Source organism: Corylus avellana, chromosome ca5 (genome assembly GCF_901000735.1).
Source record: "Corylus avellana chromosome ca5, CavTom2PMs-1.0".
Taxonomy (NCBI): domain Eukaryota; kingdom Viridiplantae; phylum Streptophyta; class Magnoliopsida; order Fagales; family Betulaceae; genus Corylus; species Corylus avellana.
Window position 1 is genome coordinate 21,910,346 of NC_081545.1, and position 72,089 is coordinate 21,982,434.

The 72,089-nt window shown below is 35.7% G+C and overlaps 4 protein-coding genes and 1 pseudogene across 7 annotated transcripts in view; 2 read left to right on the forward strand and 3 right to left on the reverse strand.

Moving 5' to 3' along the window:
* Positions 1–20,411: 20,411 nt before the first annotated feature.
* Positions 20,412–21,620, forward strand: LOC132181943 (uncharacterized). Its single transcript, XM_059595165.1, has 3 exons — positions 20,412–20,978; positions 21,156–21,206; positions 21,351–21,620. Exons 1-3 carry the CDS (start codon positions 20,412–20,414, stop codon positions 21,618–21,620), a joined length of 888 nt encoding a protein of 295 aa, XP_059451148.1.
* A 1,409-nt stretch (positions 21,621–23,029) lies between these two features.
* On the reverse strand, positions 23,030–38,889 carry LOC132180641 (gamma aminobutyrate transaminase 3, chloroplastic). Of its 2 annotated transcripts, XM_059593533.1 has the most exons (20): positions 38,764–38,889; positions 33,037–33,179; positions 32,760–32,844; positions 32,035–32,107; positions 30,749–30,846; positions 30,420–30,512; positions 29,137–29,210; positions 29,009–29,047; positions 28,816–28,904; positions 28,652–28,728; positions 28,481–28,555; positions 26,236–26,283; positions 26,061–26,144; positions 25,886–25,973; positions 25,732–25,810; positions 25,233–25,323; positions 25,049–25,127; positions 24,070–24,185; positions 23,395–23,507; positions 23,030–23,229 (listed from the first exon to the last, which is right to left on the reverse strand). In XM_059593533.1, the coding sequence occupies exons 1-19, from the start codon at positions 38,803–38,805 to the stop codon at positions 23,433–23,435; spliced, it is 1,548 nt and encodes a 515-aa protein (XP_059449516.1). In that variant the 5' UTR covers positions 38,806–38,889; the 3' UTR covers positions 23,030–23,229; positions 23,395–23,432. The 2 variants fall into 2 exon arrangements, with proteins under 2 accessions (XP_059449516.1, XP_059449514.1); XM_059593531.1 differs by lacking the exon at positions 23,030–23,229 and having other exon boundaries at positions 23,298–23,507.
* Positions 38,890–50,697: 11,808 nt separating this feature from the next.
* On the reverse strand, positions 50,698–56,780 carry LOC132181944 (receptor-like protein kinase FERONIA; annotated as a pseudogene).
* Positions 56,781–66,094: 9,314 nt separating this feature from the next.
* LOC132180337 (uncharacterized) lies at positions 66,095–66,569 on the forward strand. The gene is made up of 2 exons (XM_059593134.1): positions 66,095–66,168; positions 66,325–66,569. Exons 1-2 carry the CDS (start codon positions 66,116–66,118, stop codon positions 66,566–66,568), a joined length of 297 nt encoding a protein of 98 aa, XP_059449117.1. The 5' UTR covers positions 66,095–66,115; the 3' UTR covers position 66,569.
* Positions 66,570–68,437: 1,868 nt separating this feature from the next.
* LOC132180829 (probable protein S-acyltransferase 19) overlaps positions 68,438–72,089 on the reverse strand; it is an 18,964-nt gene continuing 15,312 nt past the window's right edge. For all 3 annotated transcript variants that reach the window (XM_059593798.1, XM_059593800.1, XM_059593799.1), the window contains 3 exons: positions 71,992–72,072; positions 71,536–71,736; positions 68,438–69,754 (listed from right to left, as the gene is read on the reverse strand). In XM_059593798.1, coding sequence (XP_059449781.1) covers positions 68,687–69,754; positions 71,536–71,736; positions 71,992–72,072 — 1,350 coding nt within the window. In that variant the 3' untranslated portion in view covers positions 68,438–68,686. The remainder of the gene's footprint in view (positions 69,755–71,535; positions 71,737–71,991; positions 72,073–72,089) is intronic.

The following is a 72,089-nucleotide window of genomic DNA, read 5'->3' on the forward strand; positions in this document are numbered from 1 at the left end:
TGATATCAATCGATTTACATGATGGGGTATTTATGCATAAAAATTGGGTTACATAGCCGTTGTAAATTAATGTTAAGATCTTCTATACATAGAAATTATTTATGTAAAATGAATGTTAACGCTGCTGGTTGGAGATTTGCCTTTCTCAATTGTTTTATGACCGTTGCACAGATTTATTTCCTCAACATTCCCCAAAACATAAAAATAAGTTTTGGACACCAAATAAGCCCATTACAAAAACCTAACACACTTTTAAGTATTGAAATTCCTAATTAAGTGCACCAAAAATTAGAAAACTTGTATACAAGTCAACTTCTAGTACGTGGTAAGATTCATGTGAAAGAAATGATGCTCAATGTTTTTTTTTTCCTAATTAAAAAGATGGGAAGGGGCGACCAGTGTAGTTTCTCCTCTTGGGCGTTACCATCGAGGTTCCCACCCGCTGTGGAATGTCCGGTTGATGCTCAATGTTAATTGTGAATAAATACAATATTCATTTATATTGCTTCCTTCAAATCTAATAATGTAAAAGTTGAAGAAACTTCTTTTCTAACATTTAAGAATATTATAAGCATTTACTTCATATGGAATTTTGTTTTTTTATGCATAATATAAATATATACACACATATGTGCATTCTTTTAATGAACAGAGAGTAGGGAGAGAGTATGTAGGAACTTTTTACCAAATTTAAAACTGGAGTTTATTGATGTTTTGGGTGGTTCTTGACATGAATTTCATAACACTTTTCCAAACAATGTGCAAAAACTTCATTGGGTGTAATGTGGTGGTGCATCCAGCAATCCTTTACGCAACTTTCAATAACAATTGATTTCCCAACAACATTGAGGCAATCTTTAAAACCATTATAAAGGCAGCAACCATAGGCAAATTCTCGTACACTAATTAGCTTTTTACTTGGCTGACAATCTTCAAATTTTCTTACAATGCAACTATGCAATTTTATCACTTTCTTCTTATATTGTCGTTTTAGCACTAGCTTTTGCTGTCTTGGCTTATGAGTTATATCAAGTTCAGAGAAACAACGAAGCGTGTTGGGATTTGAATGAGCGAAAGATGTAGATACAAGGTTTTTAGCTTGTATTTTAACCACAATAAGGATATACAACTCTATTATAACCACCATCATTATTCCAATATATTTCCTAGCCATCTTTTTTCTCCAATATTAGAAGGCTAGGCTTAAAATCCTTTAACCCTTTATAGGCAATTGAATTATATGACACCCTTAGAATAAAGATAATTTAGTACAAGAATTGATTTTTTCTTGCATTAATTTTTTCCAAACAAGTTTTGCTTAGTAGTTGGGCCCTTTGAAAGTATGACATATTTTCAATTGAATAACTTTTACTTCAAGTAACACCTTTTGGCAAAGATCGCAAGGTTTGATACTACTTTGTTTTTTGACATGTTATGTTTAGCAAAAGTAAATGAACAAGTGAAAAATAGATGATCCAATAGCCACAATATCTCAAATCAATAAGACCATTTAAAATTAAAAAAAAAAAAGGGGGTTTTGGAAGAAAATATTAATTCAAAAAATGTGATAAATGCATCATATATATTAAAATAATGACATTAAAATCATTTTACCATTCATTTAAAAGAGAATATGAAAGTTATTACTAAAATGGGCCCAAGTTTCTTGGAAAAGACCGATTATAGAATTTTTTTTTATTTTTATTTTTTACAATTATGAAGAGAGAATTGAGTAAATGAATAAATTAACTTTAGGGAAAAATATAAAAAAGCCCCCTAAACTACCAGCCGTTTTCGATTTAGCCCCCTAATGCTTCAAAAGTGATAAAATAGCCTCCCAAACTACCAAACTATTGCATTTTGGCCACTCCGTTAGTCAAAACCGTCAGTTTGGACAAGAATTCAAAAAAACGACGTCATTTTGTTGGGGGGCTACTTTATCACTTTCTGAACATTATGGGGCTAAAATAAAAACAGCTGGTAGTTTGGGAGGCTTTTTTATATTTTTCTCAAAATTTTTTTTTTTTTCATAAAAGGGCATTGTAGTAACTTACCTATAACAAAACGACGTCGTTTTGCCGTTTCCGTCCAAACTAACGGTTTTGACTAACGGAGTGACCAAAATGCAATAGTTTGGTAGTTTGGAGGGCTACTTTGTCACTTTTGGAACATTGGGGAGACTTTTTTATATTTTTCCCTTAACTTTATCACATTAAGATATATGCCTTTTGATGAGAATAAATGTATTGATTCGGTGATAAGCAATGCAAAATGCTATATTGTACAAAGGGTAATGTTCGATATAAAACATAATATTGGGGATTATGAAGAGACATTTGAACATAAAATAATTATATCAACCTATCACTTTGAGTTATATGACTTTTGAGATAAATCAAGAGTTGTTTACAATTCAAAAAAAAAAAAAAAATCAAGAGTTGTTTATATATGGTAACTTTGTAGAACATGGCATGAATTCATGTCCTACACACTCAAAGGTGGAAAACTCTTATATTTAATCAAAAGGTCTATACACTTGGCATAGTACATATCGTTATTTTCTTCCCATTCGTAATAGTAATCGAGCGTACCAGCGCTCGATCACATATCAAGCCAGGCGCGAGCGCAGGCATGCGCTCGAGCGCCCAACACAAGGATCGATCACAGGCGTGCTATCGAGCGCACACCTCCTGCGATTGAGCGCACTCATGCCCCCAGATACGGCAGAATCCCCTTTTCTACATTAGAATGGGCTTTCAGTCTCCTAATCCAACTAGGAGACTGACCTACAATTTTATTAGGATTCCTAGGACTTCTAGGGTTCGCTTATCCTTATAAATAGATCCTCTATTCTTCGAATAAGGGGATGGGGAAAGCGGAGACAAAAGCTCTGGATAAAGGATTGAAGGCTAGATCAAGAAGGGTTTTGGTTTTTCTTCTCTTCCCATTTATTTTTGTTATGTAGTTAGTATTTTAATTAGGGCTAGTTTGAAGCCCTAATCATGTTTCTGTAAGATTACAATATTAATGCTTCTACTACAATTATCTTTTGGATGTTTAACTTGATTAATTCCTATTTGATTGAATTCTTCATATGTATGTGTGTTGGATTTGTGTTATTTAATTCAATTTAGATGACAGAGTCTTGGGCATAATAGAGTGACAAAAAAATCCCATCATAGGTTCTTGGATTAATCAACATGGGGAACTGGGAGTAGATACCATGCCCTAGGTCATGTGGTTGTCGATTTCTATAGATTTATGCTCTCTTGAAGAACAACTTAGTATAATGCTAAATCTTTTGAGAGAGAAAAGAATTATAGTAGGTACCATACCTAATTTGTTGCTTAGGGAAATCAAAAGCTTAAGGAGTAGATACCATGCCCTTAGGTTGGCAAACATTGGGTATCTTGATATAATTGGAACAATTGCATACTGTTAATCCTATTCGAATATGGTTAGACGTGGATTTCAAAACCCTAATCCTTTTTAGTCTTAGAATTTTTAGTTAATCTTTTGTTTTATTTCATTAATTCAATTAAATATGTGACATCTATTTAATTCAGTTAATTAATTAGGAAATTACATTCTAAGCAGAATTTACCAATCTTCATGAGAATGATCTCGTATTTGCCTGCTATACTATTGTTTTGATCTTGTGCACTTGTGAGTAAAACGTACCGAAGACTGTCTATTAATTTAAGTGGTATTTGGCACAACACATGCATAGAATGAATTTCTTTGATTAAATATGATTAACCATTGATGTGCGGATAGCGATGAAGTCAATACCATTCTCTCTCTCTCTCTCTCTCTCTCTCTCTCTTATATTTCAAATTCTCTTTTACGTTTATTTTATGCACTTTAGTTACAAAACAAATCAACAACTCTTTTCTTAAGTTACTTTTAATCTTCATAAACTTGATAACAACACCCATGCAGTCCCTGAGGTTTGACACCCTCTATATAGCCTTATCCTATAAGGATTCGTACTATTGCGAGTGGTAATTTATTATTTATATATTTTTTCTTTAAAAAGACGACATCAGTTTGGATTCCCTTGAAGTGTAAGGTTGAGGGTGTTGACCCTCGTAGGAGACAATCTTCACCAAGGTTTGTCCCTATGTGCCACCAATGTGGCAAAGTGGGTCATATTAAAGCTCACTGTCATTTGCTTAGGTCTAAGAGACTTAAGAAAAAGACTATTCCACCTAAGACGGATTTGGAGAGTCTTCTCTCCATAATGAGAGATGTTTCCCTTCAGTTGGATAAGTTGGAAGGTGGTTGTCAGGAGGAAAAGGTATAAGTCCAAGGAAGTGGAAATTCCTCACCCATTGAGAGGGAGTGATAGAATCCTTACCTAGGGTAGGTGGTTTGGGCATGCCTAGGGTTGAGCTTTATGCATTTGTTTATGCATCCTAGGACATGCATTTTTATTTTCTTTGCATGCATATCATTGTAGTTTGAGTTGAGTCTTTTGCTTGCATTACATTTTTTTTAGTGTTTATTATTGTGAAAGAGAATGAGAGAAGACCTTGTTTCTTTAAATGCACATTTAAAGCTTCCAAATTTTCTCTTGTCATTCTTTGATTGGTTTACTTATCATGTCATAGTGTGTACATTCTTACTTGGAAATTGATGTATATGATGGTTGTGTTTAAATGTGTGCGTGCAATTGTTCATAATGGCTTGTCTAAGCATTGTCATCTTCTTTGTACACTTTCTCACAAGCTTGTGGTAACTACATGTGCTAGTTTTGGTAAACACTCTTGTGTAAAAAATTGATTCACCCTAGCTCAAATTGACCCCACAAGTCAAACTTGAGGCTTAAATTTTCATGGCATCACCTCTTTCAATGACAAGAAAAATGTGATCAAAGATCAAATGTTTATCAAAAATTTGACTAAATATATACTTAGAAATTTGCTTTTGAAGTCTTTATAGAAAGAGCCGGTGTCAAATCACTGCGGAAAAACGTGAAACACCTATGGGATTTAAATTGTAAAACTTTCCTTGGACAATTGAAGAGGAATGGGTGTGTGACTTTTTGTTGAAACCCAAGGAAAAGGGTTTGACTGCTAAAGGATTATCTTATTTTTTAATAAGATGTTTTTACCTCCTTACTTATGTAAGTTTGTGTTCTCGCTTGTGGGATTTGTCACACACAACACTTGCCATGACCTTAACCTTTCCATTTCTACAATTGCATTGAATCTATTCCATCGTGTTTGGGGAATTTTGTGCATTTTGGTACACATTATGATGATGATTGGTGCTCTTGTTTTTGAGCATCTTTAAAAGCGGCATGTGCATTTTCTTATGAAAAGCAAGAAAGTTGTTTTTAGAAACATGTTTGAGATGTGTCTCTCCTCAATTTTGGTCTCTCTCTCACAAAAAGATTTGTTGTTGTTACAAAACCTTTTGTTGATTATAAGTTTCTTTGTGCATGCATTTAGAGTTGTCATTATGTGTTGCATCTGTCTTCATGCAGTTTAGGTTTAAGGTTTGCATTTTTGGATTTCCTAAGGGTTACAAACTCAATCTTGAAGACTTGATGATCTTCGGTTCTCTTATTCTTGAGTTTGTATTCTTTGGAGCATTGCATTCTAGGAGTTGCTACTGTGCATTAGGTTTTCAATATCATTAACTTAGGCTTTTGACTTCATATGTGATTTATGTGTTGAACTTCATTGAGCCTTCATTCTAGTGTAACACATACTTAATATGCTCTCATTCATTGATCATTTCATTTACTTGCATTCCTCCCTAGGATTGGTGAGTGGGTTTAAGGTTGAGAGGTTGTCGCACTTAGGATTGTCTTGACCTTACTTTTGGCTGTCCACACACATGCACTCTTGTAGTTTGTGCATCACCTTTGCTTAGGTGATTGAATTATGTTATGATTGTGTTGTGTTGTGCCTTTGCTTGCCTTTGGTTTTGTTTATCCTTCTTGCCTGTTGCATGCATGTTTTCCCATTGATGATGTTGTTGAAATTTGGATAAACTTAGGGTTATTCTGTTTCAAATATTTGGGATCATTGACTTGTGTTCTTGAATGAATTGGGTGCTCCTTAATTCACATGGTTACTTGTTTCGGATGTAGGGTTGGTTTTTTATTTTCTTGACTCACATATTTGGTGCTCTACTTCGAAATTGTATTTAGGAGAATTTAGGATTCATGGTTCTTGATTGTGGATTTTTTTTCAAATCTTAGCATGATTGGGTATTTTTTGAGTTGCATTTACACATGCGTGGTATTACATATTCTAGTAATATGTGAAATTGATGTCAATTGTCTTTTGATTGTGTTGAGATTGCAATTGATCATTCATATGTTGTGATTGTGAGTTTGTGCAATTAGTCATGTTCTTTGTCTTTCTTTTCATGCATCTCAACCTTGTTTGGATAACTTGAATTGGGCATTTGAGAAAAAGGTGGTTCTTTGAACCTGTTTGCATTTTTCATGCTTATAGTTTGAGCTTACCATTCGCTCATGTGTTTTGTTGTGTGCTCATAATGTTTATACCCCCTCTAGTTTATACCTTCCAAGGATACAAGTGATGTCACTTGAGTTTCTTCATTTGCCTTTTTATGGCAAAATGAGGAGAATGTGGTATGTTGGAACACTTGTTAGGGAGATGTTGCTTATGTTAAAGGGGAGTTAACATTAGAGTCATGTTCCTTTTGTCATATCTTTCATATCTCTTGTATTCTTTGACATGTTTTATGAGATATTTTGGCACTAAATGTTCATGACACATGATTGTTTATCTGTCATTCTTCGCACTAAATGTGTTATTGTTATTGTTGTTTTATTCTCTTTCCTCTTGTCCTATCAATTGAGTTATTGATATGGGGAGCATGTGTTCCTTTATATATCCATTTGTCCATTGTAACAAAAAGGAGGAGAAGTTGTTAGTTTTGAGGGGGAGACTTGGGGGTTAAGGGGTTGAATAAATAATATCCATGTTTGGTGTGATTATTCATTGTTACTCCTCATATGTTTAATGAGTTTGTTTAGTGTTTCCAGAGAATAGGTACAATGCACATCTTTGATCAACCTTAGTCGAGTAGTGGTTTGTAAGGCTTGGGTGAGATTGTAAAATGTTGTTATTTACTTGTATTTGTTGTTGTCTCTGATCTGTATGAGTTTTGTCATCGAATTGCCAAAGGGGGAGATTGTTAGGTTTTATAAATTAGCCTTATTTGATGTGCAAAACTTTGCTATGTGGTAACTTGGTTTTCTTCCATGATTTATCTTCCCATTGCTCTTAGAAAAGCATTGGATGTGTTTACAGAAGTGTTCTAGAATGTTCCAGCACCCGGACATCTCTTGGGCATCACTTGGAAGTGATTGGGTCACTTGGGAATGAAATTCCCATCACTTGGTCGTCATGACAGGACACGTGACGAGAAAACAGTAAGTTACTACCCAATTCCCATCATAACAAGGCTGAATTTCCGTTAGGACATGGTTAGTTTCTGTAGAAAGTTGGAAGCATTTTTTGACCTAACAAACATCCGAATTTGAAGAAGCCCATTGACAAGTTGAAGATCAGGGAAAGATTCTTCCAGAGCCGTTGAATTTTGCATCATTTGAAGCTCAGTTGAAAAAGTTATGACCAAACTACACTGATTGGTTTTTTTGTTTTCTCGTCAGGAGTTCCGTTAGGACGAGACATGTAACAGGGAGTTACTGTTTCCTCATCAGGAGTTTCGTTAGGACGAGACGTGTAACGGGAAGTTACTGGTTCCTCGTCGGAAGTTGCGTTAGGACGAGGATGTAATAGGATTGAAGCTGAAGCTATTGTTTCCTCGTCAGGACGGGACATGTAACAAGACCAATGTTGGACTCCCTGTTTTCTCATCAAATAGAGCATTAGGACAGGACATGTGATGAAGAGGAAACATTTGTTCTTTCCGTCATAACGAGAAATGTATCCCTTTAAGACCTAAAGAGTAAAATGCTTCTCCTATAAAAGGATTTTCCTGTCACTGTTCATTACATACTTTTTTGGGAGGATTTTTCTCTGTGCAGTCTTAATAGTTCTCTTCGAGTCCTATGTCTCAGGAGTGTTTGATCAAGAGAGGATGTAATAAAGCTTCGGGGAGACAAGTTCGGAAGCTTGTTATTCTTACTAAGTTTAGAAGTACTCAAGGTTGTGAATATTGTCTAGTCTTTAACTCTAAATCTTCATTTAACTGATTTCCCGGGTTTAGCTGCCCTGGAGTGGTTTTTATCTTTGATGTGTTCAAAGGGTTTTCCATTTCGTAAACAAATTTTGTGTTGTGTTTGTGATGTTGTTTTAAATTTCATTGTGCATGTTTTATTTTGTTATATGGCTTAATTCCATACTTCGATTATTTGGGGATAATAATATCAAATTATCAACTTACAGATTTTCCTTCTGAATGAATGGGCAAAGTTGGAGAGAAGAAATCAAGAATCTGTTTGCAGAATTACAAGAAAAATATCGAGCCTATCAATCAGGCTTCCTTTAGTACAAGGTGCTAAGGTAATTTATTAGTAGTATATATATATATAGGGAAAAATATAAAAAAGCCCCCTACACTACCAACCGTTTTCGATTTAGCCTCCTAATGTTTCAAAAGTGATAAAGTAGCCCCCCAAACTACCAAACTATTGCATTTTGGCCACTCCGTTAGTCAAAACCGTCAGTTTGGACAGAAATTGCAAAACGACGTCGTTTTGTTATGAGTAAGTTACTGCAATGCCCTTTTATGAAAAAAAAAAAATTGGGAAAAATATAAAATAGCCTCCCAAACTACCAGCCGTTTTCATTTTAACCCCCTAATGTTCAGAAAATGATAAAGTAACCCCCAACAAAACGTCGTTGTTTTGTAGTTTCCGTCCAAACTAACGGTTTTGACTAACGGAGTGGCCAAAATGCAATAGTTTGGTAGTTTGGGGGGCTACTTTATCACTTTTGAAACATTAGGGGGCTAAATCGAAAACGGCTGGTAGTTTGGAGGGCTTTTTTTATATTTTTCCCATATATATATATATTCATTTTCATCTCTCTTCTCTTGTCCTTTTTCTTTTCTTTTTTTTTTCTTTTTTTTGAACAAACCTTCAAAGTGGTTTGGAACTTGGAAAAAGTTCTTCAATCTAATTTATTAAATAGTCATGTGTTTGTTACATGCTATTATAAAAATATGTGTTTCTCACATGTTAAGGGGTCCGTGGTAATTTTACATATTGAATTAGTTTGTAGGAAAAATTAGATGTCCCTTGTTTTTTTGTTAGTCTTTTATTAGCCAAACAATAATTTTAAAAAAATAAATAAAAAATAAAATAAAATAATACAATAACATGTAATATTTGGTAGGCGGATGGAGAGAGGGTGGTGTTGGAGTTGATTCAGGCATTAAAAAAAGAAGAAGAAAAGAGGAGTTGATCCAAGTACTCACTCTAGGGGTTCACTCCCTAATGAGACATTGAAGATTACCATTGGATCCTACATGTACTTTCTTTTGTTATTTCATCTAATGGTGATTTTCACTGCCACCTGAGAGAGTGAACACTTGAGAATATGTGTAGCACTCCTTTAATAAAACAAAAATAGGTTGGATTGTTGACCTTTTTAGCCATGTTACACATTCTCTCCAAAGTTTTCACACTTTTTTTTTTTTTTTTTTTTTGTACATGCCAAATACCGGAAAATGTTTTCTAATAAATAATTTTCAAGGAAAATGTTTTCCACCGAAAATGCTTTTCTGCGACTTTTGGGCGGGTCGTGGGCTAGTCCCGGTTGGGTCCTGGATGGGTCCGGGTCAGGTCCCCGCAGGGTCCAAGGTGGGTCTGGTTGGGTCGCAATCAAGTCCTGGGCGGGTCCCAAGCGAGTCCCAATCAAGTCCCGGGTGAGTCCCAGTCAAGTCCCGAGTAAGTCCCAGTCAAGTCTTGGGCAGGTCTCGGGCAAATCCTGGGCAGGTCCTTGCGGGCTCCCAAGCGGGTCTTAGGCAGGTCCGGTCGGGTCCCAGTCAAGTCCCGAGCAGGTCCGGTCCGGTCCGTTCCCGGCAAGGTCTCAGGCTGGTCCAATCCCGGGCGGGTCCCAGTCGGGTCTCAGTCAAGTCCCGGGCAGGTCCGGTCAGGTCTCGGGTGGGATCAGGGTCAAGTCCCGGGTGGGTCCAACGCAAGTCCCAATCAAATCTTGAGCGGGTCCCAGGCAGGTCCCGGCTGGGTGCCGAGCGGGTCTCAGGCAGGGTCGGTCCAGTCCCAGTCAAGTCCCGAGCAGGTCCTAATGGGGTTCTGGACAAGTTCCGGGCGGGTCCCAATCGAGTCTCTGTCAAGTCCCGAGCGGGTCCTAGGCAGGTCCTGGCGAGTCCTATTCAGGTCCAATCAGGTCTTAGGGAGGTCCCAAGCTGGTCTTAGGCGAGTCCCGGTCAAGTCTTGGGCAAGCCTTGACGAGGTCCTGGGCGGGTTTTGGCAGGGTCCATCGATTTGAGAATGAGATGCTCAAAGTTCGAAAATGGTTTACGGTTTTGAAAACCGTAAACCATTTTCCGAAAATTAAAGTAGAATTTTCGGTCAAAATGAAAGTATTTTACGTCTCAGTAAACACCATAAAATGCCGAAATCATTTTCTAGAAACCATTTTACGTCGAAGCTTAGATTCGAAAAAAATTAAAGATGAACTCCTTTTATAATCACAAAAAAAGAAAAAAAAAATCCATCAATAAATAATTGCGCTTGTCTTGCTCATTATCTTTTGTTTTTGTTTTTTTTTTTTTGGTTCCATATAAATCTGAATATGAATAATAATATTTAAGCAGGAGATCATTTTATATTTCTAATTTTCTATCTATATATATTTTTTTGTGAAAATCTAATTTTATCTCTTCCCCCACCGCTTCACGACAGGCTGATGTGGTGTCTACATACCAAGCTCTGAGCATGGCTATGGAAGTTATGGACAGCATGGTGGGGATGGTCACTAAATTCTTCTCAAAGGTTCAACTTTTCACTTGCCATCCAAACTACCAAAATATTCTAAATACTCCAAGCTTAATCAAACGGAATTAATTTGGCATCTTATCCAAATAATAATAATAAAAAAATTCATGCAAATAGTCCAGTGATTAAAGATCGACGTCAATATTTATAAGTTTATTGTATTTTTGTATTAACAGAGATTAAGGTTTTCTTAGACAAGACCACTAACATAAATTTGGGTTATTTCAGCAGATTGAGACAATATTTTGTCTCCTTACAGAGCTCACATGTACGTTAGAACAAGATGAAGAGCATTTGGGAGAAATTGAGATGGCAATTACCTTGGTGGCTACATTATTGGTAAGACTCACTACAATCTTTGAGCCCAAATCAATGATATATTAGACTAATTCATAGTGATAATAATGTTTTCAAAATTTTCATTTTTTGTTTTTTTGTATATTGTAAGCTTACAAGTACATCTTATTCAAGCTACTAAGGAGTCAAGGAGATGCCAAAGTCATTGAAAATTAGAGGAATTTTATAGATGTATGTTGTTAGATTAACGAATTTATTATTGGCAATGAAAACTGCGACCCTGACATTTGATAATATGTAATTGTTTAAGATTATTATATTTAATTCCATTTTGTGAATAATCAAGAATTTTCCCATCTCATTCATTCAACTTGTTATCAATTTTGGATTACAGCAAGAAATTCAATTTCATCTTTACAGCGTCACAGCTTATGTGAAGTTGTGAACATGTGATTGTGGCGTTACTCGTTTAACGAAATGAAATTGTAAAACGGGGTGAAGTGTTTCTCTACTTTGCTTCGAAACGACTATAAATTTGACAAAACTTTTTCACCAACCTCCCTCGTACCATGTTGGTCGGTATCATCTGATACCTTGAGCAGGGCAAGGGTTCGAAGGTTGGTGAGGAGAAAGAGGAGAAAAAGAAGGAAAGAGGTATTCTAAAATACCTCCTTTTTTTTTTTTTTCTGTTGTTGATTTTTTTTAATTCATCTATTCGAGGGTTTCATCATAAATAAATAAATAAATAATAATAATAATAATAATAATAAGAGAATTGCTTTCCTAATCCATCTAATTCTTTTATCTACTTTGGTAAACTTTAATCATTGTCCAATTTTAGTACAAAGATTCTCTGTCCTTAATTTGTATTAACATTATGTACACTGTTAAATGTCATATAGCCACTTTAAATCTTGAGAAATGATTATCTTCCTTTTTATTGAGACCAGAACATAAAAAAACGTGATTTAGAAAGAATCTGTTTCATTGCAACATAAGAACATGAATCAAATGTACTATTAGTTTTTTGTTGGCTTCTCATTCATGCCTCATGTGAAATGAAGCTTAGCTTTATGCCACATTTCATTTTAAGATTATGAAGAAGGTCATAAAAGCGTTTGGACCTTGGTCTTAAGTGGTGAATTGTGGGATAGGGTTGTGGACCTGTGGTAGATCTTTGGTTCAAATCTTACTAGCAAAAAAAAATGTTTGAAGTAAGAGTAATTTTTAGAAATTGCTTGTGGTAAAAGTTTTTCACCAAAAAGAAGTATAGCCCGGGGCAAGAAAAATTTTATTCAGCCAGCCTGACCAAAAGGGTACTGACTACTAGTGGTCGATTATTGACCAACGGCAGCTTAGAATTAGTAGGAAAACCTACCTACCGATGGGGGTTGGTTTTAGGGTCAAAATTTTGACCTATACCAACCCGACCAAACCCTTTGACCAGCCAAAGCAAAAGACGGCAATGCTAACAACAAATCACTTAAGGGCAAGTTGGACATGTCCATCATCTTCCTCCTCAATACCCTCGACTACAACTCATTTTACTTAATTGGCTCATGCTTTGTCTATGTATAATCTGGTGTGGTTGTGTTTCTTTCTTAAACTTAGGTTTATTATGATATGCTTAGGAGTCACTTGCTGATTGGTGAGCACAAACGGGTGGGTTTCTGCCACATCCGTATAGAAGTTACTCTCATCTAGATTATCTCCCAACTTAAACACACAAATCAAGCATAAATCTATATGGTTACACAGTTAGACTATTAAAAAAAAAAAAAAAAAAGAGAGAGAGAGAGAGAATCATTACCCTAGAAAATGAAATTCCTTCTTTGGAAATTCTAAAAGTGGCATACGTCCGGTGGTCCCCCATCGCACATCTCTGTACTATTTGCAGGCTTATGTACGCTGGTTCCCCCGTGTAAGTCCTTTACTAATGATAGGAGCGTATGTCCGGTCAGAAAGTCTAAAATACCCAAAGTGCCATTTCAGCTGTTTCTAGTGACCTAAAACTCAAATTAACCCTTTAACTAAGCTACCTAAGCTTAGTTAATTATTTGGGTCACTACATCTGTTCTCAATAAAAAAATTAAAAATAAATTTTTTTTAAAAAAAGGATCATTTCTCATGATTTAAAGTGGCTATATGACATTTAACGGTGTACATAGTGTCAATATTAATTAAGTGCAAAGAATCTTTATACTAAAGTTGGTCAATGATTAAAGTTTACCCCAATTTTTTTTTAAAAAAAAAAAATTAAAATTAAAAAAAGAACTAGATGGACTAGGGAAGCAATTCTCATAATTTTTTTTTTTCTTTTTAGTGATGAAACCCTCAAATAGATGAATTAAAAAAAAAAAAAAAAAAAAAAAAGAAGGAGAAATTGTTTGGAGAAGCTACAACGTCTCTTCAAATTTGGAAAAAGATTCTCATAATTGGGCAGAAATCAAACAACCCCAAGATAAAACCAGGGTTGGCCACCCTTGGCAGCCCGACAATGCTGCTAATGAGGTCGGGAGTCACTATAATTGGCTTGCCTAGGTTCTGATGGAGTGGTTGTCTCGGTCGTGGAGGTTCGCGTAGAACTCTCGAACTATGTCGATGGCAAGCCCTGGCCGTCGGGTAGCTCCCATACCCTAGGGGACGTGGTTGGCCACATCAGGCATGTTCATCCCTCTCTCTACTATAATGTTACGGCCATCGTAGAGAGCGCTGAACCGGCATTTTGCCTTGGCAACCTTGAAGCGATCGCGGTCGTAGTGGTCGTCATGATCTGAGTCGGTACCAAAACGGGACTCGGCAAAAGGGGCACCACGAGCGGGGCTACGGACCGAATACATGTCGGAAGTGGCCTCCTCCTCCACCTCCTCCATCTCAAAGTCAAAGTCGGAGTCGGGATCCTGGGCCTCCTGGATCGGGGCTCTAACCCTACAGGATCAAGTCCTGTATGTGGAGGATGAGGTTGCTGCGCTAGCCTTTGTCCGTGCCATCATCCTGCATTGAACCAAAACACTATCATTACTAATTCTATGTGCGAGCTAAACAATAGTATGAAATGCTCGCTACACTGTAGGCCTGCTCCTGCAGAGCTCACAGCTTTTTCTATCCTATAAATACCCCCCTCCCACGCCCATACGAACCCATTCTACCATCTGAGCCCTAGAAAAACCTTGCTTGAGTGTTGTTGTGTGCTTTTGAGAGATTTCCTTAGTGTTCTTGGAGATGAGGGACGAACCACTTAAGGACTCTTGTTGTGGGAAGGTAATCATCTCATCTATAGTGTTTTCTTAGATGTCATGCTAGCCTTATACTGTTACTGTAGCTCTACTGTTAGAAAGTAAGAAGGTTTAGGTTTTAATCGTGTCATTAGCGTTTCCTTTCTATTAGACTCATTCTTGTTGCATGATGATGTTGTTTTGGGTTAGGATGTGTTAGAAACTCTTTTGTAGCCTTGGAACCAGTTTAGGACTACTTAGGAGATCGTTAGACCAAATGTGGTTCTACTTGAACCTCTCTAGTCGAACGCTCGACCTCGAGCTCGAACGTTCACTCAAGAGCACTTTAGGGGAATGTCATTTTGCTCAGTCGTTCAATAGCCCCTGTTTTCATGTTCTATGTTTGTTTTAGATTGGACGTAAGACTAATATTAGGCTTTCCACGGATTTGGAGAATTTGGAACTACCGGAGGGATTTTTGAAGGATTTATATGACCCGAGTGAGTACAAACTCACTTGATACTAGCCGTTGCTTTTTCGCATTGCACGTCTATTTTGTGTACCAAAACATGCATTTTTATAACTCTCATGAAATGCATTTTGTTACGTTATGAACTCTCAATTTTGTGAAAATGTGCTACTTAACAAGATAACGAACACGATGAGATTATAAGAGCATGCATGTAAAACACAGACAAGAATAATTGCATCGTATAACATGGTACACCGGTACGTGCGGGATAACGGTGATGGGCTTGCTATACATGTTAACTCTATGGTCAAATGTGTGTATGGATGTGTTATATGGGCTGTGGATCCAATGGTTATTTCGTGACCGGCACAGCCTTAATTGACGGGTCACTACAGGACATACATCATTAGTTGCGCGTGTCACCCGATGTCAGACTTGGTCAGGCTACTAGTGTTATGGATGGTAGCGTACAATGGTCAGAGCACTGGCATTGTATTACAGGTTCCTAGGGACAGCGCCAACCCTGTTGAGAATGGGTAATATCTCTGATAAACTATACAGTTGAACTATCATTGATTCACATTATTATAGTATGTACTATATCTATAATGCATTCCTGAATAGTTGTTTTACCAAAATGCTGCATTCTTTATCAAACGGAGTTCATCAATAAAATGACATAAGTACTACGAGTATTTTTACTCACTAAGTCTTTAGACTTACCCCTTGTATTTTTCCCCTCCATTATGTATAAATTGTGTGGTTTAGCTAGCTTAACAGAAGATGAATTCGGACAGCCAGCTGGTGGTGGCGAAGGACTTGATACCGGTCATTTTTAAGGACTTAGACCCAATATGACTAAAGTGCATGTGGGATGATGGAGGATCTATCCGAGCAGAGATGATAGAGACTGTTATCATGTTAGCTTTACTTAGGCTTAGGCATTGATCTTATTCTTAGACAATGATTATGGTTTGTAATATTTGATGACCGGTCTTTGACCAACACATTTGATGATCTATCTATGTTATGATGTTTTATTATTACTCTGGTTATTGTGATTATGTTTTTAATTATTGTTATCCTTATCTAGTGATTGAAAGTCTTCCACTGTAGTCTTTCTTAGGAGAGGTTGTGATCCCTAAATCTTGTTCTGTGAGGGACAAGGCTGGGTGGTGAACCATTGAGTTCATTACCAGTTAATTGATTTTCACTAGGCATTACAGTATTTATGGGGTCAGAAAAGCTGAGGGCGCTGCTGTAACAGTCCTATAGGTCATCGAACATTTGGTGGTCTTGGGTCGAACATTTGGTGTACTGTTCGCATAGTGATTCAGGGGTTGCAAGGCGTACATTCAATCATTACCCAGTGCGTCAAAATTTGGTCAATGAACGTTCAATGGTCCCTCGTGAACTTTTGATGTGCTATTACCCAACAGGTATAGGGTTGCAAAGCGAACGTTTGATGGTCCCTCGCAAATGTTCTGTCAGTGCCTAAAACCCAACAAATCTTCCCTCCAACGGGCCCTAATGAATCGGAAAATTTTGCTAACCCTCTAACTAAGCTAACCATAGCCTAGTAATTACCCAAGGTACTACAATATATTTTTAGTTTAATGCCTTAATAACTCCATTAATCATTTCCTAAGTATTTCATGTATTTCTATTGGACTTTATTTTTATTACACCAAGTTATACATTTTTAATTTATGTGTTTGAAACATGGTGTTACATAACCACTATTTAGTGTTCCTAATACGTCTTTAAAAATAAATAAATAAATAAATCACACAAAAATGTGTTCCATATACCAAAAATAAAGATTTATTCAATACAATTTTGGAAACTTCTAGTTGTCCTGAGGTTGAATCAGTGTGTAATCCTGTTGTTGTTGAGTCCTCTGTTACAGTTGCTAAGAAAAGTGCAGTTCAGGATTGGAGGCAATTGTTTCGTAAGGAGAAATCTATAGGAACATTGCAGTATTTTTCTCCTTCTCTTGAAGATGGTAGAGTTGTAGTAAAGCCACCCAAGGAAGCTATTGAGGAAGGTATTTCAAAATGGTCTTCTTCTCTTGTTGGCCAATTTCTTGATAAGCCTCTCCCCTATTTTATTGTTAAACGTACTGTAGAAAGTATTTGGGCTCAATATGGGAAAGTAGAAGTATTCTTGTTGGAGAATGATTTATATTTGTTTAAATTTGCTAATGAGAAGACACGAGATGAGGTGATGGAGGCAAAAGTTTGGCATATGGCTAATAAACCTTTGATCTTGCGAAAATGGATTCCTGGTATGCAACTTCTCAAGATTTCTTTATCTTCTGTTCCTGTTTGGATTAAATTGCATAATTTACCTATTGAGTTTTGGAATGCTACATGTTTGAGTTATGTGGCTAGTGGTGTTGGTAAACCTATTTGTGCTGATTCTGTCAGTGAGGAGCAATTGAGGCTTGGTTTTGCTAGGGTTTTGGTTGAAGTGGATATGGATTCGGGTTTTCCAAAGGAGATTGAAATTGTTGGTGTTGATGGGGGAAGGGTTGTAGTTGGCATTGAATATCCTTGGCTTCCTAGTAAATGTAAGAGGTGCAAGTCATTTGGTCATCTTTCTCATACTTGTTCTAAGGTTGAGAAACAGGTGTGGCTTCCAAAAAAAGCTGAGCCTGTTCAGAATTTGCATGATGATTCTGTGATAGAGAAAGTTGTTGAGGTGAAGAATGTTGTTCCTAAAGAAGTGGTTGAGCCTAAATGGAATGTGGTTAGAGCTAAAAGAACCCCTGTTTCAAAGGCTACTACAAAGGATAGTAATAGTCATTGGACTAATTCTTTCCATCTTTTGGCTAGAGTTGATGGTAATTTTAAATCAGGTGAGGTGAGGGGTGTAGATGCTTTTTCTTCTCTTCAAAATGTTATTGAATCTGCTTTGGTGGAGGAGAGTGCAAAAGTTAAAGGGAAAGGTAAAACGGGTGAAGAGGAGGAGGTCTTGATGAGAGGTTTTTCTCCTACTTTATGAATTTCCTAATTTGGAATGTAAGGGTTTTGAATCACCCCTCTAAGCATAAGGAGGTTGTGAGTATGATTAAAAAACATAAGATTAGTCTTATTTGTTTGATTGAGACTAGAGTGAAGGAAAATAAAGCTGAAAAAGTTAGGGCTTCTATTGTGCCAATTGGGATTATGTCTTTAACTATGATAAACATTTTTTGGAAAGAATTTGGATTTGTTGGAAAAATTCTGATTATGATGTATCTGTTTTGGATAAAAGTGAGCAAAGTATTAATTGTTCTATTAAGTCTCTTACTACTAATTTTTGTTGGTTTCATTCTTTTGTATATGGGGCTAACCAGGGGGTGGATAGAAAGCATCTTTGGACTAATTTGTGTTCTATGAAGGCAAAAGTAGGTACTAATCCTTGGATGATTTGTGGGGATTTTAATGTGGTTCTTTCTTTGGCTGAAAAGTGGGGATCTGATAAGCTCTCTTCTTATGAAGTTGAATTTGGTCAGTGCTTGAATGATATTGAAGTTTTGGATCTTAATTTTAGTGGGTGTTTTTACACTTGGACCAATAAAAGTGAGGAGCCTCGGTTTGTAGCAAGAAAACTAGATAGAGTTTTGGCTAATGTGAATTGGATGAGTCTTTTTGGGAATACTGCTGTGGAATTCCTTTCAGGGGGCATTTCTAATCATTCTCCTATTATTATTTCAGTAGGTACTTTAAAAAGTTTTGGCCCTAAACCTTTTAAGTTCTATAACTATTGGTTAGAGCATAAAGGGTTCTTGGATTGGGTTAAGGAGGGTTGGAGTATTCAAGTTTAGGGATTCCCAATGTTTCAGTTGTATGTTAAGCTTAAGTCTGTGAAAGTTGTGTTAAAAGAGAAAAATCTGGTTTGTTTTGGGAATTTGAAGCAAAAAGTTATTCAGGCTCGAGAGAATCTAAACTTAGCTCAAAATGATGTTCTTGCTTCTTTTGGCAGTGCTGATAGTCTGCTTAAGGAGAGGGAATGTCTTCATGCTTATGTTTCTATTTCTAAAGCTGAGGAATCTTTCTTGAAGCAGAAGGCAAGGAATCAATGGTTGAATTTGGGAGATCAGAATAATAAGTTTTTCTATAAATCTCTTAAGGTTCAAAATGCCAAGAAAACTATTAACTATCTGTGGGATGAGAATGGCACTAAAGTGGATGATGTTGAACAGATCAAAAGAGTGGCTGAGGACTTTTATAAGAATCTGTTAGGTACAGATCATCTACAATTCACAGATGCAAAAGCAGCTAGAGTTAGGCAGCTTATTTCTGTTGCTATTTCCTCTGAACGTGCAGCTACCTTGGAGAAAGAGGTTTCTGAAGATGAAATAAGAGATACATTGTTTCATATGAAAGCCAATAAGGCCCCTAGTCCTGATGGGTTTTCTTCATATTTTTTTAAGTCTACTTGGTCTATTGTGGGTAAGGAGGTAGTGGCTGCTATTAAAGATTTCTTTACTTCTGGTTTATTGCTTAAGGAAGTGAATGCTACTATTCTTTCCTTGGTTCCTAAAAAGGTTAATCCTTCGGCCATGGGAGATTTTAGACCTATTGCTTGTTGTAATGTTATATATAAATGCATTACTAAAATTTTGTCTAACAGGATGTTGCCTTTTTTGGGTGATTTGGTGAGCATGAACCAATCTGCTTTCATTCCTTCTAGGAATATATCTGAGAATGTTTTGTTGGCTAAGGAACTTGTGAGGGGTTATCATAAGGAAAAAGGGAAACCTAGGTGTACTTTGAAAATAGACCTTATGGAGGCCTATGATTTGGTGAATTGGGATTTTATGCTTCATTGCCTTCACTGTTTTGGTTTTCCTAATAGATTTTTGAGCTGGATCAGGGTGTGTATTACATCTCCTAAATTTTCTGTTTGTGTCAATGGTACTTTGGTTGGCTATTTTGAAGGTAAAAAGGGACTGAGGCAGGGTGACCCTATTTCTCCTTACTTGTTTGTTCTTGCTATGGAGGTGTTCTCTCGGATTATGGCTGCACATACTGGTGGTAATGCTGGGTTTAAATTCCATCCTAAATATGAGAGAATGAAGCTTACTCATTTGTGTTTTGCAGATGATCTTTTGATTTTTTCAGAAGCTAGTTTGAGTTCTATTAAAGTTATCAAGGCTGCTCTTATTGAGTTTGAGAAGCTGTCTAGGTTGAAAGCTAATCCTTCTAAGAGTTCTCTTTATTGTTCTAGAGTTTCAGATAGAATGAGGCATATTCTATTGGATGATTTGATGATGAAGGAAGGTCATTTCCCTGTGAGGTATCTTGGGGTTCCTCTTATTTCGTCCAGACTTTTTGCAGCTGACTGTGGAGCTTTACTTAGCAAAATTTCTGGCCGTATAGATTCTTGGCTTTTCAAGAATCTTTCCTATGCAGGTAGGCTCCAGTTGATATCTTCTGTTCTTTACAGTTTACAAGTGTAATGGATGGGTATTTTCATTCTTCCTAAAAAGATTATTAGAGCTATTGAACAAAAGTTCAATAGATTTTTATGGAATGGGAATGAAGAAGGTGTAGCTAAAGCAAAGGTTTCTTGGTCTGATCTCTATTTTCCTAAAAAGGAGGGAGGTTTGGGTTTAAAGAAGCTTGATATTTGGAATCAAACTTCTATGCTTAGGCATATCTGGAGTATTTTTGCTAGGTCTGGTTCTATTTGGGTTGCCTGGTTTAGAGAAAATCTATTAAAAAGAAGGAGTTTTTGGAGTGTAGGTATTCCTCAGAATTGTTCATGGAGTTGGAGAAAAATTTTAAAGCTGAGATCTATTGCTAAAAGGTTCTTGAAGTTTGAAGTTGGGAATGGGGATAGCATTCATATGTGGCTGGATTTGTGGCATCCGGTAGGAGTTTTGATTGAGCAATATGGCTTCAGGGCCATTTATGATGCTCAAAGTAATATTAAAGCTAAGCTGTCTTCTGTCATTTGCAATGGAGATTGGTTCTGGAGACCAGCAAGATCAGAAGCTCTAGTTGATATTCAAGTTAGGCTTTCTGAAGTTTGTTAAGGCCAATTTGATAAGCCAGTTTGGACTGTTTCTAAAACGGGTGTCTATGTTAGTGCAGAGACTTGGAAAGCCCTTAGAAAGAAGAATGTAGAGGTTGTTTGGTGGAAGTTAGTTTGGTTTCCTCTTGCTATTCCTAAGCAGGCTTTTATTTTGTGGCTTGCTATGAAGGATAGGCTACTTACAGGGGAGAGGTTACTCAAATGGGGTTATAAGGGTGAGGTTCAATGTTGTTTCTGCCATTCTCAACTGGAAACTCGTGATCATATTTTCTTTGAATGCAGCTTTAGTTCGAGAGTTTGGAAATATTGCATGATTCGTTGTAGAATTGATATGCCTCCTGTGATTTGGGATGAACTTGTGCAGCTGGGTTGCAATAAGTGGGGAAATAACTCTCTTAAATGCTTGATATGTCAATTGGTTCTTGGTTCTGTTGTTTATAATCTCTGGCATACTAAAAATGAACTTAGACATGATGGTGTTCCAAAAACTGAAAAACAGTTATTGAAGCAGATTTTCTGGGAAATCAGGGCTAGAATTGCTATAAAAAGAGGTTTTCCTAGAACTAGGGAGAACCTTTTGTTGTGTTCATTGTGGAACTTGTCTTCTGCCATCCTCTGTAATGTTGGCTTGTAGTTTGTTTCTTGTTTTCAACATGTAAGGGTTGTAAGGGGCTGTTTTGGTGTTGAGTAGTTGTTTGGTTTGTAGGTTTTGTTTTCCCCTATTTTTTGCTTTGTAAGGGGTTGTATTTGTGTTTCAGTGATGCTCTATTTTGAGCTTTGGTTTTAATGAAATGCTTATTCATCAAAAAAAAAAAGAATTGCCCAGTTCGGAGTTGAAGTTGATGCGGTAAGAGACAACTAAGGGGTGCTTGTTTGCATACAGATGTCTAAGTCGTTATAAAGATTGTTAGAATACTTTGCATGTACTACGAATTTTTCTTATTGTTGATTCTCAAGGTTTAGTTTCCCCGAAGTGTTTTTACACATGATATGTTATTCAAAGAGTTTCTACTTCGCCAACAAAATTTGTTGCGTTGATGTGTGACTGGTTTTATGTTGGTTTGATATTTGCTTATTCTTCTATTGCATAATTGTGGGAGTACTGCATTGGGGTCTAAACAGCCATTTTGTCAATTGGTATCAAAGCAAAGTTATCTTTGACCTCTGTTGTCAATGGCACAGTCACATTTCATGCATATGCATTTTATCATATACAAGCTAAAAGGGAAACAAAATAAGGCTTTATATATATTAATCAAGAAAAGGAAATACTATATAAATAATTTTCACTCCATAATCGATCAAGAAGGCAAGAGCAATGGCGAGAAGAGTAGTAACATACAGAAGCACGAATTAGAAAAGGTAGTAATGGTGGACGCTTTCTCTAGCACATAGGTTTCATCTTACAATTCCTGGCTTAAAACTAAAAGCCAAAGTATTGAAAGGATTTCCTCCAATTTTTTCAACAAATTGTTGCCTTGCACATGTAAAAAAAGTCAATATATGACCCACCTACTCGAGTAAGTGGCCGAGCAGTTTTAATTGAGCAGATAGATCCTATATATACTCTCTGACAATATACTGTCGAAATTGCTAATTTTAAGCTACAAATTGCTAAAGATCTGAATCTCTCTTCACAAGCAACCCTTTTTGTAGGTTTTTTTTTAGCCTTCAGAAGTGGCCATTGGGCGGAGGCGAGTCTCTGGGAAAGCATGCAGTGGCCAAGGTTCTTTAACCATCCAAATCCCTTAAACAAATATTTGGGGAATAAACCCTAGCCCTATCCACCAAAATTACCACTAAACTTTGTTGGGCAGGGAGTGAAGCAATTACCAGTGCTTGATAACTTGTTTCTAGATTCAAATTCCACCATAATATCTTCAGCAAATTCATATTTAGGTTACGTTTAATACACGAAACTAATATTTCATTAGGAAAAATGAACGACTTTTATTAAAAATTGAAGGTGAAATAGAATAGCTTTTGAAGTAGTCATTCTCTCATAGGCCATGTGAATGGCTATTCTAAGTATTGGAGTATATGTATACTTTAACACAAGAGTATTTTATTCAACCTTCTTCCATTCTTAATACAGGCTACTCATTTTTCCTAATAGAATAACCATTTTGCATACCAAACATACCCTTATTCTCTAGGGTACCTTCTTGTATTGGAGATACTCTCTCTCTACATGTTATGATCACCATCTGCGCCACATGCTATGACATGATCTTCCCAGCAGCCTGATCAATCAACCATCTAAATTTGAAGAACCAAGTAAACCAAAAAAAAAAAAAAAGGCAGAGCAACGAAAGATAAACTCCCACTAGGCATAACAAATTTTAGATGATTTATCTAGGTACACCATATGTCCCACAAGTCACAATAGATAATAGATTTTGCTTTACATGAAACTAGAAGATCTTTCGCCATTATCATCCACAAACTATTTCTGCTGAGACTTGAGCTCCTTCACCCTCTCTTCAGTAGCCTTCAAAGCTTTCCCGTAAATGCTTATTAACTGAAAACAAAAGCAGTTCAGAACTTCAGAATTTGATTAACAAGAGAATCCAAACTTCCAATCATACTGGAAATTGTTAGAATTAACATTCACCATAATAAAGATGCACTTGGCAGTCTTTCAAGAAGAATAATTTGCACTAGCGGGTTAAACAATCTAAAAGAGACTTGATTCTTTTTTCTTTTTTCTTCTTTTTTTTTTCCCTCTTTTTTTTTTTTTTGTTTTGTGGCAATTTGACTGACCACCAATTTCTATCAAGTCTTCCTTCAGAAAATAGGATGTGTCTGCAGTAGAAATGCATAACAAAATACAGTTGTGTGGGAGAACTTTAGCAATCTAAGTAAATACTAAGTGATATCCTTGCAGAACAGAAAGAATATCCATCTCAGCATCACCAAACAGACTCCAATGGCCGCATGAGCTTGTTTTTCCTTCCAATGAACCCTAAACAATCCACTAGGCACTAGCAAGCTCTGTTCTCTCACAAAATCAATTTTAAATAAAACTGTCCTTAATCCTAATGGAGGATCTTAAGAAAATCAAGTATAGTTCACTACCCTACCTCATCAACTTCTTTGGGGGAGATGATAAATGGAGGAGACATCATTATATTATCTCCAGAAACACGTACTAACATTCCATGTTTCTCACACTGTGCTCCAAAATAAGCTCCTACCCCTGCAGTATACATCATCAAAAAGTATAATATCAGGGAGAATGAAAATAGCTTAGGAAACACAGAACAGAAGCATGCTTGGGAAACTCAACCGTATATGTAAACACCAATTGGGCCCTGAGGACCATCACACACACAAGCAATCACACAAGGAAAATTTTTTGTCAAATCTACAAGATGGTTCTGGCCTAGTTGATGATAGGAATAATATATAATTAGGGAAATATTGATAGGAAGTCCCTGTGCGTTTTGACATTGAGATCCCAATTTCTAATTTTACAAATTCGAGACACGAGTTTATGATTATTTTAAATCTGAGACCTCCTTACTTATTCGTCAAGTAGATAACAAAAATGATACGAAAATAAAATTATGCCTCCTATCAAAAAAAAAAAAAAAAAAAAAGAGATTGGGTCATGCCCAGATACCGTGGCTAGGTTGTACCCAACCATCGTCATGGGTGTATTGTACCCAATCACTACGGCTGGGTGATAGCTCGGCCATTGTGGCTAGGTCCACTGACACTCCTTTTTACCTATTTTCTTCTGTTTTTAGAAAAAATATATATATTTTATAAATAAAAAATGGGCATAATTGTCTTTTCATATCATTTTTGTTATTTATTTGACAGAAAACATGATCAGCTGTCTCAGAATTTAAAAATGATATAGTAAACATGGGTTTCAAGTACACAAAATTGGAAACTGGGATCTTAATGTCAAAAACATAAAAAGCACAAAGAGATTCTATCAAATTGCCCATATAATTATGCAGCTTTCGTCGAACCAATGTATCCCCACAAACACCAAATATACCCATATAGACTATAGTCAACTTTAAAAAACAAACTTAAGATGGAACTTGCCCCATCCAGCAGGAAATGGATCATTAGGTGACTTGTTATCCGTAAACTCTGTACCAAGTATCAATCCGGTTCCCCGTATCTGCAGAATCAGATGAGCAATACTAAATTTTTTTTTTTAAAAAAAAATGTCTCATAAATTCATGCATTGACCAAAATTTTAAAATACTTGAGAGACAATATGTACCTCCCCAATTATGGGACTATCTGAAAATGCTTTTACACCATCTTGAAACTTTGGGGAAATGCTGTTTACTTTCTCAACAATATTTCTTTCCCTACAAAAGAAGTTAGATATCTTTCACTGACTACTAAATGTAATATATAATCTTTGTGGTCGGGATGTTGACCCATGTGGAACATTGAGCTGTATATATGAAAGTACATGTCAGTTGCATATCTGCCATTAGATTACTCAGCCATCTTCGAGGATTTCCCAATGCAGTATACTTAAACTGAATGAAGAGGTAAACCCTTAAACAGGTAAAAATGGATGATCAATAATCATCAAACATCTTAATCTTTTGATTTTAAATGTCTTCCAGGATTGACCCAGATGTTGGTCATTATACTCGGCACAAAATCAATGTTTCTGAGAAAAATGATATTTTTTATGTTTGAATAATTAAGTCTATAAATGCAATTCTACTCTTAGATTTTCCAGATATGAAAGGAGAGGAACAAACTTGTAGATCTTCAGTGCTTCAATTGCAACTGCACAGGATACAGGGTGTCCAGAATATGTAAATCCATGAGAAAAAACACCTGGGACAAAGCAAATCTGGTTAAATTCTAAATAATCATTAACTTGAGTCGCTTACTCAGGAGGGTTCAACATACCAAGTTCGTTGCTTTGAGAAGATATGACTTCTGATACTTCAGCGCTCACAAGTACAGCTCCAATGGGCATATAGGCCGAAGAAAGGGCCTGGAAAATTCAAAACATGACATGCAAGAACACAATTTGTATCAGGATATGAGGTCTATGCTGAGTTTAAGTATATTCCAACTTTACCTTTGCTACAGATACAAGGTCTGGTTTTATGTTGTACTTGTCACACCCATACATTGTGCCTAGCCTTCCAAATGCACAAATTACCTAAGATACAAAGAAAGCTAGCCTCTTATTTAGGATACAAATAATGACAACTGCAAATAAATGGAAAATACTACCAGGAGAGAGTTAGTACCTCATCCGCAATAAAAAGAATGTCATATTTATTCACAACAGCTTGAATCTGCATCAAATAGAAAACGTTAAATTATTAATGTGTCTTTCTCCTCTCCCCCCCCCCCCCTCTTTTGGGGGGTGTAGAGAGAGAGAGAAAGAGACAGATGACTATTTAATAGTTCACATCATAATAGTCAGTCAAAACCCATAGGTGGCATATAACATCACTAAATAGCTGGAATGCCAAATAATTTAAGCACAGACCATAACATAATAAATATTTCAAGACTGATATGTCATTTAAATATTGCAAGTAGAAATCAAATGGGTGATCTTGTGTGTGCATAATGCACCCACAGAAATCAAACACTTCAATAAGGGTTCTGATGTAATGAAGGTATAGATTGATCTACTTTATGACAGGATGAAATCCTTTTTTTTTTTTTCTGACATTAATTGAAACCACATGGCAAAGCTCGCATATTTCAAGGACCTGCATCCTACATGAACCTGTTCACATGGTCATGTCACTGGAATCCACCAAAGCCCATTCGCCCAGCAAGAGGAAGAGAAAGACCCAAGAGAGAGAATTAGTTAGAATCTATCCTGGCATGCTCTAAAACTACAGTACCAATTTCTCCTGACATATTACTAATTTTCCTGGCGTGAATCTACCCAAGGGAGAGTAGATGCCACAAGGGAAAATTCAAAGTCAGAAATAGTGCAATGTAAAAACTTATATACCAAAGACTTGCTATCGCTCTATCTATAGTGAGCCATAGAACTCGATTAGGTTGATACCCAGGGATTGAATCTTTCAATGCATTCCCCTGCTTCTTGGTTGACCAGGTCAGTCATCGGAATTCCCCCTATAGTACCATTCGCTTTAGGTACATCATATTTTAGGCTTGTTCTAATACGCAACGGCTGTCTAAAGCTCAATCCATTACTTCATTACTAACATGCAACAGCCTGTGATGAAACTCCCATTGCTTTTTGTCTGCTATTTGAAGAATTTCCTTCATAATTAAGAGCATCCTTTAAGTGAGTAGGGGTCCACCGCAACAGAGGTAGTGACGTACCCAATGTATTCCCTGCCTAGCCTGGAATCATAAATAATCCTTTCCATGCACGGAGGGCTACCAGCAACATCCCTCCCCTGAAAGCTGGATAGAAGCTGAATCCAAGATTTCAACTTCACTAGTTGAGTAAAAAGATAAACCACTAGTGCCACTACCGTTTCCTTTATAGGACTGCTCCCCTGGTATCAACCATTCTTTCTCTTCGATTAGGGAGTAGGTCACCTTCCCTTCTCTTGGCCGTACTGGTATATTATACAAATTATCTCTAGTTGGTCCTTCCGTGAGTATCCTTCCCATGCCCTCATCTAGTGCCCAGTCTCATGCCTCTTGTGATGGTGCTATAACCCATTTTTTCAGATCAGAAAGTACCCTAATGAAATGGAAAACCAATTCAGGGAATTTATGGAACAACTCTCTCTAAGAGCACTCTATTTCCCAGTTGAACCCTACATTGTGTGTGCAGCACCAATGTGTTAGTGAGAAGCTAAGTTCCGCTTTCAGCCTGACAATTGGGTAAGAGAACTTGCCCTAAATCAGTTACATCCGAGCATTCTGTAACAGGAAGAGTTTTTTTAAGTAATTGAAATATCATTAAAAGTGCAATAACAGGAAAACTATTTGCAGAAAGGTTCCACGAATCATCTGATATTCATAGAAAGTTGTCGTTAAGAACCTGGTCACTAGTTCAACCCTGGGGTTTAATTTTATTAACTTCAGCTAGAAACATAAATAGAAGAAGTTTCTTACGACTATCATGCCCTTCTTGGCTGCTGTTAAGGAAAGCTAACGGAAAGACTTATCAAGGTTCCAGATTATACAAACTTTTCTCAACTCAACTCATACAAATGCATACGAGTTGATAAAATTGAAGAAACACAATGACTAAGTTGAGTTGACTTCATGGACAAATCAGCTGGTGGGGCTGGCTCAGGTCCAATAACCAAGGTTGCATGTAATGATGGGTTACCTAAGTATATCATTCAGAAACGATAAGTTCTTGTCATTTTATATACTGGTAGGATTCAACTTCAAATGTATTGATATTAATCGGGGCAAGGCATTCAAGCATTATTTATGTGCATTTAACATATTTTTGCATAGCACAACAAATGATCTAGTTACTATCGGGCTTGAAAGTTAGAGCCTGACATATGTCCGCATCACATGATACAAGCAACTTACCTTTTCAAAATAAGTTGCAGGGGGAGGTATCACACCTCCTGCCCCCATGACAGGTTCAGCAATGAATGCAGCAATCTGAAATAACCAATAATAATGGTCAGCAACAACATCAACCTTTTACCGTGACTGAAAATTTTCCTAAACAAGTTGTATGATATAAGAATAAATTACTGTCTCTGGTCCTTCTTTCTGGATAAGATTCTCCAAATTAGTTGCTAATCTGGTTGAGAATTCCTCTTCCGTTTCACCTGGCACACGCATTTTTATTCCTAATGTTTAACAATACCAAAATTTCTAACAAAAAATCTCAGGCATTAGACCAGTTAGAAGACAACCTGGAAGATGAAAGCGCCAGTAATGAGGGCAGTCAGTATGCAATACAAATGGAGCTGGCAAATCAAATTTTTGATGCAAAGCTGGAAGGCTGTGATAAAAATCTTCCGGTCAATGCAAAAAAAAAAAAAAAAGGATTTACAAGAGTGCTAAAATGTCTCAAACCAAATAAGGTTTGCTATATGTTAAGCCTACCCAGAAAGACTAGCAGCTATCAAAGTTGAACCATGATACCTGTCGGAATGCATAAAAGTGTAAGCTATTTGGGGGGGCACAGTCAAGAGAATATAAAGAAAAACCCATCAATTGAGTTTTGAACATACGATTTTGCTCGAGCTATAAATTTCTTTTTATTTGGTCTTCCAAGTGCATTATTATAATACCAAACGAGCTTCACCTGCAAGAAAATAATTCGAGAAGTTACAGAGACATTATTCCTTAAATTTAAACACTGAGTGCTTGAACATGACATTGGCTTAAAATCCAAAGTGGTGCAAGGATTTATTTACGATGTAATCTCATAAACATTCACCAATAGATGTTCTAAAACTCTTTAAATGGTCCTCAAAATTATGTTATCTGACATATCACCAAAAATATGTTTTCAAGTTGTATCATGTCATCTCATTGACCTTGGAGAAACAGAGCAATTCTTAGTTTTAGGTTTTCTTCCGGCCCCTTGGTGGGGAGGGTGTTACAAATACTTGTGATATATCTAAATGAACTATATTCTTGTTAGTTCCCAATATGGAAATGAACCATGTTAATCAAGGGCTAGTATTGTGTATGCACTTGTGAGGTTTGTGTCCCACATTGAAAAAATATTAAAAAAAAAAGGTGGTTAATATAAGTGAACCCAAACCCATTATTAGCTAAGACTTTTGAGCTACAAGTGGTGTCCTAATATGTATATTAATTTATTCTTATTTGATTCCATTGGTGTCTTTCTCCCTAACAATTAGTATCAGAGCTCATGATTTGCTTACGTTGCTGCTGATATGAGTGTCTTAGTTCGACGCATTTGGGTAGACTCCAATAAAAAATGTCGTTTCTCTTGGAGTACGCATGACACTCTCATGCGAGGGAGAGTTGACTCAATGTGGAATAGACTCACAATTGAGGGATAGATTTGTTGTGTATGCAATTGAGGTTTGTGTTTTGGGAAAATATACAGAAAAATAGTGGTTAATATATATAAGTGGACCCAAGCCCATTAACTTAGGCTTTTGGACTAGAAGTAATCCTAGTATGTATATTAATTTACTCTTATTTGACTCTCTAGGTGTCTCTCTCCCTAACAGCTAGTATGTTGAAATTGAACCATGTTATGATAGAATTATTTTTTTTTTATTTTTTTTTTTTTTTTATAACGTAGGAGAACTTTACTCAGATTAATTGCACGCGCAAACGCATACTGTACAACAATCCTCACCGTTAATCAAACTCTTACGGGTAACGGACCCCACCCGCCAGAACCAATTACCAGGTAATTCAGGAGCTTTCACCCCTGACGGGCTAAGCAGTTTATCCTCATGCCCAGGAGGCATGATAGAATTAATATAAACTCAAAAAGATCAAGAAAATTGTCAAAAAAGAAAAAAAAAACCTGAGTATCATTGGCTTCTGATCCACTATTTACAAAAAAGGCTTTTGCCATTTTCCTCGCTGTAAAACTTTCTAAAAGTTCCTTTGCCAGATCCTGTAAGAATGAAAGAATAATTCGATATTAGTAACCAAATAAAAGAAGAAACCTCTCATTCACATTGTTAATTTGTAAGCAGAAAGAGAAGCACAATGTTTCCGAATGGTAAAAAGTCAAGCAGAGTAATAAGTTTTATAGAGAGAACATATTATTACAGAAAAGTAACAGTGACAAATGAAAATGAAATCCAAGATTATGAATACAATTAGAAATTTGAGCGAGTACATAAATACCAGAGAAGGTTTTGTAGTACGGTTCCAAAAGGAGTGATAGAACGGCAACTTATTCAACTGTTCAGTTGCAGCAGCAACAAGTCGAGGTTCATTTCCCCCTGCAAATATTCAATGTTACATAAGTAATTGAAACCCAAATTTTGAATCAAAGTACTTTTAAAGCAAGTCGATAGAATTAGGAATACAAATGAGAAGAGTGCACATCTTATTGTAAGAATCAAGAGAGCCGTTGGATATGTATCACAAATATCAGAACTTACAGTGTGAGACCCTGGCATTTTCTCTTTTCCAGAGGGCGTAGGGGAGGACATCATGAAACAAAAACTATTACTAGAGTTCTCCAACTTATACAATAATATCTGTGCAACTTAATTGGTTAAGCAATTTAAGAATTAATAACCATCCAATGAAATTTTTGTCTACCAATGGTACACCAAAATTACTGCTTAAAATTTATGTCATATGTGACATTTAACTTCACTTATGACTTAAGGCAGAAACGTATTTATTTTCTTTTTATTTACTAAAGCAACCCTAGAGTGAGGCTCAGCAAAGTTATTAGCACATGGGGATTCTGATGGAAGTAAAGGGAAGGACAACAATGAAGGTATCTGAGTGGTAAGAAACTAGCAAAAGTTCACTTGAACTATAGTAAAGATTTGCAAGAGTTAACTATGATAAGAATATGCAAATGTAAGAGAAATGGGGTTAATCTACTTTCAGCCTTCATTCCATTCTTCCAAATATATAGGAATGGTGGTTACACAATACAGCTCATGAATCAGCTAGTGGGGACACCTCACCTACAAGTTTTAAAAACTTCTAGAAGGAAACTCCTATAATATATGCTCCACTTGGAATAAACAAACAAACAAACTCTAATACTCCCCCCTCAAGCTGGAACAATTTGGAACACACAAAAAGACATACTTTATAAAAAAAAAAAAATTAACAAGAAAATGGACTAAACCAAACATAAACAAGCTAAAAATCAACTAAAATGCCAACACCGACGAAATTTCACCGAAAACTTCAACTCTGGTTGAAACCTTGCCGGAAAACAAACAGTGCTGGCCGAATCCTTGCCAGCAACACAAGCACCAATCAAAAACTCGCCGGAAAACACCAACACTATCGCATTGCTTCAATTGAAAGTTTGTAGGGGATATTGCAAATTGCCTGGTAATTTGAGAGGAGTATGTGTACTTTTTCCAAAAAAAAAATATAAATGCAAGCAACACACTTAAGCTGAGAGAGAGGGATAAACAATACATCACATTATGTACCTAAAGCTGTGCACCATAGACCAGCAAGAGCATCAAGATATTTTTTCCCATTGATATCATATACATAGCAACCCTGAAACCACAAATCAAGTTAATCATATAAATGAGGAATGACTCGTGGCTTTTGTATGCATGTAACTAGGGGGTTCTCACGAGAAGAATAACTCGACATTTTTTTTTAAGTTTAAGTAATATAACAATATTGGAAAGCGCCAAGAAGGGGGTGCCATCCATGTGCATGGGAAGTATACAATAGGCAACACCCCAAACAAGAAAGAAAGAAAAATAAAGTGGAATATAAATCTGGTCCTAAGTTTTAAACATCAATATAATCTACAAAACATCCCAAGATACTAGAAGGATGAACCAAAACCCATTTATACAAAGTTCTGACAAAACTTAGTTTGATCATGCCAATTGACTTCTATTTCCCTCCGGAGGCCCTACTGCTTCTCTCCTACCAAATGCAGCACATAAGACAAGAAAGGATTGCTCTCCATGCCGCTAGGGTTACCCCCACCATTTTCAATCCCCAAGCAACTAACCATTAAACAATAGAGATGGATATGACCAATGCACTCCAACAGTGAAAAGACCAATGGCCAAAGTTCATAAGCACCAGAATAATGGAGAAGCAAATAATTCATTGATTCGGTCCTTTTAAAATATGATGAACCAACTATGAATCCAGTTCTTATTATGCTTAAGCACATTATTGGGAATACCTCAGACTTTTCTATAACCAAAGGATGCAAATCAGCAGACTGCCACCCAGCTGTGAATGGTGCAAGCATATCATGCCCCTTAAACCTGAGATAATTAAGATTTACTGCCTAAGTACATGTCAGATTGAAATCTTAGGTGCGCACATGTGCACAATGAGCTACTCTCTACAAACACATTGGACAAGTAAAGATACATGCTCATGTACAAAATTGCACATGTTAGAGAGGTAGAGAGAGAGAGATTTGAAGTGCAAGTTAACACAGAAACACCATGTACCCTTGATTATGTTTCAAATCAGCTGTTGACTCTTCCTTTTGCAAAGATGCCCCTGTACTACTTAATCTGGCCAGCACCGGAACTGGAAATAGACGCTCCTGCAAACTTGTGGAAGCAGAAACATGTTTTACATACGAACCAAGCTGTAAACATAAACAAATAACTGTCAGTTAAAAAGAGAAAGCGTGGATGGCTAGCGATTAAGCATAAGAACTAGACAAAACATTCAAGTGACATCTGGTGAATGAAGTATTTGACTCTAACTAGAGAGAGTAGACAACATCACACGCAATAGTGCAAGACAATTCAGAATCATATTTCTTTTTTTGATAAGTACAATTCAGAATCATATTTCACAGTCCTGAAATTTGTAATACACCTGTAACTGTGATAATGGATACACACTATTCTCAACAACCTCGTTTAAACTGATTATATTCACATTCAAAATCTGTCTTCTGTCTAATAACTAAAGATAGCAGACAACATCACATACACTAGCACAAGAAAAATCAGCGCCATACAATAGTGAACTGCAATCTCACTACACGACCAAGTGAGATAACGGTACATATTATCTTCAATGGCTCCATTCAAACCGATACTATTCTCCTTCAAATTCTATCTAATACACATTGAAGGCCTTCAATCTCCACAAAAATTTCCAAATGCACCATAGGACTATTTAATGGATGAAGTTAACCATAATATTTTTGCAGACACATTTATCCACATATAGTACATATCTTTCAAAATATATGATTATCCTAAGTTAACAAAACAATGGAAAGGTCAATTCTGCATTAATCGGGTAACTGCCCTATGGAGTTTCTATGATTTATGTTAGCCTAGGACTGGAACAGGTCTCAGGACAGTAAGTTAAGTGAAATCTATAGAAACCATATTAAGCAACCAATAGTTTAAACTTAACTTTGATTTGAAAGGTCAGTCACTTTGAAAGTTGAATTGATCCAGTTAACCTATTTAAGTCTAAAACTACACCTCGGTTAACCCAATTTAAGGGAGAATTTTTCAAATAGATTGCATCCAATAGTAAAGCAATAACTATTACACTATATTTAATAAACTGTAGGAAGAAAATAAAGATCAGGTCTCACCACACATCTCACCAACACATTACTATTAGCTGTTTTCCAATAAGTAACATATATGCAAAATATGAGTGATACTACCAAAGAATTAAGCATGCATCAAACTTGGTACTATTTCCTTTCAGGAAGTTCTTCATCATTAATCAGACCACCTGTCTAATGAATCCCCAATAGGCGGTTTAGAGGTTGGCTGGACATGCACTAAAAAGATGGGTAATGACACTAATGTTTTATAGTTGAAGACATTAATTAAGTTTCAATGAATGTAAGAAAATCCACATATTTTGCTGCCTTCATTTTGACTTAAATCATCAAAGCTTCTAATATTGACAAGTAAGAAGCATGTGCACTCACACGTGACAGGAAAACTATTAATGAAACTACATGAGGAGATTAATATTAACAATTTAACTCTTGTATACTCCCTGTGTACTTGGGTTGTGCCCCTCTGCGCTCTTTTAATGCATTATTATTTATCAAAAAAAAATATTAACAATTTAACAAATAAAGCCTTACTTATTCTAGGTAAACATCATGGGCTAATCTAGGTAAGACACATAATAGAATCGAAAACTATTTGTTTACAATTTAAGTTAGAAAATCAATCTGACGAAAAAAAAAAAAAGCTACAGAACAATAATCTATGGCTATTATTTCTAACCTTTTTTTTTTCTTTGATAAGTAAAGAAAAAACATGATATGAAATATATGATTATAGATGCTAAAAGCATTGCAAAAGTTACACTTCATTTTGGGCATATTTAAATGGCTGTAAAAGTCAAAATCTGCATGGAATGAGCTAATATAATCAACAAGTCAAGTTCAAGATCATTTTCTGTTGCCTAAGAAGTTTACCAATAATTTCAGAAGTAGCATTGCGAAACGGACAAAAAAAAAATTACACGGTTGCATGTATAGTTTGTTACTGTACCAAAACTTATATCTTGAAGAGATTAAAATCTATTTTTTTCTCCTTTTGTGCTAAATACTAACAAAATTTTCATATATCATGTGTCTAAAACATATTCCAAACTTTTTTTTTTTTGTTAAATAATTCATCTCTTATCTAGATTTGTTTAGTATTGCTCAGAGGAAAGATGTGTGGGTGGCGGGTAACAAGCAGGTTAAAGAAGGAATTATTCAGTGGAATGTCATTTTTACTAGACCAAATCAAGATTGGGAGGTGGAGGTAGCAGTATCTTTCTTTGAAAGGTTGTATTCTTTCAAACTAAGACAAGGAGAGGAGGATAGAATGGGATGGAATTCTTCCGGAGCAAGTTTGAAGTGAAATCGTTTTATCAAGTGTTAACCAGCCAGAAAGAATCCAATTTTCCTTGGAAAAGTATATAGAGAGTTAAGGCTCCTTCGCGTGTGGCGCTTTTTGTGTGGATAGCAGCATTAAGAAAAATATTGACGCTCGATAATTTGAGAAAGAGGAATGTTGTGGTAATTGAGTGGTATTGTATGTGCAAGAAGAGTAGGGAGCCCATTGATCATTTACTGATTCATTGTGAACTAGCAAGGGAATTATGGAGCTTCGTCCTTCATCTGTTTGGTATAAAGTAGGTTATACCAGAAGGGTCATCAAATTGAAGGTCAGTTGGGGGGGACAAGTCAGGTGTGGTATAGCTATGGTCTATGGAAGCATGCAGGTTGGCTCTATTATGTTTAATGTGATGTCTTTGGCAAGAGAGGAATGCTCGAAGCTTTGAAGATGTAAGGACTTCGGTGATAGAGTTTCAGAAGATTATGTTCAACACTTTATACTCTTGGATATCTACACATCATAGTTCGCTTGTTTCTAGTTTTGCAAATTTTTTGAATTTGTGTTCTTTTTCTTTAGATTAAGGATTCTCTTGTAAACTCCCTGTGTACTAGGGTTTCGCATTTTTGCGTTTTATTAATGATAATGAAATCACTTATAAAAAAAATTAAAAAAAATTCAATCCATTGATATGTGAAGAGATGTGCAACCCTAGTACATATAAAGTATACAAAGAGAGTCCCCCTTAAATGCTAAAAGAACAAAAACCGACAAATTCAGAAAAATTAGAAGAGAGAAATATTATACGCCCCTTTCCAATTAAAAATCAATTTGACCAAGATGTTCATGAGCCCTTCCTTCCTATTCGCACGATCTTCAAAATATCTTGTATTCCACTCTCGCCACACACTCCATATTGAGCACAATGGGGCTATTCTCCACACATCTAGAACTGAACGACTACCCACCTGACCTTGCCAATAATCTATCAACTCAATCACCCTTACATGCATAACCCATTGTACCCCGAAGAGGATAAAGATCGCACTTCATAATTCTCTTACCACTTCACAATGGATAAAACGATGATCAATAGATTCTCCACTCCTCTTACACATTCAACACCATTCCACCACTATCACTCTCCTCTCTCTCATATTATCCAACGTCAAAACTCTTACCAAGAGCTGCTGCCCACACACAAAAAAAAAAAAAAAAAAAAAGAACTCACTAGCAAAGGGTTAATTTCCAAATACTCCTCCAAGGAAAAGAAGGTCCCCCCGAAGTAGATAACTGATGAAAAATTGACCTCACCTCAAACCTCTTCCTCTTTGAAGGAATCCACCAAATACAATCCTCACTACCTCTCAAATATTTTTGAGAATCAAGCAAACAATTTATACACATTCTAGACAATTACCGGATACATATTATATTGAATTTTTCAATAAAACCATACATGTAGTTACTGATTTGATTGAATTGCATAAAGTTCATGTAAAACTTTTTAGAACTCATGATTGACCTATTTAATTCAGATTATGGGCCCCAAGAGGCCTTTTCACCTAATTGGGCCAAACTAGTTAAGTGTGTAGTCATGCCCAATTAAGAGTCTCTTTGGAATTGCATTAAAGAGCTTAAAAAGTAATTTTAGTACATAAAAAGCTGTGCAAAGCAATAATGGGTCCGCTTGGTAAAAAACTCAAAAAGTATTTCTTTGACTTTTTTTATCTAGAAAAGGCCAAAACGCTCTATTGGGAATTTCTTGAAAATGAAGCTTTAAAAAAAAAAAAAACTCTTTTTTGATATAAAAGCTCTATGTCCCAACACAATCCCAAACAAACTCTAAGCGTTTTTGGGCTTTAAACTTTAGAAACTAGTTAAGAGAAAGTCATGATGGGCTAATCTAAGTGATTCCCCAATTTAAAAGGCTTGGAAATAAATTCAAGAATTTTTGTAACTTTTGGAATCTTTTAAAATAAAAATATGCAAAAAATCATTTTTTTAGAAGAATGTTTTAAAAATCTAGAAAGCTCAAAATAAATTATTTTGACAAAAATAATATTTATTTAAATGAGATAAATTATTTTCGAAATTATTTCTAAAAAGAAAACGGGTTTGATCGGAATTAAACCGTAAGCCTATTTCTATACAAGGAAGAATTTTATTAGGGAAAAAAGCCAAGAGAGGTCTTAGATTAGGGCCAACTTCTAACTAGGGTATGAGTTGTTTAGACTTAGAAAGATAGAGTTAACATCTCGGAACTTGTGACTTTGGTTCTTAGAAGTTGGTTGGTCTACTAGCAGCTACGAGGTAAGTAATATCCATTACACCTTCTATGCAAGTGTTTTATGGCATGATCTTATGTTATGATGATCAATATTTTTTAATTGATTATAATTCATGTACCACATGTTATGATTTTATTTCATGAAAAGTTTCATTAAAGTTCAAATGTTATAACATCACTCAAATACATGCTTTAATCCAAAAGGTGGATCGTACAACCCAAGCATGCAGGGGGGGTAACGGTATGTGTAGGCCATAGTAAGAGAAGAAAGAAAGTTTCTTAAGTTCAAATTTTCCGATGATAGGAGCTTTTAAAGTTTCCTTTTATGACGAGTAAATGTTTTTAAGAATTCGTTTTGAAGGAAAATTGTTTCAACCAACCAATTTTAAATCGGTTGGGAATATTGTTTTTATGTTTTCAGGCGAGCATGAGATGCAATAGAAGACTGGGAAAGCAAGTTAGATGGGGGAATAAGTCATGACATGACAAGTTTATCTATTTTAAATAAAAAGGTGCAGAATGTACAGCAAATGGTATCTCCTTCTCCCACAAACAAGGAGATAACGAGCTCAAATGTTCAATACCATACAGATGAGAGAAGAGTCCTATAAAACAGAGCTAGACGGACATAATTCTCATTTCTCAGAAACCAAACAGAGTCCTATAACAATATACAGACACAGACTACAGCTGGTGACCTGGAAGCTACGAAAGAAAATCACAGATTCAAGAAATCAAAAATACAATCCTGACAAGAAATGAGCGAAGTCGTAGACAATAATCCCATAAATCAAGAAATACAAATCCTCCAGAAATCAGACAGGGCATGAAAACAGCATACAATGAAGAAAACCCATTTGGCTAGCAGACCTCTTTGTCTCTTCCAACAAAGCGATTGAAGAAAAAAGATGAAAATCTTCAAACAGAATCGTGAGAACCAAACATGATGAACCAAGCAAGAACTGGTCCCCCAAATCAACCAACAAAAAAAATACACACGAAAAAGATAATTTAAAGATTTTATTCATCCAAAAAAAAAAATTGAATTGAAGATTTCATACCCGGACTCTGAGAGTGGAGCGAAGGAGGTGGTTGATGCCCATATTTCCTGCAATCTGCAACGAAACAATGCAAGAAAAAAAAGGAGTTTCTTCTGTTGCAACTCTAAGTGACTGTGGAAACAATCTGCCCTGAATTTAATAATTGGAAATTATTGACTCAGTGGACCAACCTGTCCAACAGTCTATTACCATATTAACCACTTCGTCTCCTATAATCTCCGAAACTACCATTGCTGTCCAATCATGAATCACATGCTGGTGATGCTTTTGGTTGGAAGGATAAAAATATGACAAAGTTTTTTGAGAAATTGAGTTTGAAAAATTTCATTCAACCTAATTTATAAAAGTGATATATGTTTTTTAAATATGTGAGATGCACATATTTTTTTAATAGTAGAAATAAAGTTGAAATAAATTTTATTAAAAATTCATGTACATTCATAACTTAAACACACAATTTTGGCTCAACTTTTTTTTTAATGTGGTCATTTTTTAAAAAAATAAAATTAAAATTAAAAAAAAAATTTCTGAAGTAATAACATCCTGTGTGGCCCTTTTTTTTATTTGGTATTCTTTTTTAAAAAATCGTCTTTTTCTTTAGAATAATGACCATTTAAAAAAAAAATACCATTTTTCTGAAGACAAAAAATGCCATTTTTTACAAAAAGTGAATGTAATGTTACATTAATATTGTGAGATAATATTGATGACGAGGTGAAATGGTTTGCCAAACACAATCCGGATTGTGTTTGGCAAACCATTTCACCTCGTTGTAAAGAACTTGCTTTGCTGTCTTCACCTTCGATAAGCATTGGTTGACTAATGACGACAAGAGTGCTCATTTAGGATATTTTTTTGTTTTCCAATACCTTTTAGCTTAGGTTGTGTTTGGCAAACCATTTCACCTAGTCGTAAAGAATTTGCTGTCTTGTCTTCACCTTCGATAAGCACTGGTTGACTAATGACTCCAAGAGTACTCATTTAGGATCATTTTTTGTTTTCCAATACCTTTTAGTCATTAGTCAACCAATGCTTATCGAAGGTGAAGACAAGAACCTAAAAGGTATTGGAAAACAAAAAAATGATGCTAAATGACTAGTCTTTGTATTCATTAGTCAACCAGTGCTTATCGAAGGCGAAGACAAGACAGCAAAGCAAATTCTTTACGACTAGGTGAAATGGTTTGCCAAACACAACCTGAGCTAAAAGGTATTAGAAAACAAAAAATGATCCTAAATGAGCACTCTTGTAGTCATTAATCAGCCAGGACTTATCGAAGGTGAAGACAAGACAGGCAAAGCAAATTCTTTTGTCAAGCGTGATCCCGCCAAATCAGCAAGATATGGAGAGCCAATCAAATCTTGACAGCAACTGCAAGTCAGCAACTACGGACGGAGCCAGACATTTTTATAGCAAAGGGCCAAATAAAAAATATTTTAAAATAGAGGGATGAAGTGTGAATAAAATATAAATTATGTTTAGAGACTAAATTAAGGGAAAATTATGTTTTACCCTCTAAAGTTTGAAACAATTTTCAATTTGATCTTTAATGTTTTAATTTTTGTAATACACTTCAAAACTTTCAAATTTTTGCAATTCGACCAATTTTATCCTAAAATCTTCATATTGCCCTTATTTTTTTTTTATCTTTTATAAAAATAAATAAAAATTTGAGGGTGCAAAATGATAAGATGGCCAAAGGAGCCACCCTGATTTTTTTTAAAAAAAAAATTATAAAAATTAAAAAATTAAGGGCAATATGAAAAGTTTGGGATAAAATTAGTCAAATTGCAAAAATTTGAAAGTTCTAGAGGTGCATTGCAAAAATTAAAATATTAAAGATCAAATTAAAAATCGTCTCAAACTTTAAGGAGTAAAGTATACTTTTCTCCAAAATTAATGTATAAAAAATTAATTTTACAATATAAAAATTGCTGCAGGATGCTTTTGACATTTTGTTATGTGGTTCTAGAGTCGTGATTCACACAATGCCGGCGCACGCCAAATAATTTTTTTTTTAATATTTTAATATTAAAAAAAAAATTTACCTAACGTTCATAAACTGTTCATACAAACCTAGCGTTGTGTTTATTATTACTGGTAGTTCTGTAGGTGGGTTCTGGTATGGTTTTCATTCAGGTTTGTACTTTGTGGTATCTTTTTTGTTTGTGTTTCAGGTTTTTTGCTTTGCTGAAGTGACAATTTTCAAATCAAATATCTATTAAAATAAAATCCAATTTTCTTTTAGATTCTAAAAGTCATTTATAATTGAACATGTCAAAATTCTCCAATTAGTTGTCAAATCATCTACGATTTAATACTGCCTACTGCCCTTTTTTTCAACTGGCATTGTACTTCCTTCAAAGTGTTAATAAAATCTTATCGAAAAAATATTTGGTATTGCTGTCCGTATCTTTCTGTCTCTCACCACCCAAACAAAGACAACCCAAGAGGAAAAATCCAAAATAATATCAAAATTAAAAGAGATTTATTTACCCAAGTCTTCCGCAGCACTAATAAAGACAAAAAATGAACTGAAAGATATTCAGTTAGTCACTTATTTTCTACTCAAAAACTAAAAGATAAAAATATTTTTCAAATATATAAAACAAAATAAATGAGAAGATCATGTTCCGAGAAAAATATAAACGACAATGAGAGAAATAAGCTTAAACAATGGAAAAATATAAATGAGAATGAGAGAAATAAGCTTAAACAATGGAATAGCAAAAGTTTTTTCTTCTCCATATTTGAGGAGAGAGTATGACAAAAAAGAAAATGGCTAAAGAATAGGGAGCTTGGTAGAGTTTTGGTAAGTTTTCTCCAAATTTTGGCTAAAATGCTCTTTAGTTAAGGGCCTGTTTGGAGTGTGATTTCAATAAGTGCGATTTTAAAAATTGCGTTTTTAAAAATTACATTTTTAAAATCGCTACTTTTTAAAATGGTATAGACGTTTGGTAAAACATACTAAAAAGTACTTTTTTTATCAATTGAGTGTTTGGATAACATTAGCATATAATTGCGGTTTCATGACCAAATTACCAATAAAGATGAACAAGATAGAGAGGATGAAGAAAAAAAAAAAAGAGAAAATAAGCGTTTTAATATATTTTAGGTGGGTATTCTTGGTATTTTTTTCATTTCTGTTCTAAAAAATGTAACTATTGTCCCAAATATCTTTTTAATAGAAATCGTGATTTTATTTTAAATTCGCATTTTTTCAAACAAGCACCCTCTAATCAGCTTATGGAAATCGCAGATTTTTTTGCGATTTTAAAATTTGCGTTTTTAAAATCGCAATCCCAAACACCAGAAAGTTGCGATTTGGTTTAAAATCGCAGATTATTTTTTGAAAAACGCACTCCCAAACGCACCCTAAAGGAAAACGCTAAAGGCACAATTATTTTGCCTAACTTTAGGTCAACTTTTGCCTTACTTTTTAATTTTTTTTTTTTTTTAAAAAAAAAAGAAGTTTCTGAAGCAATAATTTTTATTTTGGTTATTCTTTTTTTTTTTGGTATTTTTTTTTAAATAAAAATTGTATTTTGCTTCAGAAATTTTTTCCTTATTTTTTTAATTTAAAAAATAACAGAATTAAGAATTAAGAATGTTTCTGAAGCAATAATTTTTATTATGGTCCTTCTTTTATTTGGTATTTTGTTAAAAAAAAATAAAAATTGTATTTTTCTTCATAATAAAAATAGCCAATGTGTGGAATTTTTTAATTTTTTAAATTTAAAAAATTTAAAAAAATTTAAAAAATAAATAAATAAGTTGGCCCAAATTGGCCCCAAGTTGAGGTTGTATCATTCCTCTAGTTAAATGGATCAAAACACTCTTAAGTTATTAAATAGATATTTTGATTTAAAGTTTTATCTCAAATGATTTTATCCGCTTAATGGTTAGTGTATATGGTATAATTTTCCAATTTTGATTTAAAGTTTTATCTCAAATTCAAAGCACTAATTAATAAGAAAATTTGGTAAATAGTATCTATTAGATCACTTTAATTTCTACGGTCCTTTGGAAAAAATTTGAGGAAATTCTTATCCTATCCTATTTATAGAGTCTCATAAAAACAAGGTTGACTGTTAGGAGACCCAAATAAGGAATATACATAGTGGCATTTGAGCCGCATTAATTGGGGAGAGCATATGCTGTGTGGTCGTGGCACAAAAGGTAGCTTTTGTGCCCATCACTTAGAGTGAGACACCTCATTAATTCAAGAAAAATGCATGATAGCAAAACACAAGATTAATTCTTTCACGCAGTCATTGAGCCACTGCAAGCCTTTGTTTGCAGCCGTCCACCCGCCACTGGATCTCCCTCCCTCTCCCTCTCTCTCCGCCGGGAGTGGCTTGTGCGGCCACCCCTAGGCCATATGTGGTGGCCGCGGCCCGCGCAAGCCACCCCAAGGCCATTTGGGGTGGCGCCGAGCCACAAATCTAGCCAAGGGTGGCCGCGAATCGCCCCACCTCCATTTGTCACCTTTTACATTTACTTTTTTAAAAAATTTAATAAAACCTGATATAATAAGGTGTGGTTGTGTGCTTTTTCTTAGAATGTTCTAACTGATGTGACAACCTCTGAATGATGGACAAAACAAGGGTTTTGTGCACGGACGACATTAAGTTATTCTCTTAATTAGGAAGCCAATGTTTTCTTCAATTTTTAAAAGGGAGGATGCCATCCTTTAAAAAAAAAAAAAAAAAAAAAAAAAATTCTAAGGCTTATAATTAAGCCACGTCACTTGTCTTTGAAAAAAAAAAGAAGTTAATTGAGATGTGAAATTGTCAAATGTCAAGTATGGTTAACATCACTTTTTCTTCTTTATTTTTACCTCCAACCAATCAAACCCTTAAAAAGTAGAAAGGCAAAAGATATATTATTTCGATGAGAATAATTTCTATAGGGTTTTGGCACAAATTAAGGCTTTTGTGCCATCTAATAAGAAGGCGACACATCAGCGTAGAACATTATAACAAAAATATGATGTTCCACCTAATCTTTTTTTTTAGAATACCTAAAATAAAACATCTTCTAGAATAACATTTTCATATTTTTCTTCAAAACCACCACAGCCACCAACCTCCCGTTGGAGACACTACCGGAGATGCCGCCGGAGACGACGCACGACGCCAGCCGGTACAAAGAAAGCCAGAGATGACGGATATTTCCTTTACAGAAAAGGCTAGGTAAGAACCAAGCTCCTCCTCCCTCTCTCTGGCGCCCCTCTCTCTCACTAGCGGCAATAGAGAAAAAAAATTTTCTCAAATATAAGTAATGAAATAAATGAGAAGATCATGTTGCGAGAAAAATATAAACGAGAATGAGACAAATAAGCTTAAACAATGGAATAGCAAAAGCTTTTTCTTCTCCATGTTTGAGGAGAGAGTATGACAAAAAAGAAAATGGCTAAAGAATAGGGAGCTTGGTAGAGTTTTGGTAAGTTTTCTCCAAATTTTGGCTAAAATGCTCTTTAGTTAAAGGAAAACGCTAAAGGCACAATTATTTTGCCTAACTTTAGGTCAACTTTTGCCTTACTTTTTAAATTAAAAAATTTTTAAAAAAAAAGTTTCTGAAGCAATAATTTTTATTTTGGTTATTCTTTTTTTTTTTTTTGGTATTTTTTTTTTGAAATAAAAATTGTATTTTGCTTCAGAAATTTTTTCCTTATTTTTTTTTTTAAATTTAAAAAATAACAAAATTAAGAATTAAGAATGTTTCTGAAGCAATAATTTTTATTTTGGTCCTTCTTTTATTTGGTATTTTGTTAAAAAAAAAATTGTATTTTTCTTCATAATAGAAATAGCCAATGTGTGGAATTTTTTAATTTTTTAAATTTAAAAAATTTTAAAAAATTTTAAAAAATAAATAAATAAGTTGGCCCAAATTGGCCCCGAGTTGAGGTTGTATCATTCCTCTAGTTAAATGGATCAAAACACTCTTAAGTTATTAAATAGATATTTTGATTTAAAGTTTTATCTCAAATGATTTTATCTGCTTAATGGTTAGTATATATGGTATAATTTTCCTATTTTGATTTAAAGTTTTATCTCAAATTCAAAGCAATAATTATTAAGAAAATTTGGTAAATAGTATCTATTAGATCACTTTAACTTCTACGGTCCTTTGGAAAAAATTTGAGGAAATTCTTATCCTATTTATAGTCTCATAAAAACAAGGTTGACTGTTAGGAGACCCAAATAAGGAATATACATAGCGGCATTTGAACCGCATTAATTGGGGAGAGCATATGCTGTGTGGTCGTGGCACAAAAGGTAGCTTTTGTGCCCATCACTTAGAGTGAGACACCTCATTAATTTAAGAAAAATGCATGATAGCAAAGCACAAGATTAATTCTTTCACGCAGTCATTGAGCCATCGCTAGCCTTTGTTTGCAGCCGTCCACCCACCACTGGATCTCCCTCCCTCTCCCTCTCTCTCCGCCGGGAGTGGCTTGTGCGGCCACCCCTAGGCCATATGTGGTGGCCGCGGCCCGCGCAAGCCACCCCAAGGCCATTTGGGGTGGCGCCGAGCCACAAATCTAGCCAAGGGTGGCCGCGAATCGCCCCACCTCCATTTGTCACCTTTTACATTTACTTTTTTAAAAAATTTAATAAAACCTGATATAATAAGGTGTGGTTGTGTGCTTTTTCTTAGAATGTTCTAACTGATGTGACAACCTCTGAATGATGGACAAAACAAGGGTTTTGTGCACGGACGACATTAAGTTATTCTCTTAATTAGGAAGCCAATGTTTTCTTCAATTTTTAAAAGGGAGGATGCCATCCTTTAAAAAAAAAAAAAAAAAAAAAAAAAATTCTAAGGCTTATAATTAAGCCACGTCACTTGTCTTTGAAAAAAAAAAGAAGTTAATTGAGATGTGAAATTGTCAAATGTCAAGTATGGTTAACATCACTTTTTCTTCTTTATTTTTACCTCCAACCAATCAAACCCTTAAAAAGTAGAAAGGCAAAAGATATATTATTTCGATGAGAATAATTTCTATAGGGTTTTGGCACAAATTAAGGCTTTTGTGCCCTCTAATAAGAAGGCGACACATCAGCGTAGAACATTATAACAAAAATATGATGTTCCACCTAATCTTTTTTTTTAGAATACCTAAAATAAAACATCTTCTAGAATAACATTTTCATATTTTTCTTCAAAACCACCACAGCCACCAACCTCCCGTCGGAGACACTACCGGAGATGCTTCCGGAGACGATGCACGACGCCAGCCGGTACAAAGAAAGCCAGAGATGACGGATACTTCCTTTATAGAAAAGGCTAGGTAAGAACCAAGCTCCTCCTCCCTCTCTCTGGCGCCCCTCTCTCTCACTAGCGGCAATAGAGAAAATTTTTTTTCTCAAATATAAGTAACGAAATAAATGAGACGATCATGTTGCGAGAAAAATATAAACGAGAATGAGAGAAATAAGCTTAAACAATGGAATAGCAAAAGCTTTTTCTTCTCCATGTTTGAGGAGAGAGTATGACTAAAAAGAAAATGGCTAAAGAATAGGAAGCTTGGTAGAGTTTTGGTAAGTTTTCTCCAAATTTTGGCTAAAATGCTCTTTTGTTAAAGGAAAACGCTAAAGGCACAACTATTTTGCCCAACTTTAGACCAACTTTTGCCTTACTTTTGAATTTAAAAAATTACAAAATAAAAAATAAAAAAAAAAGTTTCTGAAACAATAATTTTTATTTTGGTTATTCTTTTTTTTTTTTGGTATTTTTTTTAAAAATAAAAATTGTATTTTGCTTCATATATTTTTTCTTTATTTTTTTAATTTAAAAATAACAAAATTAAAAATTAAAAAAGTTTCTGAAACAATAATTTTTATTTTGATCCTTCTTTTATTTGGTATTTTTTTAAAAAATAAAAATTGTATTTTTATTCATAATAAAATAGCCAAGATGTGGAATTTTTTAATTTTTTAAATTTAAAAAAAAAAAAAAAAGGAAGGTTGGCCCAGGTTGGCCCCAAGTTGAGGTTGTATCATTCCTCTAGTTAAATGGATCAAGAGACTCTTAAGTTATTAAATAGATATTTTGATTTAAAGTTTTATCTCCAATGATTTTATCCGCTTAATGGTTAGTATGGTATAACTTTCCTATTTTGATTTAAAGTTTTATCTCAAATTCAAAGCAATAATTAATAAGGAAATTTGGTAAATGGTATCTATTAGATCACTTTAATTTCTACGGTCCTTTAGAAAAAATTTGAGGAAATCCTTATCCTATTTATAGAGTCTCATAAAAACAAGGTTGACTATTAGGAGACCCAAATAAGGAATATACAGAGTGGCATTTGAACCGCATTAATTGGGGAGAGCATATGCTGTGTCGTCGTGGCACAAAAGGTAGCTTTTGTGCCCACCACTTAAAGTGAGACACCTCATCAATTCAAGAAAAATGCATAATAGCAAAACACAATATTAATCCTTTTACGCGGTCATTGAGCCACCGCTAGCCTCTGTTTGCCGCTGCCCACCCACTGCCGGATCTCCCTCCCTCTCCCTCTACCGGGAGTGGCTTGCGCGGCCACCCCTAGGCCATATGTGGTGGCCGCGGCCTGCGCAAGCCACCCCAAGGTCATTTGGGGTGGTGGCGCGCCACCTCAGATCTAGCCGAGGGTGGCTGTGCAAGCCACCCTAAGGCCATTTGGGGTGGTGCGCAGCCACCCCTTGGCTTAGGGGTGGCTTGCTCAGCCACCCCAGATCTGGCTAGGGGTGGCCGCAAATCGCCCCACCTCTCTCTGTCACCTTATACATTTACTTTTTTAAAAATTTTAATAAATCTTGATATAATTAGGTGTGATTGTGTGTTTTTTCTTAGAGTGTTCCAATTGATGTGAGAACCTCTGAATAATGGACACAAAACAAGGGTTTTGTGCACCGACGACATTAAGTTATTCTCTTAATTGGGAAGCCAATGCATGTTTTCTCCAATTTTTAAAAGGGAGGATGCCATCCTTTAAAAAAAAATAAAAAATAAAAAAAATTCTAAGGCTTATAATTTAGCCACGTCACTTGTCTTTGAAAAAAAAAAGGAAGTTAATTGAGATGTCAAATTGTAAGTGTCAAGTATGGTTAACACCACTCTTTCTCTTTCTTTTTACCTCCTACCAATCAAACCCTTAAAAAGTAGAAAGGCAAAAGATAGATTATTTCAATAGGACATTAAGATTAGATTAAGGGCGTTTGGAATTGTGATTTCGCAATAATAATTTATGTTTTTAAAAGATATTATAAAATATAAGGTGTTTGACATTGTGATTTAAAAATCACTTAATCTTAAAAAAAAAAATTAAAAACCGCGGTTTTTATAAGCAGACTAGAGGTATTTATTTAAAAAATGCAAATAAAAGGAGTTTGAATAAAATATATATTATTTCAATAGGACTTTAAGATTAGATTAAGATTAGAATAACTTAGAGATAATAAATTATCAGTATTGATAATATTAGTAAGAGTTAAAGACATTATTTAGTCTTGTTACAGAATAAAAGATACATTATTTCAATAGGATTTTAAGATTAGATTAAGATTAGAATAACTTAGAGATAATAAATTATCAGTATTGATAATATTAGTAAGAGTTAAAGACATCATTTGTGTCTTGTTACGGGCTCTTGATACCAAGTTAAATGACCATATATTCCAAAGACTTAAGCTGATAAAAAGAGGTAAATTTAATTATTTAATCAATACTTTAACATTAACAAAATATCCCTAATCTTATAAATCCCATTAATAAGCATTAAAATCCCGTGTGTAAGAACACATTCCTAGCAAACAAATTAACCTTAAATTTTGTGATCTATGGTTCTGAAAGGCTCTTGATAAATCTGCAGAATTTCCTGCATTTGGGGTCAAACAAATTGAAACCCCATTTCTGTTATAAAAAAGCTTCCAATATTGTTCTCATCGGTTACTGCATATGCATAAAACCAGAACACAAAAAGAAGTCCAGATATGCAAATAATTAGCAAATGCAGTCCAAATTTTGAAGGAAATTTATCAAGAATTCACAACATGGAAACAAAAATTTGGACTCAATTTGCAATGTGTTCCCAAATTAAAGATTGTATCAATGTCTCCCATAATCTACCAAAAATTTGTAATGTACCATTTTTGTCGAAAAAAAATGACCTTAAATTTTTTTTCAATAAGACAAAAATATATCTATAAATTCGAAAAAAGAAAATTAAAAATATTTTTTTCCCTTTAGCAAAAGGATAGAGTTTTCCTCATTCCTCCAATCTATTCTATAAAAATGACATGTGTCATCTACATGTGATAAGCACATGTTTTTTTTTTTAAATTACATTAATGACAAAGTTGGGAGAAATTTTTATTCAAAAAGCATGTACTTCTCACATGTTATTAAAAAAAATGTGTTTCTGATATAAAATGTCATTTTTTATGAAATAGGTTAGAGCAAATTCCTCCAACCCAGTTTGGAGGAAAACTCTGTCCAATAAATAGGACAAACTTCACTTTAGACACTCTGAACTACCACACGTTTTGAGAAAACACCCAAATTTCAAAAATTCTCAATTTCATCCCTAAACTTTCAATTTGAAGCATTGTATCCCCTCCGTCGGTTTTTAAACTTTAAAAGTAATAAAACGACCATTATACCCCTAACATTTTTATAAAATTCTAAATTTACCCTTAATTTCAAATTTAAAATTTTTTAAAAAATTATTAAAAAAAATCACAAGGTGAATTTCCTTCAACCCAGTTTGGAGGAAAACTCTATCTGCGACCCACGGTTAGGTCACTTTGTGACCCCTTTTTTTTTTTCTTCATTTAAAAAAAATGAAAATCAAAAGGTAATTTGGTCTTTTTAGGGATTTCTGTTAAGGTTTAACAGTAAAAATTGACTGAATGAGTAAATTGCATCAAATTGAAAGTTCGATGAGTGAAATTGAGAGTTTTTAAAATTTAGGGGTCTTCTCAAAATGCGTACTAATTCAGGGGTCATTTGTAAAGTTTTTCCAAACAAATAAATAATTCTTTTTTTTAAAAAAAAAAAAAAAATTTAGAAGCAAAGTTGGACTCAACAATCCAATAAGAATCCTAAAAATCCTCCAAGATACATCTCATAGGAATGGTAATCCTCCAAGAACTCAAGCTCATAATGGTCTCAATATCAAGATATATAATAGATAGAAGAGATAAGGATAGGGAGTAAGTTAGAATCCTATAATCATATATAATTGTTAAAATATACGGAAAATATTATATTTTTCGTATATTTCATAATTATGATATTGAAATATTCTCTATTTATGCGTTGATAGTAATCACATATTGAGATTATAAGCAAATCAATGAGATTTGATTACTAAACTTGTATGTTGACACTATCCTATAAATAAGGACCTTTGTATTGTAGACAGATAAAGTTCATGAGCACAATATAGCCTTTATGAAACCTTTGTTTCCTTCTGCTTTCTCTCTTCTCTCTCTCATTCTTCCGCTTTTCAATGAGTGAAATTGAGAATTTTTAAAATTTATGAGTCTTCTCAAAACGTGTACTAGTTCAGCGGTCATTTGTAAAGTTTTTTCAAACAAATAAATAAAAATATTTTTATTTTTTATTTTTTATTTAGAAGCAAGTTGGACTCTACAACCCAATAAGAATCCTAAAAATCCTCCAAGATACATCTCATAGGAATGGTAATCCTCCAAGAACTCAAGCTCATAATGGTCTCAATATCAAGATAATAGATAGAAGAGATAAAGATAGAGATCTGTAAGCTAGAATCCTATCATCATATATAATGTTAGCAAAGTTACACCCACTGAATTCCAGTTACTTTCGTTTCTAAGAATCATATAACTTTTATTTTATTCATTATTATTTCTCTTCATTTCAGCATATAATATTTGTTTTGCTAATACCACAATATCACCGCTAGAGATGCGGCGACATATATATGAACCTACATATGAAGAGAATACCGCCACAAAGGCGGCAATCCGCCGCAGAAGAGCCAGTGATCAGAAAAGCGTCGCGGACGGAGGTGCTGTTCGTGATATCTACCATCTTACTGGGTGGTACGTAAATGTTATCACTTCGAAACATATTTCCGTAATATACTAATATCAGATTTCTCCTACGTATTTGGAGTCCTATGCCTTGTTATCAGCCTCGCCGAGGAGGAGAAAGCCATGTGCAGGGCTTTCTCTCAAATCACTGCAACTGACAGCGCTACATCTGGCCGTAAAATTGTACGTGTTATGGTTCCGTGGTGCAATATGATGTAAGGCTATTTGATATATATTCAATTTTCGGAACACTCTGGGCCATCTACTAGCTATCATGTTCGTTCTAAATGTAAGCCAAAGTTACGTGAACCATCAAGACAACTGCAAAATATTATACCTCGTAAGTTCTCTATCCTTTTCATCTGTGGAAGTTGTCTGGTTTGCTTGCTCTGAGAAATTCTCGGGTTGGCAGGACCATCGTTGGTTTGATAGGTTTCCATTAGAGTCGATATATACTTGTGCTTTCAGACTTTTTTGGGCTTCTTTTTTCAATTTTTTTTTTTTAAAAAAAAAAATCAAGGGTATAATGCTCATTTTGTCGCTTTTAACGAGTGGCGAAATTGAGAGTTTTTAAAATTTAAGAAGTTCTTCTCAAAACGTCATTTAGTTCAGGGTCTAAAGTAAAATTTTTTCATTAATTTATTATGATTATTAGGGTTGGGTACGTATCGGGTATTTTCTCCCACCAAACCCAAAAAATCAGTTAATTAATTGATTTCATAGTGACACTGACAGTTATAAATTTCGACTGACTCGATTAGCTGTGGATTGGTTAAGTTGGTTAGTCGTGGACTTTTTATATTAGGCTAAGCCTATTTTTATTGGCAAAAATAAATTGTTTTTGGACTAAACATGTATTTATATATTGGACATGTTTTTAGGCTAAACAAGTGACTTAAACAAATATTGAGGGCCAAAGTTGGTTTTTTTTATTTTTTGTTACATATTATGACAAATTGTTTTCTCATCTTCCTTTCTTCAATCAAATTCTCAGATTGTTGACGCATATACAGCAAGATATATATTTTATCTGGCATGGCAGAGATTATTTTACGTTGAAAATTGGATTATCGAGGTTTGATAACAGAGCTCACAAGTGCTGTAGATTTGCTTCTTTCCAAGCTATTGATATCACTTGATTCTTTTGATGCAGAGGACAATCGGTGACATTTTTGGGTTCTACATTTGTGGGCTATGATATACGTTGGGCTTTTATGGGTGTCCTCTCTGAATTGGTGAATGGTTTCATTCTTGGAGATTTTTGCTACTACCTTACCAGGTATCTGCTTTGATTTTGCAAACTTCCTAACTATATTTTTCCGGAAAACTTTACAAAGAACCAGTGAATTACGACTATGCATTTTGAGAAGACTTTTTTAAATTTTAAAAGCTCTCAATTTCATCTTTCGAACTTTCAATTTGATGCAATATATATACCCCCTTCGTCCAATTTTCAACTTTAACTTTAACGAAATGACAAAATACCAAAATACCTGTGATTTTTGTTTTGTTTTTTTTTAAAAAAAAAAAAAATTAAAAAAAATTGGGTCACAAAGGTAAATTTAGAATTTTATAAAAAAATTCAGGGGTATAAATTAAGGTCATTTAATCATTAAATCATGTTTAAGTGATAAAATGATCATTATATCCCTGGTTTTTTTATTAAATTTCAAATTAAAATTTTTTAAAAAAATAAATTTATCATCAAAAAAAAAAAAAAAATACAAGGTGACCCACGGTTGGGCCACCTCGTGACCTTTTTTTTTTTTTTTTTTAATCGAAGGGTAATTTTGTTTTTTTTTTTTGTTTTTTGTTTTTTTTTTTTTTTTTTTTTTTCGGGGTTTCGTTAGGGTTTAGCAGTAAAAATTGACGGATTGGGTAAATTGCATCAAATTGAAAGTTTAAGAGGTGAAATTAATATATATATATAGAGAGAGAGAGAGAGAGAGAGAGAGTACAACATCTCAATCTTGTAGTCAAACATAGTTTCTGAATATTCCTTGCAAGTTATATATGATTTTATATAAATGTCCCTCTAGATATTTTTGTTTTTTAAATTTTACTAACATTTTACTTCGAAAAACAAAAATTGTCCATAGGGAATTCGTATATTATAAATGAACTTATTTTTTGGCTAAGTCTTAGGGTCCCTTTAAAATGTACGATTTGAAAGTGTAATTTTTAAAAATGCAATTAAGTGTTTGGTAAATTTACTATTTGACCTTTAAAATTGCAATTTATCCTTTAAAAAAAATTATGCGTTTAAAAAAAAAAATACCTCATTACCTGTGATTTAAATACATAGATTTTTTGCCTTTTCAAATTGCAATTTGTTAAAAATGCAATCCCAAATAATTTATTATCTGCGACTTGATTGAAAATCACTCTTTGTTTATGAAATCGCAATACCTAACACAGCCTTACTATGTGAGACTAAGTTTTATAAGTAATTTTGGAAGGTATTACATGTTGGCCCGTATTTTTGGAGTGATAGTGTGTGTATATATATATATATTGTTGGAAATAAAGATGTAGGAATTGCAGAAAAAATAAACGTAAATGGGAATTTGTTGAAATTTGGACAGTAAGGTGATTCTGACTCTATCTCTTAGATAAATATTGCCTCTCACTTTTGTAAAAGGGAATCACATCAATTTTATCCTCAGTATACAATACTGCCCAATGTAGTGTGCATATTGCAAACTTTGAACACTATCCAGAACCAAAAAATATTGTAACAACCGTGAATAACGGAGAGAAGAAGAGAGAGAAAATAAAAATATTGGTCAATAATAAACTGCTGGAAAAAATCATATATATTTAACTTCATATAATCACAGAAGTTGAAATAGCAGGTATACCTTGATAAAACATGGTCTCATAAAACAAGATAATTTGAGAAATTGAAGCAGTAGTACGTGGTAATTGATCAAACAAGATAATAGGAGAAACAATTATTTATTTAAAATAAATAACTATTAAAACATGATAATAGGAAAAGAATTATTAATTTAAAATTCAAATAATCATGAAATAATTATAAATTCAGATTTTAATTTCATGAAATAATTTCAACACATATTATTTCATGAAATTAAAATTTCCAATTTATAGTTATTTCATATTTATTTCGCATTTTAAATTAAAAATCGTTTTCCTTTTATCATGTTTGAGTAGTTGTTTATTTTAAATAAATGTTTCTCCAATTGTCTTGATTGATCAGTTACCTCGACTGCTTCAATTTCTCTCATGTTTTATGAGATTATTTTTTGTCAAGTTACAGCAGCTATTTCTTTCAAATTGTTTGTAACTGCCATTTCAACTAATATATATTGCTTATGTGATTATATGAAATTAAATATATAACTTTTTCTAGCAGTTTTTTATTGACAGATATTTTATTTTCTCCCTCTTCTTTTCTCCTTTATTCACAGTTGTTATAATATTTTTTGGTTCTGGATAGTGTTCAAAGTTTGCAATATGCAACTACATCGGGCAGTATTATATACTGAGGATAAAATTGATGTGATTTCCTTTTGCAAAACTTCTAAAACAAGTGGGATGCAATATTTATCTAAGAAATAGAGTTAGAATCACCTTACTGTTCATATTTCAACAACTTCCCATTTACGTTTATTTTTTCTGCAATTTCTACATCTTTATTTCTAACAGCCACGAGATTTTCAAGTAAGATGACAAACTTTATGTGAGTTGACATGCTAAAGTTTATGAAAGGCTATTTATTTGGAATTACTTTGAAACGTATGCATCTTTTACTGATATAATTATGGATCTTACATTCTTTGCTCATGTAGTGTCTAGGTTTTGGCTAGCACATTTCTTTATTTAAATCGTGTTTTCTTAGTTAGATGCACTATTGTTTATTCTATTTGGTTAAATATTCCTAAGAATTTCACTGCTGATGTATCGAATCGTGAAGAAGGAATTGAGGAGGCATTTTGAAGAAGGAAATTGTGATGATTTCGGACAATATTGTTAATATTGAATTTGATACATATTATGTGTAAAGGAACAATACTTTTTTGATGTTAGATATAGGTTTTTACTAATTTAGGAAGAGACGACAACAAACAAACATAATCCTTATTAGCAAAATTTTCGGCCATGCTCAGATTGGTGCTTTTTGCACTCCATACCCCTTCACTACTAGCAATAAACATGTCGTCACAGTCACCTTTTGCCAACTCTTGAAAGAGGGGTCCCTTCATTTTCTCATCAAGACTGATATTGTTGGCGCTCTCCTACAATTGTAATGCCAACTGAAGGCCCCACACTACTTCGTTCATGGATGGCCTTTTGGTTCCATCATCAAGCAAACAATTCACTGCAATCTTACCAAATCTCTCCAAACACTCCGGTGTGATCGCACTCTTTAAAAACGGATCAACAATCTAATCAATTATTTTGTTGTGATAACACTCTGGGGCCTATTGTACTAGATTCACTTGATTCTTCTCAACCGTACGAAGTAGCGGTGGCCTTGCGCATAATACTTCACACAACACTACACCGAAAGAGTACACATCGGACTTTTCAATTAGATGTTGAAGCCGACAATACTCCGAATCCATATACCTAATGCTACCTTTGACCATTGTGCTTACATGGGTCTTGGACATGGTGTTCGGCCCCATTTTGGACAGACCAAAATCCGAAACATTTGCTTCCCATTTTTCATCCAAAAGAATATTTGTCGTCTTCACGTCACAATGAATGATCATGTGCTTTGCATTAGTGTGGAGGTATTGCAACCCATGGGCAGCACCGATGCAAACACTGAGCCGTTGCTTCCACGAAAGAGGATTATCGGTGTCAGACAGATGATCACATAGGTTCCCAAGAGCCATGAAATCGTATACAAGGATCATCTTGCGGTCATCATTGTAATAGCCCATCAAAGACACAAGATGACGGTGTTGTAGCTGGGAGAGCATCGCAATCTCGGTGTGGAACTCTTGAGCCCCTTGCTTTGAACTGGATTTCAGCTATTTGATTGCAACTGGGGGGTTCCCACCATCAATGTACCCTTTATACATGTTGCCAAACCCTCCAACTCTTGTGATTAAAACCTCATCAAAATCATTTGTGGCGGTTTTGATTTCAGCAAACAAAAAGTTACGACATAATTCGGACGGTAGAGATGAGCCTTTTATCGTAGTTGACTTGGTCTTAGTGCAAGAAAATAGACCCCACCATGAAGTTTCACCGGTGGAGCTCACGTCCTAGGCTCTCTTACTCAGACAGAAAGTCACAAAACCAATTATAAAGAGTAGAGCAACGCTAAAAATTGCACCACCGATTATTGCAATTCTCATTTTCAGATTATCTTTTGACTTCATCAATTGTTGACCTCCGGTTTCAACTGAAGACATCATCAGAACTGGGTCTGGGTTTGACCCGGCAAGACTACCATCGGAGTTGTTCAACTTGAATATTTCTGGGCTGTTCAAAATTGCATCAGCAGACGTTGGCCATGACTCATGACTTGTGAATCATATAATGGAAATGGGATAAAAAAAGTGAACTTTTAGAATTTTGACTAGCATGTTAATTATATCAACAGTGCTTATAACATTTCATCAATTGTGCAAAGAGAAAAAACCCTAGAGAGAGTGCCGCATAGCTGGGGGGGAGCCCTCCCCCTCCTTTCCCTGACTCTTCCCCTTCTTTTTGCTTACTTTTATTTTGTTATAGGCTCAAGCACCACTGTGTTGGGTGTGCCGTCCATCATTTTTGCTGTATCTTTTTCTGGGGTTAATGGGGCTCTTGGATCGGACTATTCAAAGCTCGATTTACGTCCCTCCGTCAGACCCACCTCGACACATGCCCCTCCACTGCGCACACTAGCCCCGCCCGCTTCCAACGGAACATGCCGCTTCTGGTTCTGGCAACCCTGTGACGGATCAAGACTCGCACGCGCCTGCGCATAGTTTTTTCACACTCTGGCCATAATCATTCAGCAGCCTTCCTCCAGTAGTGTTTTGTGGACTTTTGTGCCTTTTTCTTTATTTATTTTTTTTCCAGTATTTTTCATTTTCCCAGTATTGTTTGGTCCTAGCCTGTTGAGTTGAGGATGTGAATAATTTCTTGGCTTGCAAATCGAGGATGATGAGTTTCGGTAGGAGGATGTTGCTACCTATATATCAGATTGAGTCTGTATGGAGCAAAAATGTTGTTACAACTGAAGATTAGTCATGAGTTAGTGGATATTGATGTCATAGATAGGTCTTGAATGTAAGATTGTTATGTATGTATCTATGATGTTGTAACCTTGTAGCTTCAGCTATGATTTTTTGAGAGCTTTATGCTCTGCGATGTAAGAGCTTTATGCTCGTGATTCTTCTTCAATTAATGAGACTAGAATGATTTTCCCTCCAGAGCACGAGCAAGCAACTCTGCAGGGTCACAGTTCAGTGAAGTTTGGAGGCTTCTTTGGAAGCTACATATTCTTAATGCGGAGAAGACCTTTCTCTGGAGAGCCTGTCACGACATCCTCCCTACAAAAGAAAATCTGCATCGCAGAAAGATATTAAATGATCCACTTTTCCCAATCTGTGAGCTGGAAATTGAATCCAGTTATCATGCACTATGGGACTGCCCCTCTGCGCGGGACGTATGGAGCGTTTGCGGGAGAAAGCTTCAAAAGAGCGTCTTCAATGGGCCAGATTTTCTGGAGGTGGTCAGTGGGATCTTTCAAAAATGCGTAGAGGAGGATATACACCTCTTTGTTGGGATAGCAAGAAAAATATGGGCAAGAAGAAACGAAGTGGTCCATGGAGGTCCTTTTACCCACCCAACCCTCTTGGTCCAAAGTGCAAAGGAAGCTCTCAATGCTTTCAAAGCAGCCAATACGCAAGTAGATCATGGAGGAGAGGGGACTAGCAGGGGGCATGTTATTAAATGGGCTGGACCTAGTCCAGGATGGATCAAACTCAACTGGGACGCCGCAGTGTGTACAAAACAGAGCATAATTGGCATGGGGGCTGTGGCTCAGGATGAGGTGGGCACTGTGGTGGCGGCACGTAGTCTGGTGGGGCGGGGTTCCTTGGATCCCTGTGCTGCGGAGGCGTGGGCCGGTGTTCAGGCTGCACGATGGGGACTAGAGATGGGGTTTAAGCTGATCCAGTTTGAAGGGGACGCCCGGAATGTGGTAGAAGCGTTCAACTCAAGCGTTCCGAACTGGAGCAAGATTGGGCATCTTGTGGAGGATATGCACCAGCTGTTAAACAACCTTTTTCAGTGGAAGGTAGACTTTATAGGTCCTGAAGGCAATCAGGCCGCTCATACTCTAGCCAAATTGGCAGTTTCTCATGGAGTAGACAGACTATGGTTGGGGGTTACCCCTGGTTGTATTCGAGAGATTGTTCATTCAGAGCAATCTGATCTTACAGCTTGATTATCCATCAATAATATATGCACTCCATTTCAAAAAAAAAAAAAAAAAGAAAAGAAACTAGCTTATACCCTGCGCTATGCGTGAGATTCTTTATTATAAGGGGTAACTTTATTTTAAACCTTTGAATTATCATACGATTTGACAAGCACTCCCTACAATTCAAAACCTTTCAATTTGGACTCTTGAACTTTCAATTGCAATCAATTTGAACCCCTCCATCAGATTTAGCCATTAACTTCTAACGACAATACCTAAAAAGACTAAAATATCATTGATTTTCGTTTTAAAAAAAAAACCTTTTGACTGCATATTTTTTAATTTGGAATTTTATAAAAAATTCAAGGGTATAAACGTCAATGTCTCAATTTTAATGTTTAAAATCTGATGGAGGGGTTCAAATTAATTGCAATTAAAAGTTAAGGGATCCAAATTTAGAGGTTTTGAAGTTTAGGAGGACTTGTCAAATCGTGTGGTAATTCATGGGTTTAAAGTGAAGTTACCCCTTATTATAATTTAATTTTAAAATTTAAACACATCATTTTTCATTATAAGTTAAAAAGACGTATAAAAATATGGACAGAGCTTTCCTCCAAACTGGGTTGGAGGAACTTCCTTCAACTCAATCTATAAAAATGACATGTGTCATTTTTTTTAATAATTTAATATTATTTATTCAAACTTTATCCCTACTATTAAAAAAATATGTGCATCTCACATGTTCAACTGACAGATGTCATTTTTATAGACTGAATTGGAGGAAATCCCTCCAACCTAGTTTAGAGGAAAACTCTATCCTATATCTCACATTTTTAAATTAAAAAAAAAAAAAAAATTAAATCTATAAGTATAAATGATTTAAAATAGATAGTATAAAGAAAAAAAAAATTAGCAACAAGAATACATGGATTATAATATAGTTAACGCAATTAATGATGCTAATTAATCACTTGGATTATATTGAAATATAATTAACGCAATTAATGATGTCATACAGATATATAGATATAATTAATGCAATTAATGATGCTAATTAATGATCGATTTTTTTAAGGAAAAACCGGTTATAAATCCAAAGAAGGCAACTCCGGCGATCCTAGGGAACAAGATGGTGGGAGAGGGGCACTTCCATTATGGAAGAGGAAAGCAATTATGGTGATGGAGCAGATATTGGGGAGAATTTCGGTGCATTTACTGAAGGGATTTCCATTTTAACGCCAGCAATAAATCTTGCTGTTAAGGAAAAGAATAATGTGGCGATACAGGAGGAGCAGATTATTGAAGGAAATATCTTGCATGCGGTAAGGGATTTGAAGTTAAAAGAGAAAGGAGATGGGGGCACTTTTAAAGTCGGTAATTATAGCGGAACTGGCGTGATTGAGAAAAAACTAAAAGAAAAAGCAAAGGAGGAGAGGAGGCCACCTGTACAAGGTAATGAGGCGCTAGTGGGTGGAACATATGGGGGGAATCTAAATGAGGTGTCACCTGAGGGTGGGTTTAACTAGGTCCATGTGGGATAGACATGGAAATGACAAGTTAGGGCGGGACAACATAGGCCTTCTGAATCCATGCCAACTAGTTCGAAGGGAAAAAGAAAATCAGTAGGAAATAATGGGGCTGAAAACGAAGACGTCAATCTAAGACTGGTTAGGATATTGAAGTACAATGGGAAAAATGCTTTCGTGTTGAGGGATGAGGAGGATGAAAATGTCATTGGATTGGGTGTGGCGAGGACTGTCTCACAACCCCACTGACCGATATGAAAATCCTATGGTGGAACTGTCGAGGGCTTGGGAACCCTGAGACAGTTTGAGAACTTTGCCATATGGTGAAGGAGAAGTGTCCCGACATGGTTTTCCTTATGGAAACCAAGTTATGAGGTAATAAAATGTCCACTATTAAACAGAGGATGGGGTTCAGTAATATGTAGTAGTGGATTGTGTTGGGAGAAGTAGAGGGTTGGCTATGCTTTGGAAGGAAGAAGCAGGAATTGAAATTCAAAACTACAGCCATCGGCTCATAAATGCTGTTGTCACTCCTTTTAATATGACTCTATGGACCTTCACCGGTTTTTACGGTCACCTGGAGACACATAAGCGAAGTGAAGCATGGGGTTTGTTGAACCTAAAATCAATGGCACCCGGCCCTTGGTTGTGTGCCAGTGATTTCAACGAAATTTTAGTCCAATTTGAAAAGGTTGGGGGTAGAAGACGATCCCATTATCTTATGGAGAATTTTAAAACTACTTTGAATTTTTGTGGCTTACTTGAACTTGAGTGCATGGGTCCCATTTTCACCTGGAATAATGGAAGAGATGGGGATGATTTTACTATGGAGATGTAAGACAGGGTGGTAGCCAACCAAGCTTGGCATGTTCTCTATCCCAACGTGGAGGCTTCTGTGGACGTGACTATTTTTTCTGACCATCTTCCATTATCCATTAACCCTGATGGCAGTAGTAAGGCTTGAAGATGGGGGAGAGGCTTCCGATTTGAGGCTACTTGGGCATAAAATAAGAAATGTAAAGAAGTCATTAAAAAATATGGAGGGTGAAGGCCACGGAGCAAGGAACTTGGCAGTCAGTGAAGGAAAATTGAAGGTTAGCAAAGGGGTTTTGAATGAGTGGCAAAGGGTGCAAGGCAGAAATGTGGGGCAGAAAATTCAGCAGCTGTCCGAACAGTTGCTGACCACCCAGACCCATCATGATGGTACAAATATGCCTCTCCTTCAAAAGCTTAAATTAGACCTGATCAATAAACAAGATGAGGATGATCTTTTCTAGCGACAGAGCGAAAGAAGATTGGATGAAGTTTGGGGATCAATATACACGGTATTTCCATGCATGTACGAATTAGGAAAAAAAAAAAAAAAAACAAGAAGCCCATTTGATTACTCGTATTACCGAAGAGCTGGGGCAACAGTGCGAGTCTCAAAATCTTATTGGGGATGCTTTTGTCCGTTATTTCCAAGGATTGTTCACTGCAGAAGGGCCTAGAAATATGGAGCATGTTTTGGAGGCCGTGGACCAGCAAGTGACACCAGCAATGAATGAGTCTCTGTTGAAAGAGTTCACACTCAAAGAAGTGGGGGTTGCATTGGATCAAATGGCTCCTTTCAAGGCGCCGGGTCCGAATGATTTCTCCGCATGTTTTTTTTTTCAAAAAAAAACTATGTTGCCATAGGTGGTGAGATTAGCCGTGTTGTAATTCATATTTTGACTAATGGGTGCATGAATAAAGAGCTCAACTTAACCTATATTGCTTTAATTCCAAAAATTGCGAATCCTACTTGTGTCACTGAATTCCTCCCCATTAGTCTATGCAATGTGTTTTATAAGCTGTAAAATCTGTGCTCCTTGAGATTATTTCCCTAAATCAAAGTGCATTCATACCGGGCCGAGTTATTACGGACAATATCTTGGCGGCTTATGAGATCCTTCATACCATGCACTCGAGAATGTGGCGGAAGGTTGGTCATATGGCGGTTAAACTCGACATGAGTAAAGCCTATGACAAGGTGGGGTGGGACTTTTTGGAAGCTGTTATGTGTCGGTTGGGTTTCGATCTTTGATGGATCCAGATGATTATGATGTGTGGACTTATGAGGTCCTTGTCAATGGTACCCCTACGAGTCGGATCACCCCCACTAGGGGTATTCGACAAGGGGATCCTATCTCACCTTATCTTTTTTTGTTATGTGCAGAAGCTCTTAGCTCCCTTTTGACTCGGATGGAGAGCAGTGGTGAACTACTCGGAGTCCCAACCTCCAAAAAGGGACCTCGGTTAAGCCGTCTCTTTTTTTCTCAATGACAACCAGTTGTTCTACACAGCTACTCCTCTACATTGGCAACGAATGACAAAAATTTTACATGCATATGAGTTGGCTTTGGGGCAGCGGCTAAGCCAAGCTAAAACTTCTATTTTTTTTTCAGCTGCAATACAACCCCAGAAACCCGGCAAGATATTTTGAGGTTGTTAGGGATCCCATCTACTCAAAGATATGACAAATATCTTGGTTTGCCAGCTCTTGTGGGAAAATCTCGTAATCAGGCTTTCAAGAGTATTAAGGATAGAGTATGGAGGCAACTTGGTGATTGGAATTCGAAATTTTTGTCGCAAGCTGGGAAGGAGGTTTTGCTAAAAGTGGTGATCCAAGCCATACCGACGTATAGCATGAGCATATTCCTCCTTCCTAAGGGATTATGCTCCGAAATTAATTCTTTGATGCAGAAGTTTTGGTGGAGGCATCAAGAGAATGATTCGTGTATACATTGGATGAGGTGGAGTCAAATGGGGCTTTCCAAAGATCGTGGTGGTATGGATTTTAGAGAATTGGTGAGTTTCAACAAGGCTCTTTTGGCAAAACAATGTTGGCATCTGTTAAAGTCTCTTAAGAACCTTACGGTACGAATCATAAAGGAGAAGTACTACCTCAATACCTCATTCATGGAAGCAAAATTGGGTACGAAACCGTCATTTGCTTGAAGAAGTATTCATGGAGCTAGAGATCTCATTGAGGTTGGGACGATTTGGAGAATTGGCAATGGTCAATCTGTAAGCATCTTGGGTGATAATTGGATCACAATACCCTAAACGTTTAGGATTCAATCTCCTTCGAAGGTGTTGAATTCGAATAGTAAGGTGTATGAGCTAATTGACTGGGAAAGGGTTTGGTTGGATCAAAATATGTTGACATGTATCTTCACAGCTGAGGAGGTTGCAGCTATCAACACCATACCAATCAGCCATACGGATCAGCTGGACCTCCAGATTTGGCGTTGTACTAAATCAGGTATTTTTTCAGTCAAAAGCGCTTATCATTTAACAAAGGAATTGGAAAGTAGGAAGAGTCTGGAAGGTTCTATTCAGAGAGAGGAGAGTATTTGTGGAAGATGATCTGGAAATTATCTATCCCAAATGTAGGCAAAAAAATTTTCTGGAGAGCATGTCATAATTTATTGCTTACAAAGGATAATCTTCTTAGGAGGAAGGTGGTGAAGGAAAATTTTTGCCCGATTTGTGAGAAGGAGCTCAAAAAGGTTTTACATGCTATATGGGGTTGCCCAGCAGCTATGGATGTATGGGGTTGCAGTAAGAGAGTCTTTAAAAAATGTGGTATCGAGGGCACTGACTTCATGCAGGTTGCGGAACACCTTCTGTCCAAATGTGGCATGGAAGATTTTGCATTGTTTGTGCAACTAGCTCGACAGATATGGTTCCAAAGGAATAAGTGGATACATGAAGGAGTTTTTATCAGCCCAAATGTTATTATTCAGGAAACGGCTGTGCATGTAGCGGAATACAATCAGCTTCACGAGCAGAATTTATATGGGAACGCCGTGAACAGTAACGTTCATGGGAAGACTTGTCAGCTCCCACCCAAGGTTGGTACAAGAAAATTGAGATGTGGCTATTGATAAATCTCATGGAAGGGTGAGGATAGGTGTCGTGATTAGGGAGGAGAAGGGACGGGTAATTGTGGCCATGAGGAAGACAAGGATGGGAACAATTGAGCCAACATCTGGGGAGGCCCTTGCAGCTTATCATGTAGCTTGTCTTTGTAGAGACCTGGGACTGCAGTATTTGACCATGGAGGGAGATGCGAAACATATCGTGGAGGCTGTCAACTCTTCTACGAGTACATGGAGTCGATTCGGACACTTAGTGAACGACACACGCCGTATCCTACTTACACTTTCAAGGTGGAATTGTGTTTTTGTTCACCGTGAAGCTAACGAGGCGACCCACAGGTTTGCAAAAGCGGCCAATACTGATGTCAATGATAGAATATGGAGGGATCAAACTCGAAATTGTACTAGTGATATTGTTTTGATGGAGCAATTAGCTCTATCTAGTGATTGTTGATGGAGTTTTTCCAGCTCCACCTTCAGATCTTTTATCAATGATAATCATCAAATTCATATATATATATATGACTTCCTTTTTTTTTTTTTTTTTGAGAATCTTAAACGTATTAATATACATATTAAATTGACTAAACCTATTAATACATAATAATTTGATTTATATTATTTGATTCAAACATTAATAATACTTAACTTATTAAATAATTTATTATTTATATATGGAAAACTCTTAAAATATAATTAACGCAATTAATGACTAGTTTTTTAAGAAAAAAACCGGTTCACTTTTAAAAAATCAGTTAAAAAACTTAGGGAAAATTACAAAATCAGTCCTTATGGTTTACTTGATTTGCAATTAACTCATTGTAGTATCAAAATGAATTCAAAAGTCCTTAAGGCATGCCAAAAAAATAATTTAGTCCCTATGGTCAAATTCCGTTCACTGACTTAACAAATTATGATAACATGAAACGTTAGAACCAATAAAATTGTGATACTTGTCATATTTAAGTCAGTGTCACTAACAAAATCTATTAAATTAGTGGACGGAATTTGACTGTAAGGACTAAATTATTTTTTTGGCATACTTTGAGGACCTTTACGTTCATTTTGATACCACAAGGAGTTAATTGCAAATCAGGTAAACCACAAGGACTAATTTTTATTTTTCCCAAAAACTTATGCCTTAAAAAACCGGTTTAACCTTTAAAAAAAATGGGTTCACGCCACATATCGCAATTTTGAGGGGGTTTCGGCTTATATATATATGATTGGTGTCAATAATTTGTTTATATATATATATATATATATATATATATATATATATAAATTTAATAGATCAATCATTAGATTTATATGAGTGCTAGGCGTACAAACAAATTTTACAGAAAAACTTTTACAAACTGATGTAGTACAACATTATTAGGTTTTTCAAAATTTGAACTTATCTTATATCCAATTATGTTGTGCCACATCAGTTTGTAAAAGTTTTTCTGTAAAATTTGTTTGTAAGCCTAGCATTCTTCAAAAAGAATTAGGAGAAACTACCTTTTGCCCTCATGAACTACAACGATTTGGCATTTTTTCCCCATGAACTGCCAACTGTACTATTTTACCCTCATGAACTACCATTTTGTGTCTAAAACCCCCTTCCATCAGTCAAAGCCGTTAACTCAGATGGTCAAAGTGACAATGCGTTGTAGTTCATGGAGGCAAAGTGACGGGTTAACCGTCTGAGTTAATGGTTTTGACTAATAGAATGAGGTTTTAGGCACAAAATGGTAGTTCATGGGGCAAAGTAATACAGTTGGAAGTTCATGGAAGAAAAGTACCAAGACATTATATTTCATGAGCAAAAGGTAGTTTTTCCAAAAAATTATAGACAAAATATTAACACCAAATATTTTTCCAAGATTACCCGTGTAGTGGGATACTCGTACATACAACTGATGAGAGCAAGACATGTAATATGGGATTGTAAGAGAGAGATTTTGTTTAGGTTGGTTTGATTTAATTGTCCGGCAGAAGGTTTGACCGTTTGAGTATGTGATTTGTAATCACAAAACAAAAAAAAAAACAAAAACAAAACAAAAAGTATGGGATTTGTAAGAGTAGAAGATAAGGACACGTAGTGAAAGTTTCATTTTCCTTTTCTATATATATATATTTTGCTTTTGCTGATGTGTTCAATCGATAATGCACAAACGTTTGGCAAAATATTTCAGCGAAGCATTAATTAAAGGGCCGAGCAAGTCTAGGCCCATAAGCATCTTCATGATGTAGAAACTACTTTTAAACAGAAAACGACGGATGCATATAACTAATTTCAAATGCTTCATTGGAAAGAGCAAAATGGGTAGCTTTTTATATCCTCCTATCCTATCCAATCCCTTTGCATTTATATATAACAAAGCTATATATATATATATATATATATATATATATATATATAGTTGTTATATCCTCCTCCTATCTTCCATCTTTTGGATAGATAGATAGCGAGACATGTCAGGGTCATTTGTTAGAGGAACGCATACCACCAACTCCATGTTTTCCAAGTAAGGCCTCTCTTCTTCTTAATTAGTTAATTTCTTTCATCATTTTTTATAAGTATCAATTCAAAGGCTAATTTTTACTGTCACATCATTAAGTTATATAACAGTCTACTAAATAACATTACTCTAACTCTTACTTCTGCTTGTATAATGAACTAGGCTAATGGGGAGGAAAACATTCCATAAGAAAAGCTCATCTCCAGACATGATACGTGAGGACATGAAATTCGAAGGAGAGGAAGTAGTGAAGAAGAAGAGCCATGATATTGGAGATGGTGATTGTAATCATGTGTGGGTTCCCCATGAGAGAACAGGGATTTATTACCCCAAAGGCCAAGAGAAAGTGATGGAAGATGTTCCTCCAGCAGCCGTCGAGGACGTCGGAGTTAATTGGTTTTCATAAAACGAGGATATATATATAGTTGAAATTAATAATGTGGTATGTGGCAGGAATTAATTGCCTTGTTTTTTTCAAACACATTTCTATTTATCATTAATTAAGATCTAATTCAGCAAAGTAATATATGCTGATTGAAATAAGAATTTTTAATCTTATTAATATTAGTTGCCTTGAATCACATTGATGTCCTCATGAGACAGAATCAGACTATAGTTCAATTGGACTTGAAAAAACGTATGTGATTTTCATTGTCTAGGATCTCCCGTGCATCTCCTAATGGTATACTATTATGGTCACGTTCGGATAAAATAGTTACGATTGGATCTCTCTCCCTCCTTTTAAATTAGAAAAAAAAAAAAAATGTTTATCCCAATAGCCGCACTAGAAGTGAAGTCATCAAAAAGGATATTATATTATATTATATAGAAAATACCAGGAGTTCATGCATATATTATATTATAAGAATAAAATTCGACATGCTTTTTTTAATTTTTTCTGAACTTAGAACTTGGAAGTTGGAAGGATTTGATAACCTACTTCACTGAGTAGATTAACTAACAAAGGTGTGCACGGTGATCAAGCAAAATCAATCAGCAGTCTTTGATCTCTCCATTTTCACCGGAAAAAACCTTCACATGATAACATGACAAGGAAACACAGAAAGAAATCAACGGCATGAACCCCATGTCAGTTTCTTCATCATGATCATCTTCTTCCGGGTCTTCGAACAACAACGCCAAAGCATGGATCGCTCACGGCATTGTCGCCGGAGTAGCAATTGCGGTGGCGGTCGGCGCTCGCGCCTATCTAGGTCGATCCAGGAAGTTCCGGAGCTGGGTGGTCCAAATCATACCAGCCCGTTTCGCCTCCACAAGGTTCCAAGATTCTAATGTAATATTTTTTTGTCCCAACGTGCCACCTAGGTTCTGCTTTGTTCTTACAACCATCTTTTGTTTTAACTCTCACCTTTTATAGATAGTAAGATTACATAGACAAATGACTCTTTTTGTTCTTTATTTATTTATTTACTCATTTTATTTTCTGGTAAAAAAAAGATAGGAGAGGGCGACTGGAATGACTTTCTAACCTAAGCGTAATTATAGTAACACTCATCCGTTAAAAACTAATAACTAGAGGTGCCTAGATAGAGAGACCTCGAGAAGGCGATTGGAGTAACGTTTTCTACCTAAGCGTGATTATAATAGTATTTATTATCTATAGAGAACCAATAACATGAAAGGCCTAGACAGAAAAACCTTAGGCGCTCTCTCGAATCGATTCAGCAATCACAAATGAGCTATTTTATAGGAGGCTCAGCCCAACAATTAAAAACAAATAACACAATTACAATAATCTAATTAATTTGTACAACAGAAAAGGCCTTATCCCATTCTAGCTTCTAGCCTATTATTTACTTCAGCCAAAACGCACACCACCATTAACAAGGAAAACGCTGCATTTTCTGTTCCTTTTACACGAAGAGGAAATTGCATTATTACAAGGACTAGTGGTAAGAAACTCCCTAATTTCTTGGTGGTTAGCCGTTCTTCTTTTACCCTAAGAATGTAATGTAGCCGTTCTTCTTTTAAATCATTTGTACGAGGAAACATGACTTTCTATACCATTTTAATGTTTCAAAACTTAAATTATATTAAAGCATAATAGGGCAGAATTTTAGCCAAGAAAAATCCCTAAAAATGTTGCAATAATCCCAAAAGCTCATGACATTTTTATCTGGGAGTATCAATACATGACTATTTATGGTAGGTTTTCATAAGCCATGTACCTCCCAATTTCTATAACTACAGGAAACATCCCAGGTCAAGTCATTCAAAAAAATGATAAATTTATTAGCAAGTAAAACCAGGGCTGTAAACACTGCAAATTGGAAAATAAATAAATCTCGATCAAATTTTCTAAACGTTGTCCATGAAGGAATTGAGTCAGATTCTTTGGTCACAATGTCCAGGGAGATTGCCTTATTTACAAACCCTAAAATAAGAAAGACTTCACTAAAAAGCCCAAAATTCAATTGAGAAAGAGCTGGAGCATCACCCAACCCGCCTAACTCGAAGAAAATCATACATACACTTTGTTAGAAGTTCAATCATAAGCTTAAAGCTACTTGAAACCAGAGCCAGATGGGGCTGGGACAAACACAGGAAGCTGGTTTGATGCTGAATCCCTTTTAAATCTTGACTCCCGAGGCAAATTAAGGGTCACTCTCTCTTGACCCTCTCTAGAACCCGAACCCCGTTCGTTCTTCAAACTATCCCTCAATGGTACACTCAAAAGCGGACCCCCAAAGAAAATTGAGTCTCCTGTGTACATCAGCTTTTCTGCTTGTGGAACTGGAGCCTTTGCAGCAGAAGATGAAGGCTCATGTGGTGGAAAAACTGGCCTGCTGCTATAAGTGCTTGTTTCTGCAGTAGAGCTTGGCAATCCTATTTGCATGGATGATCTGTTTCTAGCTTCTAAAGCTGATACAGGAACCGATACATATCTTCCAGCTTCTTGGTCCCAAACAACAGATGTCCGTTTAACGTCTCGAAGAAGAGAAGTAGCTGGAGCAGAAAGCAGTATAGGATCAGTACCTCCCTTGTGCGTGATCTTTTCATCGAAGCCCAAAGTATGGGATGTCGAGGCGTTCACATTTGGAAAAGCTGCCTTGGAAGTTAATGGACGATCATGAACTAGGCCTGGGAAAGGGGCAGCTGCACTAAAACGACCCAAACCATGACTTTGTGGTAGAGGGCTAAGTGTGACCGCCTCATGAACATGGCTTGGACTGCTGAAGCTGCTCACACTTTGAGTCCCAGTTTCGTATTCATCCCGGCTACCTTGGCTTGGTGCAAAAGAGTTTCTCAAGGGAGATAATCTCTGATCGTTCTTCATCTCTTTGTTTGCTACTGTGTCAATGCTCACACTACTTCTGATGCTCATGTTGCCACTGGAGCTTAATTCAGGATCTTGTGAACGACGGCTATCAACTGGCCGAAGAACAGAGGATGATGCCCTGGCTTTCGCAGCGGCTCTCATTGCTTCATTAGAATCCAACTTTGCAAGCCTCCAAGCACTAATACGGACAGGCCTTTTGGGTACCCTTTGCCCTCTTTCTGAAATTCCAGTTGCATCTGGATCGACAGTCGATGGAACCATTCCCGGCTCCAACTGAGGTACAACTTCATCCTATTATAGCCATGTTTAAAACAAGTACCCACTGATTAGGAAAGAGGCTTCTTTCTAGCATGAAACACTGATGATTTCTTTTGCAAAGAAAAGAAGAACCTAAAACATAAAATGCGAGCTAATTGCAGTTGGTTCTTGCACCCACTTTTACATGCATGGTCACGAGGTCATGATTCTAAAGGGAACAAAAATAAGTCTTGGGAACTGTGAGAATATAACAATCAACAGAAAAATTTATTTGTATACCCCATCTTGAACATTAAGAAACCAAAGTACGATAGATATTGTTGACTTGTGGCTTGAATTTAAAGGGAGCCATGTGAGCTTTCTTCTCTTGTGGTGGGAATAATGCACTACTTTTTTTTTTTTTACAACCACATTACCTAACCAACATAAGCTATCAGACTCCGGAAGACATAGTTGTACTTATGTCCCCTTGTCAACCTAGAGACAACCAATTTATGTCTCTTTTGGTGAGTGTGTGAAAAGAGAGCCCTTTTTCTTCTCCATTGGTAGCGCCGCATGAGTATAGTTTTTGTGGAGTGCACAATGAAGAAAGTTTTCAGACATAGAAAAGTGCAGCCAAAGGTCTTATCTTCTAGAGGTGCTGCACAAAGAGAGTTTATGAACGTGAAGAGAAGCCACGTGAGTAAGAAAAAGAGGGGAAATTATCCTTTCCCCCCATGAACTACCACCATTTCTCCCATCAACTACCAACTTTACATTACGACCCTATCAAACAACCATTTCGTTACCAAAACCCCTCATTCCGTCAGTCAAGGCCGTTAAGTTGAACGGTCAACCGTACTGTTCACGACACTGTTCACGGCATAGGTATTGTTCACGCACGTGATGGGTTGACTGTCCGACTTGACGACCTTGACTGACAAAAGGGGGGTTTTGGTAACGAAATGGTAGTTTGATGGGATCGTAATGTAAAATTAGCAGTTGGTGAGGGTATATGGTAATCGAGCGGTAATTCATAGGGGAAAAGGATAATTTCCCCAAAAAGAGAGTTTTCAGTTGCTGCACATGAAGAGTTTACTGTCATGAGTTGCAATCTCCTTCCTTTCTCATACTCAAGAATTGTGTAAAGAAAAAATTCTCTTTGTTTTGGCTGAGATTAAGATTTAGTCGCCTGATTCCATGGGCGTACCTCACATCAAAGGAACCACATAAATTCTTATGTTCTCGTGTATGGTTGTTATGTGTTATTTGCTGTAGTCGTGATATATTGCACAAGTGGTGTTAGAGCCAATATTTGATGTTCAAACCGACAATTATGGTAAATATGGCAAGTAACAAGCATGAAGAAAAAAAGTTCAATAGCAAGAACAACTTCCCCCTCAAGAATGAAAGATCTTCTAATTTAACCAGGTGCTTACAAGGCCTTATTAAGAGAGGCAAAAAAAACCCTAGAAGATGAACAATGACCAGTGTGAGGAGATGGATGCCAAAACTGCTATCATTTTGGTTTCCTTTTCACTTCAGCGCTTCCATGTGAATTATTAAGTCAGGAAAAACTTCTTCCTTTTTCCTTTTCTTTTTCTTTTTTTTTTTTCCTTGTTATTTATTTATTTTTTTCCTATAACATCAGATGATATCCAGCAGGGCTGAGCAATCAAACTGTTCCACCCACGATCAGTGATTTTATCTTTTGTTCAATAATCTAGGGACGAAATTTTGTAAACTATAGGTCAAAAGTATATATTGGGAGCCTAAATAATTCAATTTGATTGGATCCTTTCTTGTCGGAACTCAAAAAATAAAGTAGTAAGTACCTGATAGTCCACAAATACCCTGGGAGGGGTACACCATGCCCCCTTGTATTGCAGACCCAAGGAACTACCACCACTCAAAGCAGTTGTAGCAGAGCCTGATGGGGAGTACATTATATTAGGCAGTTCCTCGTCAACAGATGCTCCTGCATGTGCCTCACTCATGGCTCTCATTGCCACAACAAATTCATAGGTTGTAATACCCTAATTCAACCAAAAAAACAGAAGGATAAGGAAAACATTTATATAGCTAAAGAAATTCTCTCTCTTAGCCAATACTTGCCTATGCTCTCTATTCTACAATTGGTTAATAGCTAAAATGGAAGAAAACTTACAACTAGCATTCTGACCCCAATTATAGTTATTTCCAAATATTAAAATCTCTTTCTCCAAGTTCTTATGACTAATAAGAGTACCCTGGAAGACAAACATAATACAGAAAACCTCTCGGCCACTAACCTTTCTTATCAAAATTATGTGGAAAAAGAATAGTTCACCCAAAGGTATACATGCCAGCATGGAAACTGCAGTACATACAGCCTACATAAACGAGATCT

Bases quoted from the DNA above. Each gene is read 5' to 3' on its own strand.
- LOC132181943 (XM_059595165.1), top strand. From the start codon at position 20,412: ATGGGTATTTTCATTCTTCCTAAAAAGATTATTAGAGCTATTGAACAA. The intron at 20,979-21,155 runs GTTTGTTAAGGC...CTTGCTATGAAG, and splicing joins TTCAAGTTAGGCTTTCTGAA to GATAGGCTACTTACAGGGGA. The intron at 21,207-21,350 runs GTTCAATGTTGT...GAACTTGTGCAG, and splicing joins AATGGGGTTATAAGGGTGAG to CTGGGTTGCAATAAGTGGGG.
- LOC132180641 (XM_059593533.1), bottom strand. From the start codon at position 38,805: ATGGGCATCAACCACCTCCTTCGCTCCACTCTCAGAGTCCGG. The intron at 30,513-30,748 runs GTATTTATGTAC...TCATTCTTACAG, and splicing joins GTACTACAAAACCTTCTCTG to GATCTGGCAAAGGAACTTTT. The intron at 28,556-28,651 runs GTAATTTATTCT...TGGTTATTTCAG, and splicing joins AGAAAGAAGGACCAGAGACA to ATTGCTGCATTCATTGCTGA.
- LOC132180337 (XM_059593134.1), top strand. From the start codon at position 66,116: ATGTCAGGGTCATTTGTTAGAGGAACGCATACCACCAACTCCATGTTT. The intron at 66,169-66,324 runs GTAAGGCCTCTC...ATAATGAACTAG, and splicing joins ACCAACTCCATGTTTTCCAA to GCTAATGGGGAGGAAAACAT.